This window comes from Anopheles merus, chromosome X, assembly GCF_017562075.2.
Source record: "Anopheles merus strain MAF chromosome X, AmerM5.1, whole genome shotgun sequence".
Classification (NCBI taxonomy): Eukaryota; Metazoa; Arthropoda; class Insecta; order Diptera; family Culicidae; genus Anopheles; species Anopheles merus.
Window position 1 is genome coordinate 14,676,220 of NC_054081.1, and position 72,089 is coordinate 14,748,308.

Below are 72,089 nucleotides of genomic sequence, written 5' to 3' on the forward strand. Positions count from 1 at the left end.
CTTCCAACCACCGTGTATGTGTATGTAAGTATGTGAGAAACACATGTGTGAATCCTCTTGTGGGAATTGCAAAAAGAAGAGAATAAAGAGTGTGAAGCAGCTAGACTGCCGCAACCAAATCAAGAGAGTGAATTCTCATTTCAATCCGAACTGGAAGAGAGTGATGACATGCGAGAGAGAATAAAACTAGAAACACGAGAGAGGGCCACACGAAGCACTTTCGGGTTTTTTCGCCTTCGCGCACATTTTGCTTTATGCGCGCGACTAAGTGAGCCTTGATGAGCGCGATGGCTCCGATACAAAGGCCTTCGGCTTTGCTAGCTGGGCTAGCCCTTTACCAACAACGGTTGTTGTGCCAATGAAGCAGAAGAAGCTTTTAGTATCGTTATGTGAAGTTGGCAAATGTCAATTTGCTTAGTTTGCTTAGGGCTTAATCCGCCCTTGCACCTTGGCCTTAGGTCTCACTACTATACTGAAACTATTAATTGCATCCACAATACCCTCTCTTCCCAATCACCTGGCGTCATTGTTACTGCTTCCCCACTACTACCCTAGAGACATCGGTTGGAAGGGATGTAGTGGGTTGGAAGTATTGAGAGAATATACCGTGTGGCAGAGAATGAGTACTACAGAGTGTTTGTGTGTGTGTGAGAGAGAGAAAGAGAGAGAGAGATAGAGAAAAAGAGAAAGAAAGAGGATGAGTGTATGTGTATGTGTGTGTGTGTTTGTTCGAGAGAGTGTATCGAGACGTACAAACTTCTGAGAAGATGCCGCTCCAGTGGACGAGTTGTAGTGGAGCAGAGACATCGTGTTTTTCGCCCCATGTTGACGACGTGTTAAACGTGAGCCGTACGCGTTGCTAGCTTATTCCTTAGTGTATGTGTGCGTGTGTGTTTGGAAGTATTACAGTACAAATTTTGGCGAAAATCGATCAGCACCGATACAGAACAACTGTGCAGACAAAATGGGCAATCCCAACGCTGGACCGTGCGGTATGCGCTTGGCCCTAGGCGAAGGTAAATATTTTTTATTAGCGATAGGAGAGCAGCTCACTCTTCTCTATTGTACGTTTTATTTTTGCTTTGGTTAATTTCTGCTTTCCTCTACAGCAGCCCTTCGCGGACAGCTAGGGCTGTGCATTTTCTGCCGTGACGTCGTTATCTTCGAGTGCATGATGTGCGTTCAATATAATGGACTTTTAAGGCGTATATGCCCGTACGACGTGTTGCATGACGGGGTAGGTAAAGAAGCGAGGGTGTCCATACCAGAGCGATAACCAACTATCACCACCATCACCATCATAACACAGCACAAATTATTTGGTTTTTTCTATTTTTACAAAAACAGCAGCGATTCCATATGCATTGTGCGCTGCGTGCGCGAGCTATATTTTTTTGAGACGACGGCAGCAGGATTTTTGGCAGCGGGATGGAAGTTCGGCAAAGTAAAAAACAACATACATATGAACTAACCAAAACCGAACCACAGCAGAGTGCGAGAAAGTACACCAAAAAGAGATACGCGCAAGAAGCACATCAATATCGTTCCGTTTGTGTGTTTAGTACGGATATTTCTAGCGTTCGACAGTAAGGAGTTCTTTCGACACTCAATAGTTCTACGCTGGCCGAACCTTCTATCCCATGCAAAGTGCTTGACACTGAATTTTATTGAAAAAAAAAAACAATTATTTACGAATAATTTGATACTACCCGAAATCAGCACTAGTGTTTTCTTCGATGCTTCAGTTTAATGAACCTGGTAGACGAACGATTTGGGAAACACCTCATGTGACGCTTTGTACTTGGATGCTCTTCTGTAAAGCTTTCGTAATAGCCTATTTATATTTAATATATTACTGATATATATTTTAATGATTTTCAGCATGAATGTCATGTTTTTACTGACTTTCAGCAAAATAATTTACTGAATTCATTTCAGTAATACGCATTTTACTGAAAATCAGTAAAAAAAGTGTCAAATAAGTCGTTTCACTGGATATCAGTAAAACAAATTACTGAAAATGCAGCAATTCATTCTGTCAAATCGACCTGTCAGTCAGAACATCAAAACAAAACAATGCGGTACCTACTTGCTCGTAACGTGCAAAAAGTTGATTTTGTAGGCGCTTACAGGCACCCTGGTGAAATTTCAGGTGATATTTTGGCTTACGGGATTAATTTAAAACAATTGGCAGCCGTGTTGGTGTGTAAAATGTTTGCTACAATCCACTGTGATTGCTGAAATTGGGTGGTGTCTGTGAGCGCTTACTGAACCATCTACACTTGCGTCGGCAAAATACAGTATAAAAACTGTATAAAACAACACAAACCATGTATGAATATGAACTGAGCTTTATTGATTATTCAGCTTTATTGATAGCGCGTCTGCAAACTTGTTCTTAATGGCAGTTCTTCAATTCTTCAGTTTAATGGTATTTCTCCCCCGGGGCATCCGGGGGATGGAAAAGCCCGCATTTACCCTTATTTGGGGAGCGTTCCGGTGCAGCCCACAAACGCAAAAAATATATCTCCAGACAGTGTCTCTGATATTAAGATTTATGGTACGTTGCGTCTGATGCTACGTTTTATTACCTTTACCTTGCTGTGCATCGTTTTCTGACGGTCTTTCTGCCTTGAGATGCAGTGGCTTTGAAAAATTGCGCTTGGTGTTGGTTCTCCAGCGCATCGTTGCGATAGTTGGCACCATTCTATGGTTCCTCCAGAGCGGGAGGCAGAGGTGCTTCATTCCGAAAAGCGATTATGACGGCTTCTTTTCCAGATCGGGCGGAAAGTTATGCTGCAAATGTGATCACTCAGGTCATCGCAGGTTTTTAGTGAAGTGATCCACCTTCATCACCTTACATTTGCATCATTCTCAGTACAACTACAACATTCAGCGTCTAGGTCACGCTCCGCAACCGGTATGGCGATTTTATTTATTTTTTGAACCTATCAATCAGCTAAGCCCACCAGTGGTACAGACAGGCCTTAACCAACAACGGTTGTTGTGCCAAGGAAGACGAAGAAGATGAAGAGTAAGAATAAAAATAAGAAGAATAGGAAGAAGAAGAAGAAGAAAAGAAGAAGAAGAAGAAGAAGAAGAAGAAACTTATCGATCTTTCTCCGTAAAGCTTCCCATTTGTGCTGTGATTTCAATTACATATTTTCTATTGTTTCTGCAATTTATTTTTATTCGTTTCTTATGTTGCGTGTATGTTTACTACGATACAATCTTTGATACGAACGATATAATTAAGCTGTTACTTTTGATATAGTTTTAAAGCTAAAGCTAAAACATTTTAAGCTATTTGAGTTAACAAAATCTGATCCTGTTTGTCTTGTCGATCGCCGTCGATCGTTGCTGAGAACTATCTCTCGCCTTTTTTGTAAGCAATGGCTTAAATTCGATAGCAGCTTCCACCATTCACGGTACTACTTTGGGCTGTTTTGCGGCAGAAGATGAGTCAGTTGAAGTATTAGCAGGCCGTTTATTATTTGAATTGAGGTATTCATTGTTGGTTTTTGGTCGTAGTTCCTGATCTTCAAAGAAGGAAAATTGTAGCTCCCCGGGTTTCGAGCACTTCCAGGGCGGAAGAGCCTCGTTGCTTAACTGGCCTTTGCTAAAAGCTGATTAGAATAATGCAAATATTAGGTGTGCTCAGAAATACGTAAAATACTTTACACTTACAGTCCATGGTCGGATATTTGTGCAGCACGTTATCGCAGTTATCGTAGGAGCTTTGTCCGTCCTTTCGACACAGTGGATAGAGAGCAAATGAGCTCGCTGAAGCATCACACGGGTTTCGACCTTCAAAAACAATTCTGTTGTCATTGGGTTTTGACGTTCAGCCAAGAAAGCCCTCTGCGAAAGAGTAAATGGGGAATTGCAGACAAGGCGAAATTGGAATTCGAATTTCCGTACCGTACCTCCACTGGAAACGATTCCGGTTTGAACTGAACTGGACAGAACTCTTCTGCGATAAGGATAGTATACTGCTTAGTGATATTAGTTGGAGTGACACAAAACAAAACAGAGTTGCTTGAGTTCTCATCGAAACAAGAAACTTCTTATCAATCTGATTTATCACGAGGAGACAGACTCTCCCCTCATATTTCTAAATACTAACATGGTATAGACAAAGAACAACTCGCTAAAAACTCACCCTCATATTTTTTCAACGATCATATGATACGAAGGTCAGGTGAGATAACATAAAGTCGACCATCTGTGTGTAAATGTGTGAAACAAACACAGCTTTGAAAAATGTAGTTTAAATTTAATTCAAATTAATTAATTGAGCTACTGCTATTGAGCTGTACTTACAGTGTCTTTACAGTACAGTGACCAAAGTGTGAAGCTTCCCACATTGTTTTATCAGATTTGGCGAAAACATTATTTCTTAAACCTGTTGTTGTCGTCCCCAATTGGCAGAGATAGTTTAAATACATAACCAGTTCTATTTAAATTCTTGAGTTCTATTTAAAACTGAGAGTGTTCTATATCCGTGATCGTACCGGTACAAATAATGTTTTATTGTGGTGTCTGTTTTAGAATTACAGGTGTTTAGTCTCTGATGGTGCGTCCGAGCCGTTGTCGTTTAAAAAGACGCGACTGCAGCAATGTCACAGGGATACACGTAAGAGTTACAGTAAGAGCTAGGGACATTAAAGCGACGAATGTGATTCTCATGCTTTGCTGATCCTGTTGTATGAGACGCGTTGAACCATCAACGACAATTCCATGGCTGCAAATATTCACAGACACTCACTGTTATGCTGTAAACACACATTCATTTTATTGACCAGTTGTCAAGATGTGCCGATAAATGTGACTTGAAAGATGCAACGAACAAACATAAAACGATGAGTACTGGATGACAAGACTGGATCAATATTGTACAAACATGCATATTCGCACGGAAGAAACACTTGTGCTTACCTGTTGCTGTTAGAGACTGTACTGCAAACAGTCACCAACATGCGATTTGATGGCGAATTGCTAAAGAAGAGAAGCCCGAACTGCAGCTAGTGAAATCCGCTTCATCCGCGTCAATCACTGACCTTCTAGGTTAGTATATGCCAGAAGACTGCTGGCATACTCCGACAGAGCATTATTTCATAGTACATTTTTTTTATTCAGAAAGAACGGCTTCGGGCGTATTGCTTGACAAAAATACATTAACACAAAAGAAATAGATTTACAGTGAATTAAAGAGGTGTTTTCAAGGTAAACGTACTCTCAATTTATTGTTTTTTACCGATCGGTTGGCAAGTTACTATTGCAGAACGAAGGTGAAAGATGAAGGCACGACGTATCAACATTCAAAAAATCATAATTTGGGAAAAATAAGATTTGTTGATGTAAATATTTTGTTTACTTTATTCTCCTCATTATCTCACATAATCTCACACGTAAGGGTTGCAGAGCCCTGGAATTGTCAACGTAAACATGCAGTGGTTTGCTGTGCGCTTGTTCAGCAGTGCAATCGTTCTTTATACTCGGGGCGGTCGCTTTCTGCTGTTTCGCTTCCAAAACGTTAATTCTATATTCTTGCAGAGTGGAATAGTGTTTTTACGCGGCTGGGGCTTCTATCATCTAACGTCGTTTTGAGCGCTCACGCCCTTCAAATACTGAATATGGAGCTGAAGCCGAGTCAAGGTACAGAGGTGTTGTAATTACCCGGCTGAAAGGTTTGTTTAAATTCATTATAAACCGTTCTTGCAGCGCTCGTGCCCGGTAGAGCGGCCGATGAGTCGGAAGAGTTGCAGTTTCTGTTTTTCGAGGACCAAGAACTGAAACTAGACGAACAGGGGGACAAGGAGGAAAACAAGCAGCTACAGCAGAATGTGAAATTGTGCTATGAACCTGGTAGTCAGTACTGTACCTTTTGCATGACCACGTTTATGCGTGAGGGTCACGTGCCGGGGGAGTCGTGCAACTTCCGGTTTTGCGGCAAATACGACAGGCAGATCTGTGAGCCAATCATCAAAGCAAAATCAGAGGAATATGAAAATAAGGAGCCAGAAAAGGATAAAGCAAAATGAGGGAAAGAGACGCGACGCAGCACACGCATACGTACCATGTAGTCGAACGATGTGCAATGGTCAACATACACCCACGGATTGTCGAGCGTTCGATATAATTGTACGTATCCCAAGAAAACCACAAGAAAACTAGTGTTTTCGATTGGTTTGCCAGCAACGGAAAGGCTAGGACAAGGGTAGCCTAGGTTGTTTTTTTTTTTGTATGGCCGTTGCTATGTAGGTGATTCGTTTATCTCTTCGACTTGAAGAAGTTTTTTTCGCAGGTTCGCAGGGACCTTTTGCGCAGGTGCGATAGGGCGTAGTGCTATCATTTGTATTTAATGTTTTCCTCAATCGACCAACCGTAAGTGTGATGATTGCAGGGGTAGAACCCTCCTTTTATGAGAAAGGTCTCTTTGTCTGGTGTGGCTCCGCCCGACGTTGTCTGCAACTCCTTGTTGGGCTAAAACATAATAAAGAAGCATCACTAGAAAGATTTTAGTTAGGGGAGGATACATTCTTCTGTCATTCACTCTGGAGGTTACAATGGCCTTATGAGGAGAATACTTACTTACTTACTTATCCGGCGCTATAACCGTTTTGCGACCTTGGCCTGCCTCACGAGTGTCCGAAACCGCTAAACCATTGGTCTATTTTGGGCCAAAAAGGTAAAACAGATGACATGACCAACCGTGAAAAACTGTTTGTTGCGCTGGAGAAAGCCTGGATAAATTTAAACCCTCCACACATTCAAACCTTGTTGAAAGTATGTCACCTCCATGCCAAACTGGTATTGAAGCATGGGATGGTCATAAAAACTATTGGTTACAGTAATACTAATTTAGAGCTATCGATTCTCGAAGTGCGCACTTTTCTTTGTCGATCTGAAAAATGACTTACGCTGCTATTAGTTCAAACTTCCAGAAATATATGTAACATCACCAAGTAATGATAAGGTATTCATTTTGAACTTATAAAAACTTATGAAAGAAAATAATTTACCAAAAGAAAGCTTACTTAAATATCCAATGCAAGAATAGTTAAAGCGATGTTTATACATGAATAACAAGTGCGTATTTATTTTTGTCTAGTACTGGTACTATTCATTAACTATATTTTGGCTGAACGTGATATCTGAAATACGCCACAATGTCTATGGAACGCATTATTCGCGTAATACAGGAAATCTGTTTTGTTGTTAGAACATCGTTTGAATGAATGATGCTTGCTTTAATGTCTATCGTTTTTTGAAAACAACTGAACACTTCAGAAGCTAGATTTAGCATCAGGTATGTATCTCCATGCATCTACATGTGTTTCGAGTACGGGCACGAGTACGCCCAGGGCTGCAGTTACACAATGTGCACATGAAGGCGGTGAAAGCGTGCTCTTACGGTTCCGATGTATCAAACCCAAACCGTAGGCAGTAAAGTGGCAGCACAAGTGAAGGCAAGTACATCAAAATAGAACATGTGAAATAACATTACGAGAAGTGCAACGCGTTTTGAAATACACAGCGTGGGCGTCAAAACACGGCACACACGGCTGGTTGGCTCGCTAGATAGTGATATTTGTAATGCGTTTTTATTGCGCTAGAAACTAAAACCTACTAGCCTACTGCTGTTTTTTGGCATTCATAATATAGGCGTTTTGCCGCTAAATTTAGCCTCCAGACTAGCAATGCACTATTACACGTAACTTTTTACGTAAGCGGCAGTACAGTAAGTGTAACTTTTTGTCTAATAGAAGCATGAGTTATTTAACGTAGGGTAACATTATTTGTCACTAGCAGCCATAAAGCGTTAGAGCTCTTATACACCACACGAATGTGACAATACGCGCGTTCGACAAATTTGGCTCATTTCCCAATTTCTGAATGAAAATTCAGGCAGTTCGTGGTGCTGTTGCACGCTGCAGGTGTGAACGTAATACTAGCCTTGTTGGTAACACGTTCAAACCACAAATCAAAAACATTGTAATAATAGGTGTTTTTAAATTATTTGGGTTAGTGTTAATGTTTGCTACGCTACCAAGCAATTATATTTAACGTATATTAACATTTTTGGTTAAGTCACAAATCTTTCGAACTGTCTAGTTCGCGTGTGCGTCGAAAGTGTGTGTTTATTTCGGTATATTGAGCTACAGCCGGACTGAGCTACGGTCGTCAAACGCGCGAATTGTAACATTCGTCCGGTATGAAAGAGCTCTTATGCAAACATCATCCATGGGGTGCTGTGCAATAATTCCGTAAAATTGAAATATTCTAACTGGAGTATGCTATCTCCCTTCTCCCCAACTTGTCACGATCAACCAGGCTAATGCTCTCTTCGTTCCCTCTTTCTTTCTCTCTCTCTCTCCCTCCCTCTTTATCTCTCTCTCTTTCTCCTTCTTTCTGTGCCTCTCTATTACTGTCTCTTTCCCTCTGTACTACCATCTCGCCTCGATCTGTTTCTCCATCAGACTAAAAAACATTTTCACACACACACACACACCACACACACACACACACACACACACACACACACACACACACACACACACACACACACACACACACACACACACACGACAACTCGTCTGGGTACCGCCGGTGGCTGGACGGTCCTTGAACGGATTCTTTGTGTCTCTCGCGCTTTCTTTAATTGTTTATTAGCAGTACTGTACCCCGCGTTCTTCTGAGCAGCACCAGCGAAAAAGAAACAGAAACAGATCAACGCGCACTGTACAACAAACACACTATCGCGCTTTGTCCTAGTCCAGAAAAAATCCATTTTAACGCAATAGGTAACTTCAATAGCGCCCATACGTCTTCATTGTGGGGAATTAGATAGCCGCAGCGGATGTTTTTTTGACAATTTTTTTTTCTGCACGCTTGATTACCACTACCTTAGCGATCTTATGCACACGCACACACACAAACACACACACACATTTGTGGCAAACGCACGCAATGTATCGCACAGCTAGATCGGAAGTTATCACTAACTGAAATTCCAAGAAGCTCTCTTAAGGATGCTGCGAAACCAATTGCCTCTCGCTCGCACACACGCTCGCTCGTTCGCTCGCTCTCTCGCTTTCTCGCACGGTGGAGAGGCTCTTTCGCAGTGTGGCCCTCAAACGCGCGTGGAGTCGGCGGCTCGTGTGCGGTTGCTCCAGTATTAGTGCGTAACCTCAAACTGGAACGCTCAATCGCACCATCGAAGTGAAAACTGAAGGAAGCGCACACCCGTCATAAATGCGCAAGAGCTTGAAGCGGCAGGTGTTTGTATAGAAGTGCAGTTAAAAGTTCCCCAGCGGTGCAGTTCCAGTGCTTTGTGGTTAGAAAATAGTATTGTGTGGTGAAGGGATTCAAAATACAACGTAACACAACGGGAGGGTTTTGGAGGGTTTTTTTTTGCATCACGATCATGGACAACCATCATCATTTATTCCCTCTCTTTTCCTGGTCATTGTCACGAACGCGGAAGGCCTGGCACGTCTGTCTGCGATTATGAAAATGTTCTGATCGCGTGTTCTGTGCTTTTGTGTGTGTGTGTGTGTGTGTGTGTGTGTGTGTGTGTGTGTGTGTGTGTGCGTGTTTTACAAAGAGGAGGAATCTTCTTAAACTCCCATTGTCACACGGGCCATCCCGTTAGCATGCGATTGCTACACAGTGAAGTCCCCTCTTTGGCCATACACCCCATTTATGCACATCGTCACAACTTCAAATATTAGTGCGGGCATTCATATTTTTTTTACATCAGTGATTTCGATCTGCTAAAGCCACTCTGTTGCGTCGGTTCTCCTTACGCGTCAAAATACGCGCCAAAATTGCAAAATTGTTGCACAGGCGAGCAATAACCGCGCCAATTAGGATACGTTTGGAATTATACTAATCGTAATTTAATATTGTTTGCAGTCGAGTGAGTCGTCGTTGATGATGCCGAGACATTTCAACTGAATTTCAGAGATTTGATGTTTGCCATACCCATTCGTATGTTCCCTGCTTGTTCTGCGTAGTGGCTGTTTCAATTTGTTTTGTATGTGTGTGCTCACGTAGATTTTTTTTTTTTCGTGACTGAATTCGTTGCTGTCGTTGTGTTCTTATTTTTCCATCCATATTCTTGCCTGCTACATTGGGCTGAACAATATATGGATTGAATCCATTCAGTGTTTTGTCCGAGCCTTACTGCGGGCAAAACAAAGCGCTGTGGTTTTGTGGTTTGTCCAAGTGAGACAAGGGGAAGTTGTTTTGTTCTCCATTTTGATTTCTTCTTCGTCGCGTGTCGCTGTTATACAGGGTTTTAGCGATTGTTTTTCACATTGAGGAAATATATCTATACCTGGCATTATTTGCGACACATGTTAAATTTTTGGTAGAAAATAACAGAAATTAACCCATTTGGTCCTGTGTGCTGATTGCTAATAATGCTTTAAAATCTGTCATAAAAGTTTGTGATTTTTTTTATCAGAAAATCGAAGAACCTTAAAATCCATATCCATGTGTTCCGGGATCGGTTTTGGTATTTATTCCGATTTATTTTAGTTGCTTCTCATTTTTTAATAGTTTCAACGATTGATTGGGTTAACCCAGAAATGTTAGACTAATAGTATTGCATTGCGATGTGAAGATTCCTATAATCAGTGGGAACGATCCAAACATATGTACAAAGCGGTAACAATCTTCTTACAATCCCAAAAAATATGGGAATCAATAAATAAATTACGGGGAATCATGTATATCATAAGGTCCTAGGATGGAGTTATAAGTTGTTCAACACTATCATTGTTTTGTTTGTTTTATTTATCTTTTTATGTGGTGTGTTTGCTCGTGCAATCCTGCGATACCCTCCAGAAAATGATGAGCCAAGCAGCTGAAGAGAGTGATACCGGTAACGGTGTACCATCGTCACCGATAGCCAGAAGAGTGCCCGAGTCCAGCGCAACCCCTTGGCGTCCGATGACGTTCCCGGACTTGTGTGGGTTTCCCGCCGCACAGCAGCTGTACGGTTTGCCGGTTCCGATCGATTTGAGCTTCCTACGCTCACCTGTCAGCGGTGATGAGGAGGCATCGGGACAGCCGCAGCAGCAGCAGCAAGCCGACTTACCGTCCCAGGTACTTTTAACCACTTTCCATGTTTTTATTTTCGATAGAATTGCACGCTTCCGAAAACATCAACCGTATAACGATTCTCAAACGTTGCAGGTAATTACACCACGGGCAGACGAGCTGGCGGAAGCCGATGCCAGTGGTGCTCCAGTGGCTCCAATCAGAAAGAAATCGGCTGTGCTGGTCCCGAGAGCTAGTGGGCCCGTAGCGGTAGTGGAACCGTATAAACAAGAGACCTGGTCTGATGATGAAGCGAATGAACAAGACTCGTCGGAATCGGACGACTGTATGATTCCCGCAAGTCCAACTGCTGATAGCGCACCGATATTTTTGCAACAGGAAAATGAGGAAGCGAATATGACAGCATTCAATTGTGCTGCATCGATTGCTAATCCGTGCTGGCCGCCGCTGCACGAGCATACGGACCAGCCCGACCAGCAACCATCCGTTGATGCTGCAATGACAGTTAAACCAATCGGTAGAGCGGGCTCGTACGGTTCACTGTACGCGGTTTGGTACGATCAGCTGGGAAGCCACGATATCATGGAGCGTATCCCTGATTGTGTCTTATTTGACCCAGAGCTGCCACCGGATCACCAGGAACCTCCACCGATACTTACATCGCTTTTGCTGCATCACAGATTGTCGACTGGCGAGCTGGTGACGGTTCCGTATGGCCCGAGGCAGATGCCTGATCATTCGAATGAATAGGATGTACCCACGGAAACGGTGCAGCTATTGGTAAACCAAACCTACCCTTGTTTGTACCCGTATTGGAAAAAGTGGACCGAATTTGAGAATTAATTTCAATTTAAAACAATGTATTTTGATAAAAAAATACATTTCAACGTTAAATTCTTTGTATAAGTATGTACTGGTATTTGAAGTAAATAAAGAAAACCATATTTTTTGAAGAGCGCATACCGCATAAAAAAGACAAGAGATATGCTTCCTTTATTCCTTCGGCATACTCTCCATAAATGGCTGACTGTTTGCATCACACCTCGTGTCGTCTTCAGTATTATACAGTAGTATTATACAAGCTTTTGTTCATTGAACATTGGATTCATTCCTGCATGTTAATTTGTAATGGGTTCGAATAGTATTTCTTTGCTTATTGTCTGGATAAACTAATTTTTACTTCGTGAACCTTTGGCTTCCATTTACTGTAGATACTATGTTGTCATAGTTTATTGTTTAATGGTTTGTCTGTTTGGTTGTTTTAAATTGTGTAAAATATGTTTTCATAGCGAAATCATCAGCGAAAGTGTATTGTTCGCATGACTGGTATGTCTGAGATGAAATTGTGGAAAAGGAGCGATGATAATTTGCTACTGATGTGAATGGTTTTAACTTACTTCTGTCTTTAGAAATGTAATAACATAGAAATGCAATAGCTTATCATGAACCTTTTATCATTATCCAACGTTTTTTCACGATCGAGTAGTGTTAGGTCCGTTGATTTCCTTATTGGACGGGTTTTGAGTAAATCTTGCTTCATTCTATGAATTTGATGTGTAGTTGACTTAGAATTGGTAATTAGGTATGATGTTGCGTTCATTGGTAATTGAAGGAAGTCGATATTATACTTACTTACTTACTTGCGTTGCGCTACAACCAATTTGCGTTCTTGGCCTGCCTCAGGAGTGTTCGAAACTGCTCACCGTTACCTTTGAATCTTTGTCGTGTTAAGGTATTGGTATAATCTTGGATTTTTCCATACTTTCGAAAAAATCCAAGCCTGCTCCAAGCCAAATCCAAAAAGCTGTTCAAAGCAAAAAGTTAAATGAACAATGCATTTGTTCGGTAAGTACTAGTGATGGGAATAGTTCCGAAAATTGAGGAACGGAACGAACCTGCCAATCTGGAGAAAAAGAACGGAACGCGGAACGCAGGTTCAAGATGACCTGGCATGGTTACGCTTTTTTTAGTTGCTCATTTTATAAGTTGGATAACTTGAAAGTATTCATCCAATATTGTTTAATATCTGGAGTAATCACACAGTTTCAATTAAAACAAAGATAAATAATAGTTTATTGAATGTGTAAAAATATTCTTCTACTAAAAGAAATACGCTTAACTTAAGTAACCCGCTATACAGTTCCTTTTTGACTAAAAGGTTAAGGCATTTTGTTGTTTTTGTTTCTACTAAAATTGATAATTTTTCCCTTTTTATACAATACTTCTACATAAAGAAGTAAATCAGAAATTTGTTGCAACGCATATGAAATTTTGATGCAAAATCAAAAGGCTTAAAAATCGGCTTTTTAAATTTCGTATGGATTAAATTACACTACACTGATTGAATTAATATTTCTTTATAAAAGCAAATAGCATCGAATAACATCGCTTTATATAAAATACATAGACTGTTAAGTTGTTTCCGTAGGGTTGACATTATACTGTACGGTGGACTACCGGTATGAAAGTGTCCGGTAGTGTACTTTAATGGTCTTAAGAATAGTGCCGTTTCACGGGGTGATAAACGACGTTAAAAAAATTATTGCGGAAGACTAAACGTATCGTGCACCCTAAATATTTAGTTGCACAAAGGTGATCTCAGGTAAAAATTCAAACGAGTTCATTGGAGATGCATGCGCAACGAAGCAGCATCACTCACATAGACAGAATGTGTGTGTGTGTCCATACTAGAAAGAAGCAAAAAAAAGAGAACGCCATTCTTTACTGGAACGAAAAGAACGCAGAGAGAAACAGGTTCAGATTTCACTTGCTTCCTTTGTTCGTACCAAATCGGCCCATCGTATCAAAGAGAGCAGATCATCGAGAGTTCCAGACCGGATCGAAAAGAACGCTGAGAGAAATTTAAATTGAACCTGGATGATTTGTCCGGCTCATCTGACAAACCGGCTCATCACATTTTTAGTATGCGCTTTATTTCAATGTGTTTTACCTGGGATCTCCAAAATATAGCCTTATAATATATATAAATATATTTATATTTATATGTTTGTTACATTCATTTGGTATTATCTCTTTAGCTTGCTAGCAGTTAGAGGACAGTTACACGATTTGTGCTTAACGGCACATTTATTACATTTCACGTCGTGTTTACAGTGTTCACGTCGCTACGGTTGAATTGTGTTTTGCTACCATTGGATTGTCACTACACGGAAGATTCGTAAACTACATGACCAAACATTTCAATCAGACAGTAATGGCTTGATTTATTTTTCTTCTTTCATCCAAATTCAAACATCCATTACTAATTTACACAATGCTCGCATTTGTATGATCTCCTATTCGAAATGATAAGTAACATTTGTGGTAAAATTGTCGTTAAATGTAATTGATCTGCTTCGCTCTAACCGTCAGCCACATTGGGCTAGGCTCATGATTCATTCCGAGGGCACGACCGTTGAAGAACAAGCACACTTGTGTTTTCGTTTACCTATGCACAATCGCGTTCAGCGATTTGCATTCAGTTTGCTGTGAAGCGTCCAACAGCGTAGATCGATACTCGGACACGTAACACTAGACGGTGATAAGTCGACTTTTTGTTTTGAAATTGAGCGAATTGAATAAATGTGAGTGTTTCATCAGTTTACAATGTGTGGTATTTGTTTTATTCTTCACGGAATATAATGAACAACATTTCTGTTTTCTTGTTTCTCGCCTACTAGGTTTAACCGTAGTTGCTTTAGACCCACTAAGCCTTTTTTGAATTAGAACAACTAATTTGTGCTCTATTACATTATTTTCTTACAAAGTAGCATAACAGTTTTTTGCCTAGTTTTTCTAGTAGTGCCTAGTAGTTTGCCTAACTTATTCTTCTTCTTTTGGCACAACAACCGTTGTCGGTCAATGCTTGGCTTTCAGTGACTTATTGGTTACCAATAACAGAATAGTCAGTCCTACGTATGAGGGCGCGGTCCATTTTGTCCTAGTTTAACTACTGTGTAACTAAGTGTAGATCAGGTTCCATATATATATATATACATATGACATGCTTGCTAAGATTTTGCTGAAGCTCATTTGAAGATCTGGTTTTCTGGTAGAGTTTCGAAAGGTGGTACTTAAATTTCAAGCTCTTTAGATATTTCAAAAACTAAGAAACTAATGGGGTTGGAATTCGGTGATTTTTTGATTACCCATAGCAGACAGTCCGTTAGTCAGTCTTACGTAAGAAGTCTAGATTTTAACCTTGCAGCCAGACACTGAAATTAAAAAAAATGAATATGATTACTGTATGGACTTCATACCATGTAAATGTAAACATAATTTTATTTTGTCCCATTATCTGAAATGGTAATGTACCTCTACAAAGTAAAAAATTGAGAACTGTGGAATGTATTTAGGACATATTTTATGTAATTTATTAAAGGATTTTAAATTTCAAGCGATCAATTTTGAGTGTTGGGTTTACGTTCGGGTGTACGAAGTCTCAGCAGCTGTATCTCAGAACAAAATGCAATGCAACATGGAAAGTAAGGGTAAAGCACGTAATGCAGAATCAAATGCAAATGCTTCAGATGTTCTGAAGAGCGTGCCAACGTAAGCCAACGTAACTCGCGCTCCGCTCTCTCAACTTGCAGTTTGTACTCCACAAAAGCCAACTCAGAACATCAGCGCTCATTGTGTAAATTTGCTCGGTCAGCACCGCAGTGGCGTCATCTACAATAGTTTGCAGTTTGCGGAAGACTATAAAAAATATGTTTTTGTTCTATATGCCCACTTCTGTTTTTTTATATATGCCCACTTCACGGTTACGAGCTGTCAAATGGCGGTGCTAGCATTCCCCAAATGGCATAATATGTGTGACAATGACCGTTCATATTTCACGCGCGCACTCCTACGAAGTACTGGGCGTCCCCATATAAGGGAAAGGGAATAATAATCGTGAGGTTTTCTAATCCGTCCAAATCGTTTAGCTATTGGTAAGCTAAATACGTTTTGTAGCAAAATAATACTGTTATTTATAAGAAGTAAACTTACTTTTATTAATAAACTACTTTATAGGAAGTTATATTTATTAAAATAAGAATAAAAGTATTATTAAAAAAAACTAATAATAATAATAATGATGATAACAATCATAACAACACCAATACAGGGGTTTCCAATTCGTTTGAATGTAAACATTATTATTCTGCACGTGCCATATGTAAATCCACATCAATCTGATGTTTCATTTCCATCATAATGTTTTTTAATTTCTTCAGCATGATTTTCAACATGTCTCAAACTGGATTGAGTTTGACAGTTCTTTGTCATGTGTTGAAACTGAAGTTTTATTTTGAACAAATACGCCATTTGACAGCTGTTGAAAAACTTCTTGTATGCGGTGAATGATTTTTTGGATATTCGAAATGAAGTTGGAAAACCCTGTCATAGAAAATAGTTAAAGTATGCCAATAAAATCGTCATAATCATAATTCAGTCATAATCATCATGAATTTATTCATTTATTTATTTATTTATTTATTTATTTATTTATTCAATAATTTATTAATCCATCTATTTATTTCTTTATTTTTTATTTAGTTTTTATTTATTCGCAAATTAATTAATTAATTTATTCATCCTTTTTTATAAATCATTAATTAATTAATTAATTAATGAAATATATATATATATATATATATATATATATATATATATATATATATATATATATATATATATATATATATATATATATATATATATATATATATATATATATATATATATATATATATATATATATATATATATATATATATTTATATTTATTTATTAATTGATTGATTTATTTATTTATTTATATTGAGTTATTTATTTATTTATATATGAATCATTAATTTTTTTATTTTTTATTTTTTTATTTGCTTATTTTTTTATTTTTTTTATTTTATTGAGAATAAAGCAAAATCATCATATATTACACCAGTATAAACCGCCATGTAGATATATGGACTACATATGTGGATAACCTTTTAACCTTTCATGCATCTAATCATGTTGTATATAGCCAACTTATCTAAAACTCATAAAACGTGTTTAAATGCAGAAAATATCCGGAGCAACGGAATATAGGCCACGTTATGGATCAGGAATGGAATGATACGCAAACGGCATTCCGTTACGCTGTGCTCGCAGAACACTCGTACAGCAAACGTTCGGAACAACAGCCCGAGGACAACACCACGAATCAAACATGGAATGATATGCAACCATCATCGAGTGACGCTACCTTCACAGAACACTCGTACAGCAAACGTTTGGAACAACGAAACACCGACAACAGTATGAATCAACCATGGAATGGTATGCAGTCGTCATCATATTTCGATGTCCTATACCAGAACGAGTCTTACGGAGAAGCTGATATAAACACCGCTGAATCGAATGACATCCTGGTTACGTTGTTGCAAGCTATTGACGATTGGGCTCATTCCATGCACGCAAGTCAAGATGAAATGGATTACATAGTTGATGTCAGTTCGGAAACTTTGCTGGAAACGTTTGACCTACTGCCTCAGGATCTATTCAATAAAGTACCTGCTTGCGTCCCTGATGCAACTATCGCGTGAATGCTTTCGAAGGATCATAAGATGTTATATGAGCCTCTTCTGCATGCATGAGTTTATTTCGGATTTAAACTGAGGGCATACCAAAAAATCAGTAACACGCTTCCCCCGAGGCCAAAAAATCGTGAAATAGTATGAAATGAACGCCTACTTCCGAACATTGCTATATCTTGCTGAAAGAGTATATTATATGACTCAACAAAACTACTACTCGCTGAACATGTCAATGCAATCCCTGTAATACATAAGATAAATATGCAATGGACAAAGCGTATAAAAAAGAATTCAATGGACAATAATAATATATTACAAAACACAATAAAAAGAGTAAGAGAATATCTTTCATCATTTAGGAATCACTTCACGTTTGCTAAAATATCTTAAACATTTAAATGAAGCAATCATACAACGATAAGCCATTGAAAAAAGCACACATTTTTGAAATAAATAAAGCAAGAAAAAAAAACAGTTAAAATCTGCTGTGCAGATGTTGGAGACGTATCCAACGATTTCAATTCGCAAAGCAGGATTGTTTCATTTATTTAAATAAAAAAAATAATTGACATACTGCAGCCAGTTATCACGAGTTGTTATGTGTTTTGTTTTATGGTATGTTTTGTTTGAACCTTCCAATATAACTGAACCAGTTTTGTTTCTCTCTTAGAACAGCTGAAAATCGAGATAAGAATTTTATCGTTCCTGCTCGCAGCTCAGGTAAGGTAATATTTCGGTTTATGTTTCCTGTGCCGCAGCGTTCAATTTTTCATCCTTAATTATCCTAAAAGTAGCAAGTAACCATTCTCTAAGATTTTTTACATATGTATATACATAGCTGAACATTTCAACGCCTACTTCCGAACAATTCTATAGCTCGCTGAAAGATCCTCGAAAACCATGTAATTCATCAGGGGATCTTTTTACCCCAGTGGTTGTTAAATACGCGAATATACAATATACCCAATATACCCAACCCTATAGACCCATTTTGACTCCATCGCATCCACCGGATGCTTTCAGCTATGAGATATATCCAAAGCATGCAAAATATCCATGCATGCTGCTCTTTGGAAAAAATACCACTCCAGTTAATCTGAGCACTTGATTGTCGAGCAGGAACACGCATCTTACGGGTATCTTTGCGAATGACTGGGCAACGGATGTAAGCGAAACGTAATACTGAGAAATATATCTCGCCGTTTTCAAACAAAAAAAAACTTCAAAACGTACCTGTTCACCTTGACAAAAAAATACTTGCTGACATTTAACCTTTCTTTCAAATATATTTCAAACTCATTCATTCATTCATTCATTCATTCATTCATTCAGAATTGGCACGATCTGCCGGACTTTTCATCACTCATAGTCAAATATGTTCTAATAACATGAATATTCGTTAAGCCAGCATAAAGTTCAACAGGGTGTCGCCGAACATTTCCTGTCATTTAAAACATCCGAAAAACACGGTGTGGATATGTTGTTTATTCGCAATTCCTTACATTTCTTTTTCCAATGTTCCGCCATCTAGGGAATTCAGCTGTATTTAAAATGTATTTATACCCACACTTTGCGCGGTATTGTTAAGTACCGTGCAAGTGTGTACATTAGGGAAATCATGCAATTATCATTTCCAAGGGTGCTATTCGATATTGTTTAGAAAATCAAAAAGAAACAGCCGTGTTGAAATTGTGAATTAAAGTTATACATTGGGTACACCTTTACGTAGAATTATCCATCTCGGGGTTACCCCCCTTGCATGGCTAAATGGCAAAAAATACTTAAAATTGAGAAAGTAGAGCCCAAACCCCGTCAATTTTAGCACATCCGTTACAAATCTTTTAATTACAATTTGTTACAAATAAATAAAAACGCTATAGCTTGGTATTCATGGTTTCATTGATAGTTAATACATGATACTCCATGTATTTCCATCATAAAGCCCTTTCCTTTTTAAGTTCGTAGACTGAAATTTCAGCCTGTCAGCTGTTTGCATTGTATAGCAGTTTTCGACAAGATATCTAAGTCGGTACAAAATACAGGTGGGCTTATACCAAGGTGTATGAATTTTGAATGCTGATTTGTATCGCTTCTGCTTCTGAATGAAGATTTTCAGAGTGTGTTGTGTATTCGTCAAGCCTCCGGAAAACTTGTTTGTATTCATCCGGTCAAAAAGTGATATTTAAATTTGGTTATAAAAAACATGCTATGAGACTACCTGGACTACATACACTTTGATTCTGGGTTCCATCACCAGATCTTTGTAATGTACCTTGGGATAAATGTAAACACCACATTGTTTTGACATTGTTCGAGCAGATACTCGAATCTAGCTTTGAGGATAGAATAATTAAGACTAAAAATTGCAGGTTAATTTAATGTGTGGTTTTGTATGGAGTGTTTACATGACTTCAACCTCTAACTGTCAAACTCCATACAAAAAACTGACTAGAATCGTGAAGGGCCTCATTATTGGTACACTTACCCGGCGCTCTAGCACCAATCGAACACGACATCGAACATGAAAAATGTATGGGATTTGACATGTTTGTCTTGTTTGTTTGTTTGTGTCTGACAGTGCACCTCCATATGATTATATGGGTTTGTTCGAGTCGGATGTCGTGTTCGATTGGTGCCAGAGCGCAGCCTTACTCTCCAGATGAAAAGCATCTGGGCTCACGGCTTATTATATAGAATACGATCGCCATGTAACGGGTTCGGAAGAAGGTGCTGGTCGCCATGTAATGTGATGATCGTACAACTGTACATCGAGTACCGTTGCGGTAGGTCAGTGTTTCGCTGACATATATGGAGGTGGAATAACACTTTGTTCGAAGCGGGCTTTTCGACACTAGATCGTCCAGGCGATCAAGGCACCATGTTAGCGAAATCATATACATAGTGGATTTGTATGAACTGGTACATATTATTTCTATAATTTACTATTCATTCCTGTCTCTTTGTTTTGATTAATTTTGAAAGTGTTTATCATATTTTATACAGACTGTTGGTAATGGAATCAGAACATTCATTCATCCATTTCAGGGCCCTAAGATCGAAAAAGGGTTAGGCCTAGGAAAAAGGCCCTAGTTTCCTTAAAAGTCCCAAAAATGTATCAATATCAATAAACATAACACTGTTCATATTTGTTATGAACATATATTTACGAATACTAAATACATAATTGTTAGGGAATAATTTTCATCTGTGCTTTTATATGGCAGTTATTATAACATTTTAATAGGATTTAAAATATTTGTGTACTCAGGCTCTCATATTAATATTGGCTGCGATAGCTTGTCGTAATATTTGGAGTCACAGTACTTTTTGATGACATATGCTTTTCTTCCATTGAGTCGTCTGTATTACCTGTAGTGCATTTATCTGTCTCTTTCTTTTGTTCAAATTTGAAGTTGTTGATCAACAAATCTATTAGACTATTTGTTGTTGTTTCAATACATCTGTTCGGTTTAGATCATATTGAATTTGTTGATCGGGGAACGGTGAACGTTAGCGGTAAACCGTTAGCGTTAGAACCGGTTTGTTCATACCGGTTCTATAGTTATTAGAATAACTACACAACGTTGAAGAACTTCAAGAAGAGAACATCGGAAATAAAATCGAGCAGAATTAACTACCGCGATTAACACTCACACTATAGAGACGATCCGAACAACATCAATTCTTAAAAATGAGAAAAAAAAACAATCGATTGAATCAAAAGGGTTGTAAAACTAATTGACATTAAATTACTTGCAATATTTTCCTAATGTTCACAAATAATCTAAGTAAATATAATAAAGTGGAATGCGTCTTAAATTTGAAAGGGCTACGATAGCATGTCATAATACTTGCAACAGCTTCCTTTTTAATGTAAACTTGCAATTCTTTACTTCCCTTGCGTTGTCTGTGTTACTTGATGCACATTTAGATGTTGCTCTCGTGGTTGAAATTTTAATCAATCAGTTTATAAAATTGATTAAGCTAACTACGCAAACGGGGATATGATTATAATAGTTGAGGAAACGACATCGACAACCAACGGCATCCTTGATGCTTTCCTCATGATGTCTCGACTGTTTTAAAATCCGCTGCTTCGAAATAGTTCAGAGTCAACTGCTAAACAGCCCAGAGGAGTGATCTCAACAACAATTAAATGCGATCAACAAGGCCAAGAGATTTTGAAACTAAAATAAATTAATCTGTGGGTTTGAAACAAGGGATTAATTAAATCGTTTACATTAGTGATGTCAAACTCAATTTGGTTCGCGGGCCTCATTGAGTGCAAATTAGGCTTGGGCAATTCGGTTCATTTCCATGAACGTGAACGTACTAGTTCTTTCATTCAGATGAACTGAACGTTCCTGTTGTAGTATTCAATAACGGTTCCAATTGTAGAAATTATTCCATAATCTCCAACGATGCGTTTACTCCCCTGATAAAGATAGCAGATTGGGCAATGTCACTAATGTCTGTGCTTTCATCGATGGCAATTGAAACAGCAACACATTTTTCTACGTTATCTTTTAACTGGCAGTTTAGATCAGTTGCAAGCTCCATATTTCTTTCGGCAACTGTGTTTCGGGAGAGCTGCACTGCAGCTTCACTTATTTGTTACGGTTTCACAAAACACGATTGCTGTTTTTTCAACTGCAACTGTAGTTTTTTCACTTCGTCATGACGTGCTTGTCCTTAGAAATTTTGTAATTTGTAAATTATTGTAATCGGATAACGGGTAAAAAGGGAGGACAAAACATTATGTAGAATCATCATCGTGTCAGGGGATAAGAAGACAGCTATTGATCGCAAGCCAACGATCAAAAAGAGGTTTTCTTTACTCTCGTTAAAACTGTTGTGTTTTCCTATTGTTCACTGCTTTGCTTTTGGTTCTGCCTGCAAACAACTGCTTTGCTTTTGGTTCTGCCTTTGCTTCTTGTGTCGGCCAGCCGTTGCACATCGCGGGCCGCATTGCAGGACCTTGCATGTCGCATGCGGCCCGCTGGCCTTATGCTTGACATGCCTGGTTTGCATCAAAATCGTTTCGAAATCGATAGCAGAGTCAAATACAAATTTACTGCATCAATAGATTGTTTTGTTTGACGATGGTATAATTGTTCATCGTTTGGTAGTTAACTCGGGTAATTCTTTAGCCCAAGGATAATTTTTGATTCTATGTTCATCAACTATTCACATGTGAACTATTCAAGTACTCGTTACAGTTTATGCTCTTTGCTTTTTCCTTACACGTCGTCTAGTTAAGTAATTGTTATGACATGTTTGTTCGTAGCATTCTTGAGTGATATGTTCACACAATATTGCAATCAGCTAAGAAAGATAATAACGTCTAATTTGGTATGTGCTGCCCTTTATTTTGACTGATGTTTATGACATATCGCCAAGAATACTGATAACACAATGATAATAAAAACATTACATCTATAAGAAATAAATCAGTAAATGAAGTAAAACAGCAAATATGAGGCAAATTGACTGCAATGTTATTTAATCAGTATTCAACGGCTGTACTGCGAAAGATGCTAATGTTAATGATTGGTACAGTTCCCATCTACCTTTACCAATTCGAAAAACCAGTGCGGATTCTGAATATTTTATTTGCAGCGCTTTTCAGAATGATGAACCTCTGCTTCAACTGCCTACTGCCATCTATCGCAACGATGCGCTGGAGAACAGACATAAAGCGTAACATTTCAAACACACTGCAACTCAAGACAGACAGAACGATAGAAAGCGATGCACAGCACGTCAAAGGTAGCATCAGACAGCCGGTACCATACATCTGTAGATCAGAGACTCTTGGAGTATGGAATGCTTCTTTGCTGCAGCTACGAAATTCTCTCCGATCAAGGCTGAAGCAAGCTTGACCATACCTTAGATGCCCCGGGGGAGCGACGACTTAAACCCTACTGAACAGATCAGTTTAAAAACGCGTAAGCAATAAAGTAATAAAAGCGATATCACCTCGAGTGGAGCTGCAACGGTCGAGACAAGCTTTGAGTTTGAGTTGATTGTTTTGCTTTTGCGAGCCCTTTGGTGCATTCCTCATAAAGCCACTACCTCCTTCCTCCTCCTTCTTTCCAGAAATTTTTCAAATATTGTTGTACACATTTTGCCTACAAAAATGTAGGACACAAATACACATAACATACATAATACGCATAATAAAAAAAACTATGCTTGCTATCATCATAATTTGTTAACTTATAGTTTCTACGAATGCAGCTTCCAGCACATCCACAAAGCCAAGCACTGCTGGTAAGGTATTGAAATAAGGTCAGCGCAGAGTGTGAAAAAATGCACTGCAGGTTGTAAAACGCATAAAAACGCAACGTTATTAGTGTTTCGGGACGAGGCCGAGCAACCGTAAAATCTGCAATGATCTCTTTGTCTCTCTCTCTCTCTCTCTCTCTCTCTCTCTCTCTCTCTCTCTCTCTTATTCAACTCCTTTTTATTGTTTCTTGAACCGTACACCCCAAGAAAGTGCCCCAAACATTTTTTAATGGCGCCAGTCAAGAGAAGTGCAATGGCCTATGTTGGAGCGCGAGATTTAAAACTCGTTTTGGGTCAAAGACCGATTTACATATTCTTCTTTTTGGCATAACAACCGCTGTCGGTCAAGGCTTGCCTGTACCTAAAGTGGATTTGGCTTTTAGTGACTTATTGGTATTAGTCAGTGTTAAAAGCCATTATACTCAAAATTTAATAAATCAACAAATAATATTACAGTTTTGATGTACAGATAGTTTTTGTTTTTTAATATTTCACAGTAAGCCTAGACTTCAAAGTTTCCAGTTGGAAAGCAGCGATTGATTTAAGGGCCATGTGTCTTAAACCATCTGAGCGAAGGATGTAGACGCTCTAGCGTGTTTGAGTTACGCATCCTTCAGATCATATTTGGTAGTATGTTTGAGCATGGAAAGAGAAGAAGAAGGACGACCAACGTGCTTGCTGAGCTGTTCGGTGAACCAGACATCTTGACTGTGACGAAGACCGGCAAGATACGATTGCTGGGGCATACTATGATGTCAAACTCATGCTCTTTTAAGAAGGTATTCGACAGCGACCAAACGCTCATAAGCATACTATGTTCGTAGACTGTTGAATGATGTATAATAAAACTGTTTTTCATAAATAGACAAAAATGAAGAAATTATAAGAACTTAATAAAGAAAAGCAAACAATCAACTCATCACAATCAAGCCAACAAGCGTAACGACTGAATGATCAACTACAACGGTTATACTTCGTCTTTTTTTGGCTCAACTACCGTTGTCGGTCAAGGCGTGTCTGTACCACTTGTGGGGTTGGCTTTCAATGACTTTTTGGATTATCCCCTATAGCAGGATAGCCAGTTCAACACGTATGGCAGCACGGTCTATTTGGGGCTTGAACCCATGATGTGCATGTTGTCAAGTCGTACAAGTACTATGAGACCGGCTTTATGCATACATTCAAAAAAAAAGGTTGAGAGACAACGGTTATACACACATTCTTAAAAACGTACTTCTCAATCCAAATAATGATGCCAACATTTCAAGACTAAGGGAAGAATACTTAGGAAAGTTGAATGCTTAAACACTTCAAATGACACTAAGAAACAATTTCAAACAATCACATGCAAATTTAAAATATACAAACAAAATAATGAAAAATCAATCAACTGTAACCACATGATCATGTAGTGCTCGTGAGCGAACAAAATTTGTGAAGAAGGTAATGAAGTTAATACAATATTATGCTCTGTTTTTGTTTAGTAATTATTTTTTAAGTAAATTGAAATGAGTCTGAAATTGTGACTAAATTAACTTTACTACGTGCTATCCACTTAAATTTTATTTGAATAAAAATACTACTGATGCCATATTGTCGCTAACTTAAAATAAAAAAAATACACACCTAAGACTATGCAGCTACGATATTTTTAAACAGTGGCGAAGATAGTACATAGCACAACTACACAATTACTGTTAGATTGGTTTCAATTGTAGTAAGAAGAAATCGAATGCATTAACTGCACTTTAAAGCTTTACCTAATATCTTTGCAAATATCGTTATTCATTTGAAGAACAGAATTTAAAGTGTTGGCTTTTTTCACTACAACCATGAGATACAAAATTGTTAAAAGCAATGTAACGTGTCTGATACATGTACTGGACTTCATTATATGAAGTATTTATATCAATGAATAATATATTCTAATAAGAGAAATTAATTATTACAGGTTCTTAATAGGCAACAAACCTGGTTAGGGATATCTGAAAGTCAAAATGATTACATAAGGAATGAGGACAGTGCACGTAAATAATAACAGCTACGATAACATACAGACTGGTGGTTAGGGGAAAGATAATAATAAGGAAACACTGATACGGGTGGGCATATCAATAGGAATAGAATCGAGTATCGTAAGAGCATCATTGATATCATACACAAGTGGGTTGACAAATAAGGATTGGGCGTGTGTGCAGTGGATTTCGAAGGAGCTGTGACTTAGTAATCAACACATGGACACATACAATCCTTTTTCTAGCATTGTAGATCATTCATATCAAACGATTAGATCCGCCACGCTTCTATAAAACTCTAGCTAGCGTTTACTGGGCCGGTAAGCCTAGTTATACCATAATTTGTAGTTATTTTAGACATTAGTGATTTGGGTTCACATGGTACGGTTACAGTCCTAAATTTTGTATAATTTTTATTTAATATTTGTCATTGCATTTGTCATGTGGAATATAAGCTGCTGCATTCTTAGTTCGATACGTATATTCAAGATCTAGTTCAACTACGTATAGTAAATGTAAATCTTTTATTGACTCTTTTTCCTATTCTTGATCCCTGATTCCTGATGATTTTTCACTGTATCGCTGGTATGTTTCACTATGGCCACTGGTATTTTTGACAGAGTTAAATAGGTTGTTGAATAAGAGTTTTCTTAAAAATTAAAAATATTTATCAGCTTTCCAATACGTTTCGTTTTGGTTATACGTGTTGTAAATATAATTTGTAACTTGCTGAGTGTGCAGCCTGTCAGGAAGTGCACTTATATGTACACGATTCCCTACGTTTTCTTTGAAAGATAATCAAATTAAGCTGTTGTTAATGTAATAGAATTGTTGTCTTTCACATATTTTTATATTTTGGAATATATATTTTATTATATTCTGCAATAGCGAGTTGATAATTGTTTAACTGAAACTTTTCCAAGAGTTTTGTAAACTTTATGTAGTCCGTTCTAATGGACGGGTCAAATGCGGCCAGCGAACTGAGTTCATCTGGCTTTCAATTAATCATTTCAATTCTTCTACTTGCATGGATCCACAACACGACGTGAACGGGCATTAATAGCAAATAAATTTGGGAACGATCGCTACGATTGTCAAAATGACATAAAATTGAAGTTTCTTTGGGTATTTTCAGAATATTTTGCCGTATTGGACGTCTACACAGCAGGACTCATGAGATAAATTGAAACAATCATTGGATCCAGGCAACTGCATCTACTTTTTATATTTGATCGAGTTTAGGAGAGCAACAAAATTACAAAATAATTTTTGATAATTCTGCAAAGGTTTTTTTTTGTAAATGAAACAATATAACTTAAAGTTTTCAAGTCTATATCCATGTGTTATTTTTCATTCAGAACTAGACGAACATAATTAATAGTTTTTAAGTTTGTGTGAAATTATTTAGTTATGGTCGCAGCATATCTTTATATTTTGTAAATATTAATTGGGCATCCCTTTGAATTTCGTGTAATATTTTGTACATATTAATAATAGTTGTATAAATAGTTCTTCTTGTTCTATTTGGCGTAACGTCCTACGCGGACATGCCGGCCTAAACAGGCTTTTGAGACTTAATTCATTACCACGTAGCCGGATAGTCAATCCTTGCTACGGGGGGACGATCCATTCTGGGCTTGAACCAATGACGTGCCTGTTATTGAATCGTTCGAGTTGACGACTGTACTACGGGACCGCTCCAATCCGCTGTATAAATAGTTAATAGTTCTAATTAACGATTGTTGAGCCATAAGAAGAAGAAGGAGTATCAATTTTAATGCAATATACTAATTTATACAGTAACGCAAAGTTGAAGAACAGAAAAAAAACACTCAAAGTTTTTAATGGGTACCATTACGTATAAAATTATAGCTTCAAACTCCAGACGTTAATCATGTTTCTATATCTTCATATGCAATCCCTAGCTATGTTACTTTTTAATTATACATAGTAGCCATAATGTACTAGTGTCAATTAAAATGTGTTGGAGTTTTAGTAGGCGCTGATGTCACAATAAGCCGGTCTCGTGGTACAGTCAACTCGTACGACTTGACAACATGCCCGTCATGGGTTCACGCTGCAAATGGACCCTCCCGCCATGCGTAGGACTGTGACTATCCTGCTATGGGGGGATCAATAAGTCACTGAAAGCCAAGCCCACAAGTGGTACAAGCAGGCCTTGACCGACAACAGTTACCAAAAGAAGAAGAAGAAGAAGAAGAAGAAGAAGAAGAAGAAGAAGAAGAAGAAGAAGAAGATGTCACAATAAATTAATAAATATTTTCTGGTCATCGGTTCATCACTGGATCCATTTAAGGCAATTTTGCTTCAAACCTACTTTATAGGAATTGATAAAGTTAATCTGATCTAAATGCATTCAAATACATCGGAATCCATGGTAAATGTAAGTATCTAGGGCATAAAAACAACAATTAGGTTTCGTATTATACTTTGACTGTCACAAAAACAGTAAAATATCGTCCAGGATGCAAATGAAGATTTTTTATCTAATTTTAAATTGCGGACAGCCGAGGTAAGCTGAGGTTTGAGACCGTCTGAAATTTGAATCAAAACGTCCGTATTATGAAACAAGCAAAACGCGATGATTTTGCTTTTTTATCTGTTTATCTCAATGTAAAACTATGCTAGAAACACATTAGCATTATTTCATAGTCTGATCGGATTAGTAAATTTCAGTTTTATAGAGTGTTTGCTCATGTGTCCCATTTTCCTACAAAAAAATATTTAAAATACAAACGGATTAGATTTACAGTAATGTATATAAAATGCATTACTTACCTTCGTCAAAGCGGTGTTTTAATCATAGTTTTCTGTTTCTCTTAGTGGTTTGTAAAACTGATGCATCCAAACAACTTCTGACTACCAAATGCGATGGGACATCGGTAACAATCGAAAGGAAGAATTCGAACCGAAAAGAAGTCTGATATCGTTCTTACCGAATCAGGCCCCACTGAGCTGTACTATTCATGTTGTCAGTTAAGTATATACTTGTGTACACTCAGTTCTTTCATATTTTTGTAGTTCTTTTTATAGCCAGTGCTTGTCGAGTCACGTTTTGGTGTTCCTGTTTGACAAAGCAAGGGAAACATGATTATAACACCACATCATTATTGCAAGGTCTGTTAAACATACTGCAATTGCAATCCTTACCATCACCGCATAGAGTAGAAAGTAGTCTTTGAGGTGTTGCCATTCCCTTGCTATTCCCGAACTTCAAAACAAGGCGGTAGCTTAGATACATGATTGTTTTGATTCTGGTTGAGGGAACGATGATGAAAACGGTTTCAGCGTGTTTCATTTCCTTGAATTATTTAGAGCTTTTGATTAAATTGCACTAAAAAATGTTAAGGTAATGCATTGGTTATAACGTTCAGCTTGAGCTAGATTTCGATCCATCCTGATAAATAGCTGTTCTGCAGGATTTTTAATAAAATTTATGAGTAATTTTTTATTGCATCAAATTTGACTTAAAAATTGAATGTATTTACTGTACTGAGTTAATTGTATGGTAAGTTTAAAATAATCAGAGCTTCGAAAATACGTTTGGATGGCTTTCATTTACTTAATGGCAGCTAGTAAGACTTCGTTGTCTATCCTCAGCTGTTGAAATATATGTTACGTGTGGTGTCTACGCTTGTGGTGGATTGCTTATTTTTATTTTTTATTTTTATTTTATTTCATACACAACCGACGGACCATCGGGTCTAATCGGCAACCTTATAATTAAATTAATAAAGTCGATAGCATCCGATGGAGTATTGCGAGTGGCCTCAGCTAGTGTGTTAGGATTGTGAACAGGAAGGGTGAATGCATCGGCGAAACGATTGGCGAAAGTGTTGCAAATATCGGATGTATCGATACTAGTTTGGCCATTGTAGCTCATTGACGGAGGTATACTTCTTATATTGCGCCGTTTGTTCCAGAAGCTCCAGAACCGTGTCGGCTTAGAAAACAGCTGCCTTTCAGTACGGCGAATGAAGGAGCGGTAGAGCACACGATTTTGTCGACGATAATTGTTCAGTGCATCGAAAAAAATTATCCTATGCAGCGATGATCTCGTTCTATTGTAATCCGCGTAGGCTTTTGATTTTATTTTTTTCAACCGTCTTAAAGATGCATTAGACCAATCGGGGCCAGACTTTCGTTGAGCAACAGGAACGCAGGAATTAATCGCTGAGCGCATAAAAACGCCAAAGAAATCGGTGGCTTCGTCGATAGTGGCAAAGTTGGAGCAGTCAAATTTGCGGTCAAACGACACAATAAGAGCATTCATACGTTCCACATTCGTTTTGAAGAAATTTCTATTGACTGTTCTGCGAGTGTGACTGTTGGTGGTGCGGGATAGTTAAACGGGATAATAAATCATCATATCCAATGAAGGATGATGAAAGTCCTCACTGAGAAGTGGAATACTACAGTGTGTTACGTATGGGAACCGGTCTCGTAGTACAGTCGTCAACTCGAACGACTTAACAACATGCCCGTCATGGGTTCAAGCCCCAAATAGACCATGCCGCCATACGTAGGACTGTGACTATCCTGCTATAGGGGGATCAATAAGTCACTGAAAGCCAAACCCACAAGTAGTGTGGTACAGGGAGGCAGGCCTTGACCGGCAACGGTTGTTGAGCCAAAAGAAGAAGAAGTGACAGTGATAACAACGAGTTTTAATCGAGAAGCCATGGATGGTAGCAAGTAACTGCGTTTTGGTATGCTTCATCATTATACTGCTTCCATTCGATTTATCGACCTCTTCCATACTTATTTTTCAATATTTGGATCTTAAGACAACACGACGTGCGGTATATAGCCATCTCAGATCACCATTCTTTCGAAGATTCATTCACTTTCATAGACTATCCTTTGAGATTGAGTTTGAATCGCAGCTAGTCAAGAATAGCATTCCTAACGAAATAAAACCTCGTAAAATTATTCGATACTATCTACAAAGAGGTATTTCGTAGGCAACGCAATTCTCAGTTTCGTTGACGATGGGTGATTGATTTTGTAGGAGCAGAAAGTAGATGTACAACAGCATTTAATATGTGTCCTATTCCGTGATAACGAACACACAATTAAGTACGGATTTAACTATGGGCTTACAACACTGGGGTCATTGGCTTTGGTGGGAGATTTGGTGTAAATAATCATTGAGCTGTTTGTTTGTTTAAATGTGTTAGTTAGGTTCTTTTAATTCTTTTGCACAATAAACGTTGTTGGTCAAGGCCTGCCCACTAGTGAAGTGGGCTTAGCTTTCAGTGACTCTTTGTTACCATAGTAGGATAGTCTGTCCTACGTATGGGGGCACGGATCTCGGGCTTGAACTCATGACGGGCATGTTATTAAGTCGTTCGAGTTGACGACTGTACCACCAGACCGGACCCTTAGTTAGTTAGTTAGTAAGGTTAGCGTGTTAAATAATGTCATTTCTTTGATCTTTAAAGAACCAAATTCATTTTCTATTTTATATTTTGATATATTTGATTTAGATATATTTTTTTTGATAAATTTTATATTTTAGACTATCATTTTTGTCCATACACAAGTATAGTGCTTAAGTAATGATTTTTGAAAATATATGTACTTTTCATAATTTTTTGCCGTTGAGCTGCCAAGTTAATATCTCAGAAGGAAAGTTAAAGAGGCACAACATATTAACATTCAAAACATCATAATTTGGATACAATTGAGGGTTGTGGATGTAAATTCACGACTGATACCGAAGTCGTATTGAGTAACACGTAACATATGATATAACACAAGTGGGTATTTAATATGAGTAGAAACAATGTGCTACTGTTGTTGTCCACTCATGCTGTATAATAAAAAAACAATAAAACATGAACGAGGGACATAACAACAAACAAAAGATTCGAAAAAAATGTATCCGGATCGAACCACCTCAGGTTGCAGGGAAGTGACGCATATGATCAAAATATCTACAACAAAAGCCTATGAAAATTCAATAATTGAATAGTAATTATCTTCAGTTTAAAGTGTGTTACATAAAAGGCATGTACTTTATTTTTGGAAAAACTGATTTTTTGATGATTGATAATTGTTGACTGTAGTAGTTTGAGCTTTCAAAATTGGTTGTTTAAAATTGATTTCCAAATGAATTTCAAGATTGCGGCACATTTTCATTTTGTAAAAATGCATTCTCTAATGCCGTGGTCATTGGATAATCTCAAACTTCACTTCATCAAACTGATTGCGTTTTGTACTATCTCACATGATTGATTTAGTCCTACATTTATAGACTTAGTTTTTGTTCCTATGCAGGGAGACTTCTTATCTTGCATAGTCACTTGTAGATAACTTTAACTGGGTCTTACATACCCCATACCCTCCAGCCTTGGGCTGGTTGATGATCCTCAGTACCTTCTATTTCCATGTGTATCTACAATTTCAAATACACTGACTCACTAACGCCACTATCAACACACATTTCGTATCGACTGAATTTATTATTACAACTAGCTCCAGAAACATGATCTACCAACCGTCCAACTTGCAAATACACTGACTGGGATCTCCCCACCTGAACCACATTTTTGTTTGGAACAAGAATAAACCTATCCCTTTGACACTTATCGTTTCCATATTTGGGTGTGCGCGTTTCCCTTTCGTATGTCTGTTCTATGCGCCAATTTGAACTGTCGAAGCCAACACATGTGAGCTGGGGCGATTTTATGTGAGGTGCAGAAAATAGCTCCATTACAGTGGACAGTTGTTTATGGGATTGGTAAACCCTGTATCATACACCTTTGCATCGAGCGCGATCTCTTGCGTGATGGTACATCCGGGATGCGCGTAAACAGCATCAGCTCACGAATCATCTGTAACATTCAGGTGTTGACATGTTTTACGATTGCCAATTACCTATTCCAGTTTATGAGCAACAGCGCATCATCAGCATTGAATACTTTCATGCCTAACCGGAACGACACTAGTGCCGCGGACGATCACTGTTCCGCCCGCCATCGTACTTATTTTAGGATGAGTCAGGTTTTATTATCTCGTTCTTTTTGCAGTGCAATATGAAACACGTGAACACAATTGCACGCGTCGAGGTGCTATATTGCGTCACTTGACTGACGTCAGTGGTGTGCTAATTAAACTATCCGGGCCTCCAACAAATGTCCATCGGAAGTGTATCCCAACCGAACTGCAAACGAGATCTTGTCTCACAATAATATTTCTTATAAGTAGAAATAATGTTTCACATCGACTGTTGTGAGTTCGTTATTTCCACCTAAGCTGCATAATGAAGAGCAAAAAAAACATAAAAGGATCGAGGGAAATAAAATCAAACAAAAGATTCATACTAAATGAATGCGGAACAAGCTTCCTGAAGGTTGTATGGAAGAGAAACATATCACAACACTATAAACCCAGTGAACATTCAATAACTGAATACTAATCTGCTATTCGAATCTGAAGCCGAAAGGGAAATTTCATGATATTAATATAGTTGTTGATGATGATTGTGCTGTTGATAATGATGATGCTGATGACTACCACCGCTTTTCAAGACAATAGATGAAGCGAAACAGGCACTGCTAGACTATGATGTCATGTGTTTTCTCAAAGACCTTGACTGACATCGGTGTTATGCCAAAGAAGAACAAGATAGCAAGTACATGGAAATGTATCACATGCCAATATGTCACAGCTATTGCACACTCTCGCGTCGAAACTCAAACAGGAGAAGATGGATAAAAAACACCACGCAAAAGGAAAATGGAAATTATGTGAATGAATATGTTTTAACGGAACGAAGATCAAGTTCAAGGTTCAAGAGCTGTTTGTTTGTTTTGTTTTTACGACCTGAGATCTGAGACACACAAATGAGACGAATGCGTGGAAGAAATAAAGGGGGAAAAGGAGCGAAAACGCACCCATAAGGCAACGCTATATGCATTGCTCTACTCTTATGCTCGACGATATCAAAAGTGTAGAAAATATTACAGGGTATGGAATCATATGATGGACTAGTTCACTCGGTTAGGGGAATATTTCAACTGGACGTATTAGTGGAATAGTGCAAGCATACTGTAGCGGTTGACACTCATATAATGGAATGTATCAATCGCTCATGGGAATATTAGTTTTGTGAACTGTTATATCATACAATATAGATAATTTAGGCTGCCAAAATGCGGATTCAGCTTAGAGAATATTCGCCTAATGGATATACTCATCACGAATGAACCCATGACGGCTTGAAAATGAACCCATGACATGTTGTTAAGTCGTACGAGTTGACGACTTTACCCCCATACCGGCAAAATTATCAATCTATTCCTTATAATGAAAAATATCAGCGACTACAGTAAAGCAAATAGCTTAAAGAGAACGAAGAGTAAGAAATGCAATTAACTTGAGAAAAAGTATTGCAGTGAAACAGATGCAATTTAAAGTCTAGGAAATTTAAACCAGTAAGTATTTTTATGAAGAAACAACTAGTGTGCCGTGGAAGTGAAGTGTGTAAGCAAAGTAGCCATATCTAAAATAGTAAAAATTATGTTCTTGTTTTGACTTCCTTACGTATGTATAGATCTTTTCCGTGATTTATTCCCCAGTTGTTTTAAGTTTATCATAAGTATGTCAGCATGACGTGCATTGCAATCACAAAAGACTCAAGTTGGGCGGAACCAACGACGACAACCATTCAATCGATTAACTATTTTAACTTACAGTGCACTTACAAAAAATATTTCACTTTCAAAAACCATTCGAAATTTGTATCTCAAACTATTACCAGATATCCATGTTAATGAAACATTTTGACTTATTATGCCAGACGGTTACAGTTGTTCAGACGGTTCAATATGTAACATATGTAAAGAACACATGAATGTAAGTATTGCATTTAGAAGTGTAACATATTCCATATTCCAAATGGCAAAAACAATGATCAGTACACTAAAACAATATTACATAAAATTTGGGACTGTAACAGTACCATGTGAAACCAAATCATTAATGTCTAACACAACTATAAGTTATGTTAGAACTAGGCTTACCGGCCCAGCAAACGCTAGCTAGAGTTTTATAGAAGCGTGGCGGTTCTGATCGTTTGATATGAATGTTCTGTATGCTACAATGCGACAAAAAAGGATTGTACTACGTTTTGTTTAGAACTGGGGAAAATGAGCAAAGAAATGTTTCTATCCTTTATCCTCTAGGTATTTCTAACATGCTGAATGCTAAGTAAAAATTGATTAAATAAATAAGACAATGCTTTTACAGCTTCATGAATTTGAAAAAAATGGATGTCCCTGTTGCCATTTAGTTTCAATGTTTTTCAAAGCATGTACAATAACATGCATGTTTTCCGATTCATAGGAGAAGAGTTTCAAACTGTCCAGCTAGATAACAACTAGTAGTTCTTAGCAAACGAATGATACGTTTGAGATTGTGTTGCCAAGATGTGCCACCATTGCTACAGAGAAATAAAGTAAAGTTCTAACGAAATAACGGACGGACACTGAAGAAAATGAGAACAAACTGAAAAAAAAACAGTACAGAAAATAAGAACAAACGCAAAAGGTCCAATAGCAGTCGGAAGTTATGCGAGTCTTATCTTATCTGATTGGAAGGCAAGCATGTATGTACATATATACATATACGCGTGTGACTGGGTGTGCTTCGTAGCGAAGCCTTGCCTTTGCGTGTGAATTTGCTACGCTGTCACAATTGGATGGATTATGCGTCCTCCATCAGTGGAACGTTTCATACGATGATAAGATCGTCCAATCAGCTTAACACATTCATCACCCAATGACGACCGCTAGTGATACGCTAGTAAACGCGCACCCTTTGTACCTACGACGGTATGCAGAACACCGATGGCGGTAGACATTGTACGGAAAAGGGTAAAATGACATCATATCGATTCAAATTTTAGATAATAGAGTTTCTGCCTTCTTGGCTTAAAACGAAACACGGAAAATTTACCAGAAGTAAATTGAAAGTAGACAAATAGGTAGGTTTTGGATCCATTTTTTGTCAAAATCTTTACAAGTATGACAAACTGTATCTAGCGTACAACGACAATATGAATACAAGGGTTATCAACGCAATATTTGAATACTGATTATATTTGAAACGTGGTTTAACGATATACTTCGTTATTTTACAAGCCCTTAATCATTTTACTTTGATGTCTGAATTGGAGAATGATTCTTCTTCTTCTTTGGCTCAACAACCGTTGCCGGTCAAGGCCTGCCTATACCACACTACTTGTGGGTTTGCTTTCAGTGACTTATTGATCCCCCCATAGCAGGATAGTCAGTCCTACGTATGGCGGCGCGGTCAATTTGGGGCTTCAACCCATGACGGGCATGTTGTTAAGTCGTACGAGTTGACGACTGCACTACGAGACCGGCTATGGAGAATGATTATATTCCTAAAATTAATTAAAATATTGACTAAAACAGTTGCAAAATATTGGCCGGTCTCATGGTACACTTGTCAAATCGAACGACTTAACAACATGTGGGTCATGGGGTCCCAGTGTGGACCGTACCCCCATAAGAGGGATTGGTTATCCTATCCTGCTTATAACCATAGCAAGTTACTGGAAGCCAAGCCCATTATTGGTACAGACAGGCCTTGATCGACAATGGTTGTTTTGCCAAAGAAGTTGAGAGTGAAATAAATCATTGGGTTTCGTTACTCTTGCTTAGCTAATTCGATTTATTTTCAGTTAGGAAAGGGATAATTTTACAATGTGTATCTTTAGCGATGTAGTAGTAGTAGTGGAATTTATTGTGGATACAATATATTGTTGTAAACAAGATTAAGATTGCTTCTTGATATTGGGTTCGCTATAGTGCTTTCCTCAATAATGTAAAATATGTGAATAGCATAGCTTTGTTAGAATGTTTCCTTACTTAATTATAACTTTATGTGAATCGGAAAAAAGTGAAAAAAACATGTAAGTTTAACTTTTATGTACAAAGATACTACCATAATGCCTAACCTACTTTATGAAACTTAGATCTTAACTAGATAGAAGAGAGATGAGCTATATAGTGAGAATATAGAACTACAGTAGGTGACTGCTAACTGGATGTGTTTTACTGGAGTTTTTTAAGGGAAGTTCGTTAACTGGAATGATTGTCAGTTAAAAAACACATAAAGGTCAAAATATGAAACATCCGGAATTTTACGAAGTGAAAATCGAGTTGCCTCACAAATTTAAACTCTCAGTTAGCGGTCACCTACTGTAGTGACTTGTGCTATCTTGTAGGGTGTTCCCTAGTAGATTAATTGTGTTGTCGGAGCTCTGGTTTCATTTGTTGATATAATTTTCATTTAGATGTCTTACGAATTCTTCGATTATTACTAGATCAAATATGTCGTGAGATTCATTTGTGTTGTGCCAAGGAGTTAAGTTCATAATTATCATTAAAATTTTGTTCTGTTTAATTTGCTTCTGCTTTTGTTTCGATTTTCGGTTTAGAAACGGATATAATATTCTTAGCAATTTGTCTACTCTTTTTCATATTTTATTTACGCGAGTCTTGAATGTCATATGCTTTTCTAAGTGGACTCCTAGGATGTTAACCTCATGTTATGTTTTCTTGCATAAAGCTAACTTCATTTCTATGGTAATTTGCGTAAACTCATCATCATCATGATCATTATCATCATGATCATTATCATCATGATCATCATCTTTATCATCTTTTCAACGGAAAATATTATTAATAGAGCGAGATGAAAAATAGTAAAGTCATGCACGATCCGATCCGATTTAATGTAAAAATGTCCTGACGAGGGCGAAGGGAAAAATATTCCATTTAGATTCAAACACGATCCTTTACATTTGTGTACCGCATGCCTGCCGCATGCACTAGTACGCTTAGATACTAAGCGATTAAAGTCGTACAGGATGCTTTACTCTTTTTCGCGCTAACATTCACCAATCTACTTATCTGTTGTCACCTATCATTTGAGCTACCACCACCATCACACACACAACGTGATCGCTCGCTTTTCGCCTGAAAAGCATGAGCGACAGTAATTTCAAAAATAAATGAAGTCTGTAAAAACCATCCAAATCGTCTAGACTTGATGACTTGTATAAGGAGCGTTCAATTGGTTTTGACAATTTCGTGTCTCCTACCTGTATTGAGAAAAAAATTACACTTTAATTTCTGTACTTCATATCAATAACGATATTTTAGATGATTCTAGTTATGGCTTTATAGTTCTAGAAAAATAATATATGTTTTTTTGTTTTATTCTTCTTAATAAACTGAAGCTAAGACTAAAAGTAATTGTATAACAATACGGATAAATGGAAAACCGGAGGAAAGCTATCCGGATAAATGGCGTCCCTCTGTTATTGGTTTATAATACCAAGCAATATGATTGGCGATATTTTCATTTGTCTGTAATTATATAATCCATGCTAGGTTCAAAATTGGTAATAGAACGTATGACAAGTTTCTGTAAAGATTAATTAAGGATCGAAGACAGAGTGCACGAAATTGTGATCAGTCAAAACAACAAATAAAAAGCACCGGGGAACACTTATTGACGAACCCCTCCTCCCATACCGCAAAAATTCTTACAGATATTCTACGAACTGTATAAAAGCCTTAACGACTGAAAAATAATCGAAAGAAACGTATATTAAGTAGTTATTAACATGCTATTTGAACAAATAATACCATGCCAAACAAATTGATAACTGATTCCTTATGGAAAAGAACTGTGACCGTCTTATTACATGTAAAAAGCTATTTTTAGCAGGGTTTTAAATATACTATTCGTGTCTGTTTTCAAATGCTCATCTCATTGTCATGTAGAAGCAATATAAGAGTTACAGACGGGAAATTAACCTCAAGTTTGACCATATTGATTAGTTCGTCAACCCATGTTTCGATAATCAAAGTTTGAAGAGGTGAATGGTATCAAATCTTTCTTTTACTAAAAGATGTACAGTAATCTGTTTACGAATAGGTTCTTCCCATCTTTCAAAATCTTGAATGTTTTCGCGGGCCGGAATGAATGTTGCGACAGGCCGGACTTTGCCGACTGCTGCGCTAGAGTCTTTGCATCCTCCTCTCGGAGGGTCTTATGCACATCCACTTAAATAATGCACTGCTTTGAAACTGGGGGCTTGAAAGACTAGGCTTACTGTGAAACAATAAAAAATTCAAACGAAATATTAATTGGTTCGAAATCACAATATTAACAGCATTATTTATCTTACAAAATAGCATTAATGTTTTTTTTTTGTTAAATCAGCATTTCTGTGATAACGACCCTTCGACATCCGTGCTTCCTCGTTTGCTCGAAAAAATTTCGTTCTTTCTTTTGTTTGAAAAAAATTAAATAACAAATCAGTACCCGTCCAACGGAAACTCAACTGCGGCACGCGGGATTATTTCTGACTGTAAACCGGTCTTTGACCCAAAATGAGCTTGAAGTCTGGTCCGTAAGCTTGAACACTGGAACCATTTCACAGCTCTTGACAGACACCATTTAAAAAAATGATGCTCGTCGTGCTATGGGGCCCTTTCTTTGGGTATACGGTTCAGGAAACAATAAAAAGGAGTTGAATGAGAGAGAGAGAGAGAGAGAGAGAGAGAAAGAGAGAGAGAGAGAAAGAGAGAGAAAGCAGATTTTACGGTTGCTCGGCCTCGTCCCGAAACACTAATAACGTTGCGTTGTTATGCATTTTACGACCTGCAGCGCATTTTTTCACACTCTTCGCTGACCTTATTTCAATACCTTGCCAGCTTTGCTTGGCTTTGTGGATGTGCTGGAAGCTGCATTCGTAGAAACTATAAGTTAACAATTTATCTGTTAGCTATAGAGATTAAATTCATATGTTTGACTCATGTTGGTAGCTTTTCAGGCTTTTCTTAATAATTTAGACTGCCTCAAATGAAATAAATAAAAAATAGCAAAAGGCTTAGAACTCGAGATCTACGACGTTAGAATGATCTGTTGTGTATTTGTGTTCTACATTAGTGTATGCAAACTGTGTAGAACAATATTTGCAAAAGGTCTGGGAGGAAGTAGGAGAGCAGGGTGGGTGGGGGTGGGGAGGGCGAATGGTTTGTAGCTTTATGAGGAATACACCAAAGGACTCGCAAAAGCAAAACAATCAACTCAAACTCAAAGCATGTCTCGTCCGTTGCAGCTTCACACGAGGTGAGATTATTTTTATTGCTTAATTGCTTGCGCATGTTAAAACTGATCTGATCAGTGAGGTTTAAGGCATCTCTCAACACGGCATCATGGGAATGGACAAGCTCGCATCAGCCTTGGTCGGGGAACATTTCGTGACGGCGATAAGCAAGCATTTGTTCCCCATACTCCAAATACCCCTGATCTTAACATTTATGGTACCTACTGTCTGATGCTGCATTAAGCTTGGTTCGTTCGTTCTCCAGCGCATCGTTGCGGTAGTCGGCACCATTCTATGGCCCCTCCTGAGTGGGAAGCAGAGATGAATCATTCCGGAAAGGGATTATGTCGGCTTCTTTTCTAGAACACCCAAAAAGCTATGATGCAAATAAGATCATTCAGATCAGCACAAGTTTTTCGAATTAGTGGAAGTAGATAGGAACTGTACCAATCATTACATTAGCATCCTTCACAGTAAAACTGCTGAATGCTGATTCAATAACATTGCAGCCAATTTTCCTGTTTTACTTATATTACTGGTTTATTTCTTATTGATGTTATGTATTTATTATCATTGTATACACCTACAGGATACTGATAAATATTGTTGGTGATATGTCACAAACATCAGTCAAAATAAAAGGCAGCACATACCAAATTAAGCGTTATTGTCTTTCTTAGCTGATCACAATATTTTGTGAACACATCACTTAAGAAAGCTATGGACAAACATTTTATAACAATTACTTAACTAGACGACGTGTGAAGAAAAAGCAAATATCATAAACTATAACAAGTACTTGAATAGTTGGTATATGATTAGTTGATGTACATAGAATAAAAAATAATCCTTGAGTGAAAGAGTTGGCAAACAATATGTTCGATGTTGCAACTTTTATTAAGTTTTTGTTTGCTACCTAGCAATGAACAATTATTCCGTCATCAATTAATACAATATATAAATGCAGTGGGCCGGTCTGGTGGTACAGTCGTCAACTTGTACGACTTAACAACATGCCCGTCATGCGTTCAAGTCTCGAATAGACCGGGCCCCCATACGTAGGACTGACTATCCTGCTATGGTAACAATAAGTCACTGAAAGCCAAGCTCACTTCACTAGTGGGTACAGGCAGGCCTTGACCGACAGCGGTTGTTGTGCCAAAGAAGAAGAAGATAAATGCAGTAAATCTGTATTTGACTCTGCTTTGGCGTATTTGATCGATTTTGAAATGATTGTTGATGAAAACGAAATGACATCCCTTGCTTCAAAACCAGAGATTAACGTATTTGAGTTTTCAAGCTCAGAGTCATTGATCTTGTCGATCTATTTTTATTGTTGTTGAGATCACTCCACTTTACTGGTAAGCTAAGATACAATTATACTGTTCTATAGTAGCTTTCAGCTTTCATTATGTTCCTCTTGGCGGTTTTGCAGCAGACTCTGAGCTTTTTTGAAGCAGCGGATGAAACAGTCGAGCTGTCAGAAGGCCGTTTATTACTCAAGTTGGTAGATCTGTTGGTTATCGGTTGTAGTTCTGAGAGGAAAGCATCTCGGATGCCGTTGGTTTTAAGCTTTCACCTTAGAACCAGGGGAAACAGTCAGAATTGCTAATTACAAAAAATGTGACTGAACTGTATGTATGTAATTGATTTCCATTCATCAAGAAAATTAGCCCGGATGATTGTGTCGAGTGACACTTTTTTGACAGAAAGATATGCCGTTTAATATATGTTTGTTTAAAACACTGACAGAACCACATGACGATAATTTAAAATAGATTAGAGATTTACAAAACCAAACGATGTTAATGTTAAGCTAATCATTAAAATCTGATCAATAAATTGTATTAAATTTAAAGTCTGAAGGGATGGCTTGATCGGCTAGATTGCTAGGATTCGTTTCAAAATAACATTCTTAATTAATGTCAATGGTTCATGTTGCATCAATCATAAGCTCTAAGCTAACAAAAAGGTTCTTATTAATTAACTAAGATTTATGAACAAAAAACTTAAAAATGCTTACAAGAACTATTATCTGTTAAGCACGAAAGCAACATTTAAATGTGCATCAGGTAACACAGACGATGCAATCGAAATGATGCATAATTCATTAAAAGGGACAATATTGCATGTATTATGAAACGCTATCGTGGTCCATTTCAATGAAAGACACATTCCACCCAAACACTTTGTAAACGAACGTTGCGAATATATTTGTAGGGACTCAGCATTAGTAGCGTATGCAAAATATTGTATACACTGAAAGCTTAAAACTAATAGTACCAAGTCAGAAACAATCTTTTTCACAAGGAATACGTGTATGAGAAGACTTCCCCAAAGAGATCTAGTGATTAGGCAAGAAAACATACCATGAAAAAGGAGTATTAAATAAATTGGTATGCACTTTGAACACCGTGTTACATTCAAAACACACGCTGAGACAACATGGTTAAAACTATATATCCATTCTTAAATCGAAATCGATTTTTTTAATTTATTTATAAGGCATTTTTTGAACCAGTAATCCAGTAACATATGCTGCATCAGCCTGGAAAGAAATCGCTCTGTCTCAGCATAAAAATTAACAAATTAAGCAAAACAAAATCCTTAAAATGATAAATAATGCCCATCCATTTTTTAATACAAGAGAGCTTCATAGGATTACAAATATGGCTACAATTTAAGAATTCATTGAAAGAATCTATAGAAAATATCACGATTGTTGTAAATCGAGTGGACTTCCCCTATTAAACCAATTAGTAGCTAAGCATATAATTTAGCATAATTTTAGGCTTAGTAATAGGTTATGGTCTTGTTTTAAATATTTAATGTAAAGTTAGTTAGTTTATTTTGCATAGCTAGGTTAGTTGGTTTACTTAGCATAGTTATGTAAGCTAGATTCTAAAACAAAATTTTGTGGGTTTTTTTGTGAATTTTTCCCGCACTACTACTCAACATAATATTAAAATCGAAACATCCAACAATTGCTACACCGAAAACTTTAATTACGAATTCGAACCCATTATCACAAGGAAAAATTGTAAAAACCATAATAACATTTACTGCTATGAATGCAAATAAACTACTACTACTACTACTACTACTACTACTGTATTTACTCAGATAAGCTATATATTTCACTGAATCGATTAAACGAAGCATATATTCAAAAATTGATGCACTTGAACTATAACTAACGGTCTTTCGAAATTATTATCAACACTTTCAAAAGTAAAAAAATCACAACTGGTAACACAGACGACGCAGTGGAAGTTAAGCTTTTTTCATTGAAAAGGGCTACTTTGGCAAATTTTACGACATGCTTCAGTAACCTCTTTCAATGAAAACCGCATTCCATTCAGGCATATTTAATTAGACTATTGGTGAACACTAGACGAATATTGCGATTATATTTACTGTCACTCAGTTTAGCCACAGATTTCATTGAATATATTGATTGAAGGTTAAATCGCAAATTAATGCATTGTAAGAAATATAAAAGTCTGTACAATTTATTACCAATATTTAAACAAAACACCAAAAAATACGACGTCTAAAAGCGCTACAGGTTACACAGGCGACGCAATGGAAGTGACGCATATTTCATTGAAAAGAGTCACTATTGCAATTATTATGACATGCTATGGCAGCCAAAGAAAGACACATTTCACTCAAACACATTAACTTTAAATATACGTGAACACTAGGTGCATGTTGCGAATATATTAAATTATCACTCAGATTAGCTACAATTTTGATTGAATTGATTGATTGCAGCTGATATTGAAGAAATGATGAACTGAAACGATCAGATAAGTCGGTATAAATTATTTTCAATACTTAAACATAAAACCAAAAGAAAGCGACGTCTATAAGCACAACAGGTAACACAGGCGATGCAATGGAAGTGACGTACATCATTAGAAATGGCGATGATTGCCAATAAAACGACACGCTATCACAGCCGATTTCAATGACAGGTGCCACCCACTAAAACATAGTATTGCCCTGTTGCGCTCGAATGCACATGCAGCATGATGAGCACAACGATGAACATATCGAATCAGTACTCAATAATAATGATGAATATACCTGATATCCATCGTAAATCGTCGATTGCACAACAGCCACGTCATCGCCAAACTAGTGTTCTGTAGCGACAATCAGCCTTTCATTATGAACGTTTGTGTATCGTGTGTGATCGTTATTTTGCACTTAGAAACCACCAATGTGTGATGAAGTATCAATATAGGCTTAAGTATAGATGAAATCTATTACTTCTTCTATTTGACGCAACATCCTACGCGGACATGCCGGCCTATTCAGGCTTTCGAGACTTAATTCATTACCACGCAGCCGGATAGTCAATCCTTGCTACGGAGGGACGGTCCATTCTAGGCCAGAACCCATGACGGTCATGTTATTGAGTCGTTCGAGTTGACGACTGTAACACGGGACCGCCCCAAAATCAATTACAATGATATCGAATTTTGCAGAAAATAATACCCATTGAACTAAGTCAAAATGGTCGTGCTTCTTACCATCCATTTGTAAACACTTTACTTTTCGCCGTCTAGTTTTTTTTTTAAATTTCAATTATCCAGTGGAAATCACATGCACACATATCATATCTTAGGTTTGAAAACTATGATGGTAAAATAAACGATTTCACACAATGTGTCCGACTAGCTCTGCACACGAAGAATTCACACAGTTGCGCCCTCGGATACACGATAGAGACTGACGAGCGGTACTCTTGAGTTGTTAAATAAATCCATCAACTACCATCACACAATTGATAAACGAGTATGTGTGCGATGCTATGCTCAAATTTCTTCTCGTTGAGCTGCTGGGAGAGATAGTTAGTCACTCTCAGTCCAGTGGTATGCTCAGTCAGACTAATGCAGAGATGTCAAACTGGCGGCCCGCGAGGTCTTTCGGTGAGACCTACGACCGCTTTAGTCATGATTTATTTTACATTTCGGCCTCTACAGTTCTGTAGTTTTTTGAAAACGGGCCTTTCATTGCGAAAATTGTGTAAACGTTTAGAAAAGCGACTACAAAATTTTTTAAATTATATTGAACTCAATATAAACTCTTTTCTAAATTGGTAGGGAAAAATGTTTATTAAACTTTTTAATGAAACAACCGATGTGTTTGCTTCAAACTCATCATCAAAAGTTACATTACTATTTATTATTTATTTTTGAAATATGTAAGCAATCAATCAGAAAAATCGGTAGCCAAAAGAGCAAATTCTAAGAGAACAGATTTAGAAACACTAACAAAATCGTTCTACCAGCTGAAATCCAAAACGCAAGCTCCTATATATATTGGCATATTGTTTTGGGAAAGTAACAAATCGGACTCAGCATCAACATGATTAGATAGACTACAGGTAGGCTTATGGCTCTGATTTTGATAGCCATAAGGAATGTGAATTTCTATACAGAACGGCAGGAAGGGAGTAAAGCTTTTTAAGGACAGGAAATTTTGAAATGCGTTTTAAAATTCCAAAAAATCAGAGGTCTCTGGACGATTAAAAATATTCTAGTACAAATATCCTGTACAAATACGTTTCATAAATTAAAAATATTTGCATGAAAACGAGTTTGACATCGCTCGACTAATGATGTCCACATACGGCTCTCTTTGCCTCCCGTTCAACAGCCACCAGCTAGACAAGTATCATTAACTGAAACCTCATAAATATGGTGAGCGAACATGAACTAAGAGAACGTTTTGGATGAGCTCCACTCCCAATCGGATGATTTTTCGAGAAGAATTCAGAAGATAATGAAGATATTTGCTGAAACTAAAGGTTTTGAGCACATTTTTAGCTAGGGAGATAGGGACGAGTTCCAAGCGCAAAGATCACGTTTACGACATTCAAACACAAAGCAAAAAGGTAACTCAATGCCCTGGATGATGTCATGGAGAGGGAGTTTAAGCCTTTCGTAACCTGAAACATATTTTGTATTAACATTATAGCATATCAGTATATTTTATAAGTATTTATATTTTTATTGATATATTTACGAGTAGATAGTATAGTATATACTATAGTATACTTATAGTATAGTATAGTAGAAATATATACTAGGTATGTTAACGAGTTTGCAACACTAATTCGTGTCGAGAATTTATTAATTCGTGTTTTAATATTTTATCTGGCAAATATTTTTGCGGGCTAGATTGAATGTTGCGGCAAGCCGCATTTACTCTGCAGGCCGATTGCTGGTCTTAAAAGTTGGTATAGAAATCATTTTTGTTGTTTTGTTTGATTCAACAATACAAATGAATGCGCTTGTGCAATGCGAAGGATAGTGATTTTGGAAATTGCACCAACCTTACCCTGTCTGTTTGGGTGCATGCGCAGAAAACGTCGTTCAAAGGCGGACTTTAATTTAGCGTACAATGGAATTTTGCATGTGCAACATCACAACACAAATCTACCATAAACTCAAACAACCATGTTCTATCTACATTGCTGAGTTAGAAAAAGCATAGTCTTATCTTATCTGCAAACAGCATCAGTCACGAAGATTCAGGAAGGAAGGTGGGGCATCAATTAAATTTCTGGCTTTAAGTTAATTAAAATTTGTTAGATGAATAAGTTGTTTCATCTGGAATGAGAAGTTGCTTTTCTTTCACCTATCTTTTGAACGGTGAATTAGGGTTTTGAACGTAAAGGGTTGCTTTCGTTTACTATACGTATAGGGTTTATTTAAGATTATATGGAATATTATGTATTTACCAACAATAGAACTAGTTACTAAGATTTGAGATGAAGATTTTATTTAATTAAGAGATTAAGAGATGAAGATTTTATTTATTCGAAACAAATATTCTTAATTAGCAAATATACTGAATTTGATGGGGGTTTAAGCGCTATAATTTACAACTGAATAAAAAATTAGTTTAGTTTTTAATCCAACAAAAACAAATTACGTGTTTAAAAAATATATTTGAAGTGCTAAGTTCAATTTTTAATATTGCATTTCATATTATACTGACATGGATCCCGCCACACGTTGAGATCACTTACAATGAAAAGACAAATAAGCTAGCAAACAAAGGCGCTTCGGTGGGGGCCTTATTCACGAGTTCGTCAGGCTTCCTCAATAATTTCGCTTAGCTCGTCAGAGCTTGTGGGATTCAGACGAACTTGGGAGGCACTTTTATTTGATATCTGTACAAGTATCTTTAAGACTCTAGTTTGCTGTGCTAATACTGGAGCGGGGCATCATTAAAATTATATTAAGACTCATGGCTAATCATTACGCTTTGAACGCACACCTACTTTTTGTGGTCGTGTGAACAGTTCAATGATTCAACAGCATCACATTTATCAGTGATAGGAGTTCTTATAAGAGGCATTATAGCAGTTAAAGATATATGTAGATATATAGATATAGATATATATAGATACTGTCTGATAATCATACACTTTTTGGCCAGATTTTGACCAGAGACTAATGATTTAAATATTTGAATATTGCAGTAGTATCAACGTCTTGATGTTCTTTTGTGCACGTATAGTAACTGTGGTTCCAAGGGCATGTTTCATGTAGCATGGGGTCAACAACGGAATATTGAAGCAAATCAGCAAAAAGACCTTTGCTATAGATGACTCTTTTTTCTGATAGAGGAAATATAAGAAATTATCCAGGATAGAGCATCGACGAGCTCGAATAAAATACCCTAATGAGGAAAGAAACTAAGATTACTTGAAGGCACTGGAATAACACTACCCAACAAGAAGCCAGGACAAGATGCAAATGGATCCCCGTAGAGGATAATAAGGAATAACACCAGCCAACAAAAAAAGTAATTTAGTCCGATCATATTGGATTGAATCTCACAAAACCGAGTATTTCCGCAATAAGGAAAGGGAGGAAATATAATTTGTTTGAACAAATTGTACACTCGTTGGAAAAAAACCCCGACAATACGACAGAATAATAAACTAAACATAAAACCCTTCTTTTTCGTCATTTTACACTTATATAAAAGTGACAACATTTTGTCGGTAAAATTGTTGTCATATGAGCATGTCGGAAATTATGGAATGTTTGAACAATTGTGGGAATTATGAAAATAATAGTAATATTTACAAGAATCGCTAGCGCTATTTGCAATGACTATTAGCAATGCAGGTTTTTTTTACCACCGAGGTTGACAATTGTACGTAAATCGTTTCGCATCGTCTGCGCGAAATGTATAATTTGACTCACAATTCCAACGCGATCGTAAATTTTCTATTTTATAATTTAACACAGTCCAATATCGGTACCAGTCGATGATTTCCGTAATGTGTACATGAGCACGGTACTTGATATTACCGGGCAGTGTGTGGGTATAAATAAATTTGAATTGCAGCTGGTATTCCCTAGCTAGCGGAAGATTGGAATTAAAAAGATGGAAATGTGAATAAACAACACACACATGCCATGTTTTAGAGATCGAAAATGACAGAAAATGGTTGACGATACTCCGTCGAACTTTATGCTGGTTTAGCGAATATTCATGTTAGTGGAACATATTTGACTACGCGCGATGAAGGTTACGGTTGATCATTCAAATTCTAGAATATGTTTGAAATATCTTTGAAAGAAAGGTTAAATGTCAGCAAGTGTTTTTGTCAAGGTGAACAAACACGTTTTGTATGTTTTTTTTTTTATTATTTGAGAACAGCCTACCAAATTGTAGCTTGTTTATCGACCTCCTGAACTATTTATTATTTTTGAAAAAAAAAAATAGTATTTTTGCTACAATTAATTTTATAAAATTCAAAAACATTTTTGCCAGTATTACCAGTTTGATTCGGATCAAATTTGTTTATCGTTTCACGTTTCTAGTACTTCTAGTGTTAATGGAGGGCCATCAGATTACCTTCGTATTATTTTGGTATTTGACATTTAATTATTAAATTCAATGGGCCTTTTCGAAGCGGGCTTCCGAGGTTAGTCTGTATCAAGATTAGTTTTTAGTTTTTCATGCTTAAGGCTTATGAATTTGTATCATCAATTTCAAGAAGCAATGAGATTAATAGTTTGCTCAGTTTCCATACTTCTTTCTTTTGATTCTACAATTCTTAGGCAACTCTTCTTGCTTTTTCGAGAATTATCTTTGCGAATACGAATACACTAGATTAACTTAGTTAATTATTAATTTATTTTATTATTATAATTGATTTGACCACCGCGAACAAGAGGCTTGGAGGTGGGAACGGAAGGAAGGAAGGCAAATAACATGTAAAATCGAAATGGTTGGTTTTTATTAGATTGTCTGAGGCAGTTAATTAAGGGATTATTATGAAAGTATAAGCTTAGTCGAGTGGGGATGGAAAATAGATGACAAGAATAAAGGGATCTGGAAGGAACATATACATGAATGGTAATGAGAAAGCCAGGAATATTGATAGTGCTTAGGATCACACCAGCTGTGAAGCAAGACTGAGCCGTCTCTCTCCTAAAGAAACAATTAGTGCCGCAAAATGTCATGAGAATCTCGTGATAATCACCATGTAGCTCTATCTTTCGCCTTAGCCCGAGACAAGTGACGGATTTTTTAGTGTCTCCTAATAAGGTGTCATAGACCACCTTGAAGTCGATGAACAGGTGGTGCGTAGGTAGCTGGCGCTCTCTGCACTTCTGGAGGATCTGCCGTAGAGTGAAAATTTGGTTTGTGGTGGATTTGCCTCCAACAAACCCAGCTTGGTTGATGCCGACACAATTTATAGCAAGGAGCGCAAGTTTGCGGAACAGGATCTGGGACAGGATCTTGTAGGCGGCATTGAGGACTGTGAAGGGTCGAAAGTTCGAGCATTTCAGCCATTCGCCCTTTTTGTAGCCTGTAAATAATTAAATAACATTCATGCTTTCCATATGCCTGGTCAGAATATTTGAATCGGTGAATCTTCTTCTATTTGGCGTAACGTCTTACGCGGACATGCCGGCATATACAGGCTTAATTCAATACAACACAGCCAAATAGCCAATACTTGCCACGGGAAGACGGTCCATTCTAAGTTTGAACCCATGACGGGCATGTTATTGAGTCGTTTGAGTTGACGACTGTACCACGGGACCGCCTTTCGGTCCCGGTATTTCGGAATCGGTGAATATATCTCTCTAAAATGGCACACAGTCCTCAACATTTCAATTTTTTTATTGTGGAAATTATATCCGAACTCTTTTAATTCTTCTTTCTTTTATTTATTATTGTAACTAGCACGTTTGGACTGTTGTTGTTTAATGTAAGTAAAGTGATTTCAACACATTGTATACATTATGCTCATTGAATATGTATCTTGTATGTTAAAGATCTTTTAAAATATAAAACAACCATTATATGACTTCAAATTACGGACAACTTCAAACTCCGGACACTTATCATTTATTTATTGAGTTACTTCATATCCAGTTCCTAGCTTTATCGATTTCTAAATTTACTGTAGGTCCTGATGCCACCCCCGGTAGGCCCTGATGCCACGGCTAATAAATATATTCGGTCGGTCAGTACACAGACGGCGGCATTCTTAGCAGTTTTGTTAAAAATCGAAGTCTAGTGTAACTTAGAAACTTTTATAATTCCTATAAATCTGGCTCCGATGCATTGAAGTACGTCGAAGTCCATTGAAGAGGTAGTTATCACTGTGATAACAACAATGTTTTAACATACTGCTCTAGGAATTCGTTAAAAACACATATTTAACGAAATATGGAATTCGAGGCAAAATTTTGTATCTGGTTTTTGGGGCAGCCAAAGTGCATTGCGATTAATTGCATAAACATATGTTTTAGACAGTAATAATAACAAGAACAAACATTCAGCGATAAAAATAAAACAACAATATTTGAACATATTTATTTATTTTATTTTTATTTTTTATTTCAATTTGAGATGGTTGGCTTCAGTATAGTGAGCTGAACAGAGATATGACCGAGGATTTTTGAATCAGTAAGAAAATATTACATGCCAATAATGGCTTAAGCGTCCGTAATTCAAAGCAAAACGAAACATCATTCTTACGATATTAAAGGTGTACATCGTATATTGAAGTTGTTAAATTGAAAGATGTTAGTTTCAAAATAAACTGATTCTAATTTTGACTTTGATGTTGTTTGTCAATTTTTGTTATGTCCTCATTTTAATCTCCAAACGAATAAACCAAAATTGGGAATCGAAGTAAACTCATTCTTTTTTATTCAATGAACTCTTCAGCACAGCAGTAGAAGCTTTTATATCATTCATGTTTCTTCACACGCATTCACGCGAGTAGTGTTTGATGGATCATGGGCCCAATGCAAGCACCTTGTTGAATAGATCCTGAAGCAGTAAGTCAATCTAGCAAAGTTTCCGGGCCTACTTGAATCATGTTATCGATTTCATCTTAGTTCGTATCAGTGGGATCAGCCCAATCGTTAATAGCTCGTAACAACGTCCCCAGGATGTCATTCGATGCAGCATTGTTTAATTCAGCTTCTCCGTAAAACTCGTTCTGATGCATGACACCGAAATATGATGACGACTGCACACCATTCCATGCTTGATCCATGTTGTTGTCGGTGTTTCGTTGTTCCGAATGTTTGCTATACGAGTGTTCTGTGAAGGCAGCGTCACACGTAAATGATTGTATATCATTCCATGCTTCCAAGGTGCTGTTATCGGGCTGTTGTTCCAGAAGTTTGCTGTACCAGTATTCTGTGAAGACAGTGTTGCCCGTTGATGGTTGCATAGAATTCCATGCTTGATTCCCGGAGTTGTCATCGGGCTGTTGTTCGGGATTTTTGGTGAAAGAGTATTCTGTGCAGACAGTGTTACTCGATGATGGTTGCATATAATTGCATGCTTGATTCCCGGAGTTATCATCAGGTTGTTGTGCGGGGTTTTTGCTGTACGAGTGTTCTGTGAAGACAGTGCTACCTGATGATGGTTGTACACCATTCCATGCTTGATTCCTGGTGTTGTCATGGGGCTGTTGTTCCGGACGTTTGCTGTACGAGTGTTCTGTGAAGATAGTGGTGCCCGATGATGGTTGTACACCATTCCATGCTTGATTCCCGGAGTTGTCATCGGGCTGTTTTTCGGGATTTTTGATGAAAGAGTATTCTGTGCAGACAGAGTTACTCGATGATGGTTGCATATAATTGCATGCTTGATTCCCGGAGTTATCATCAGGCTGTTGTGCGGGATTTTTGCTGTACGAGTGTTTTGTGAAGACAGTGTTTCCTGATGATGGTTGTATACCATTCCATGCTTGATTCCTGGTTTTGTCTTCGGGCTGTTGTTCCGGACGTTTGCTGTACGAGTGTTCTGTGAAGACAGTGCTACCTGATGATGGTTGTATACCATTCCATGCTTGATTCCTGGTGTTGTCATGGGGCTGTTGTTCCGGACGTTTGCTGTACGAGTGTTCTGTGAAGATAGTGGTGCCCGATGATGGTTGTACACCATTCCATGCTTGATTCCCGGAGTTGTCATCGGGCTGTTTTTCGGGATTTTTGATGAAAGAGTATTCTGTGCAGACAGAGTTACTCGATGATGGTTGCATATAATTGCATGCTTGATTCCCGCAGTTATCATCAGGCTGTTGTGCGGGATTTTTGCTGTACGAGTGTTTTGTGAAGACAGTGTTACCTGATGATGGTTGTATACCATTCCATGCTTGATTCCTGGTGTTGTCATCGGGCTGTTGTTCCGGACGTTTGCTGTACGAGTGTTCTGTGAAGATAGTGTTACTCGATGATGGTTGCATATCATTCCATGCCTGATCCATGACGTGCCCAAGGTTCCGTTGTTCTGGATATTTTCTGTGTTTGAATACGTTTAATGAGTTTTAGGTAAGTTGTCTATAAACATCAGAATCAGATTCATGAAAGGCTAAAACTGTCCACAAATGTAGTTCGTAAATGAATACGATGGTTGATACTTGTATACTTTATGATAATTATGATTGTCATGAATATTTCAATTTTAATTACCATCGTCATGATTTTTATTGTCATAATTTTTTTTTCAGGTAATGACCTGTTGTTGCATCTATGTAAATATTCGTTTTATTCATATCCTAACAAATATAACTTTGAATAAAATAAGTTATTAATGAAAGTGAGTTTACTTATTATACATAAAAGTTTTAGTTTGTTCCATAACATCCAAACGGATTGGACGGATTAGAAAACCTCACGATTGTTATTCCCTATCCATCACATGGGGACGCTCAATACTTCGTAAGAGTGCGTGCGTGTAATATAAACGATCATTATCGCACGTATTGTGCCATTTGGGGAATGCTAGCACCGCCATTTGACAGCACGTTTCCGTGAAGTAGGCATATAGAAAAGAAAAACAGATATTGTTTATAGCCTTTCACGCAGACTGCAAATTATAGTAGATGTCGCCACAGCTGTGCTGACTGAGCGAATTTACACAATGAGCGCTGGTGTTCTGAGTTGGCTTTTGCGGAGTGCATAAAGGCAAGGCTTCATCCATTTTTTACGTATTTTTTTACGCAACACAGGGACGGATTAAGCACTGAGGGGCTCAACTCGATTAATCCGCCACTGATCCTACATAGGCTGTGCTAAATAAATGGTAAATTACATAATATACATCCTTTCCCGCATTGTTTACTTATTTGCAAGAGATTAGAATTTCAATAACTACCCGACCCTTTCAGGTTTTGCTATATAGTAAAATTTATATTATAAATTAAGCTATATTAGTGAAAAACATGTGACAAAATAAAATAAAAAAAAATTACATTGCAGAAAGTTGTACCAACCAGTAACCTACATAAATTGAGCGCATTCAATCACAGACTACAGAATCGCTCGTTCTTTATAGTCGTAGTCACTCGCCGGTCGACGAGGAAAAAATACACCCGGCACAGTGTAAAGCAGCGTTGGGCGCTGCGACGGAACGACACTTCCGCTTCATAAGTACAGTAGCTTCATAAGTGTTATCTGCATTAGTGTTAAAAAAATGTAAACACATAGTAGTTAAAATATATTCATTTTTCATTGAAGTATTATATTTCATGTATCAAACGTTAAGCTATTCTACTCTTTCCCGGAATTTCCTAAATTTCCCAAGCACAAATTAAATTTGTGCCAATTGTGATAGAAATCACAGAGCTAGTTTTAACGGCTGTTCCAAACGACCTGTACCAAGAGAAAAACTAAAATCATTCGAAATTATTCCTGGTTTTCCACAATTCAATAACATAGTTGGTATCAAGACCGCACCAAACCGTCACACTCAATAGCTTAATGTATACAATAAAAACATATCAAACAGTAATGACCTGTTCGCACCGAACGAAATAGCTCCAATTGTAGGAGATGTGATCAATCGCTTACAAAAATTCAAATCAAAGCAAGACTTTATTGCAGCGATATTTGAAGTAGTCAGCAAATTTTGTGATTTTGATGACTGATTTAAATGAGGAGAATATAATTGTTATCTGGAATGCAAAAATCATTCGTGATAAAAAATCAGAGCATGTCAATTTTTTTCAGTTTATTCACATTGAAATTATGGCTGTTACGGACACATTCCTAAACTCAGATATTAATTTCAGTATCCAAAATAACACTAAATATATAGCAGATAGAAATACCTGCGCAGAGGAAGAAGTTGCAATTTCATTAAGAAAATATATCTCTCATCATAGAGTAAACACTCCAGTTCTTAGCACAACTGAAGCAGTGCAAATCACAGTCAAAACTAAGGATGATAATGACACTGGACTAATGGATGATATGACGATTCAAACAAAAAATACAAAGACCTCAGCAATGACATTGCCATTTCGGTATCGAACCAATTTTAGATGCATAAGGAGATTTTAATGCCCATCATATATTTTGGAATTGCAACAAAACGAACTCCTCAGTAAACATCCTTTTTGATCTCATACACAAATGTATTATTTCCGTGCATTACCTTGATTCACCGATGTTCTATCCCTCCGAATCGAGACGACTGTCTTCTACTTTAGATATCTTGATCTCGAATAATCTCCATGACAAGTCGACTCCTAACACCTTTACTGATTTAACCTTTGTTCACCTAAAAAAATGGCAAAGTGAAAATAATGCGCCATTTCTCAAGCCAACTTATATCAATTATAATTCCATCGCTAATCGAACGCAACTAGACAACATGACTAATAATACAAACGAATGATAAACTACTGCACACGATTTGGTTATTCGTACTATTATTCCGGGCCAATACAACTTGATTATTCCTGAAGACATCCTAAAATTCATAACACATCGTATCAATTATCGTCGTATATGGCACATTTAGATGAATAAGGAAAAACAGCGTATAGTTAATTAAAATTAATGAATGCTCGCCCTGATATTTGATGTTGCGGCGTGGAAACGATGTGCATCCATAGGGTGTATGGGGACTTAACTGTGTAAGAATCGCATGTTAACGGAATGGCACGTGTGACAGTGGAAGAAGATTCCTCCTCTTTGCACAACGTAAAAACACACGCACACACCCACACAAAAACACAGTACACACGATTCATTTTCACAACCGGATGCAGACGGGCCATGCCTTCCACGAACGTGACAATGTCCAGGAAAAAAGAGGGAATAAATGATGATGGTTTTCCATGATCTTGATGCAAAAAAAAAACCTTCAAAACCCTCCCGTTGTGTTACGTTGCTTTTTGAAACCCTCCACCACACAAAGCTATTTTCTAACCACAAAGCACTGGAGCTGGACCGCTGAGGAACTTTAAACTGCACTCCTATACAATCACCTATCGGTCTAAGCTCTTGCGCATTTATGACGGGTGTGCGCTTTCTTGCGTTTTCGCTTCGGTCGTGCAATTGAGCGTTCTAGTTATGAGCGTAGCCTTACGCACTTATACTGGAGCAACCACACAGTCACAGGGAATGTGTGCGTGAGAGAGAGATGGAAAGAGAGCGAGAGAGAGAGAGAAAGATAGATAGATAGAGAGAGAGAGATAAAAAGAGACACACAGGTGGATATATACTAACAGCGAGATAAAAAGACAGGAATAGATAAATAGAGAGGGAGAAAGAGAGAGAGAGAGAAAAAGAGAGAGAGAGAGAGAGAGAAAGAAAGAATGAGAGAAGATGATCGTGACAGAAGGAGAGAGGAGAGAGAAGGGAGAAAAAATACTTCAGCATACTTTCGTTTGAACAATGAAATTTTAAGGAATTATTGCACAGCACTCCGTTGGTGATGCGGTTCTAATATCTTTTTATACAATGTTCCAATTAAAGTTGATGGCTTAGTATTATACTTTATGACTAGTATTATGCTGTTTCTCCAAAATATGCTTTGCTAAATTGCAACCTACCAGCAAATGCTCGTGCTAGGTAATTGGAAGTTTAATCCATACAGTCTCATGTATATTTCGTAACTAAAGCATAATTCAATCTTGGAAAGTAAAATCATTTATTTATTTTAATGAGTTTGAATTTCTAAATAGAGGCTTTCTCTTCTGTATAGAACGTAAAAAGATTATCCGTCAACAGGATTATTTCTGACTCGCGATATTTATTGTAGCATACAACACTACATTCCCTGCCCATTCACATGCATCACACTATGTTTTATGTTTTGTGAAATACTGCTTTATTTTTTTCACCGCAGGTAATCGATGTCTGTCTCTGCTGCTGATTTTTTTGTTTGTTTTTACTTTCTTTTTGCAGCGTCCAAAAGGCCGAGCTCCGCCTACGAGACCGAATACAAGAGTAAGTACAAGAAAAAAACACTCACACGCATAAACAAAACGTACAGTAGTAATCGTTCAATTTTGTTACCAATTGACGCTAATTTGTAAGGCTCTAATTTTCGCTACAAATGCACATAGGTTTGTCTTGTGGTCCTATATACTTGTCTTTGGTGGTCTATTTAGTGCTTGATTCGGAGTGAATGTGAAGTTTTTAACTTGGCTGATATCTCACTAAGAAAAAATCATAAAATACTTAATTTTTTGCAAGGATTTTTGAGTATTTTAAGAGGATTGATAGAATTTTTTACATACTAATATAACACAAAATATGTCATAAATGTGCTCAAATTTTCAGCAGATTTAAAATATTTATATATTGTAGTGACAAACATTCTTAACCCTGCACACAAAATTATATGCATTAAACAAAAAGTTACGCTTACTGTTCAACATTGCTACCCTGAAAGCAACATTTAGCGGTAAAACGCTTATACTAAGAATGTTAGAAAAAAGTAGTAGGCTAGTAGGTTTCAATTTCTAGCATAATAAAAAAGCATTACAAATATAACTATCTAACCATCCAACTATCCGTGTGTGCCGTGTTTTGACGCCCACGCTGAGTATTTCAAAACGCATCGCTTCTAGTAATGTTATTTCACGTGTTCTATTTCGATGTACTCGCCTTCACTTGTGGTCTTTTTATTACCTTCAGTTTCCTCTTTATTACCTATGGTTGTCTTTTGATCAATCGGAACCGTAAGAGCACATTTTCACCGCCTTCATGTTCACATTGTGTACCTCTTGCACTGGGCGTACTCATGTCCGTACTAGAAACACATGTAAATGCATGCATACAATTCATCGGCGAGATAGTACATGATGTTAAAACTAACTGTAAAGTGTGCAGTTGTTTTTCAAATTAAACATCATTCACCGCGAATAATGCGTTCCGGAGACATTCGCGTTACTCAGACTTGTATAGTTGATAAATAGTTAGTGTTGGATAAATTTATTAATTTAATACATGTAATTTCGTGTAAAATACAGTTTGAGCCCAAAGTCTGGTTATCTCTGTCTTTGTACGTTTTTGTAACGTATGCATAGGGGATTTATCTTCATCATAGAAGCACAGGTACAACCAATCTAGACAGGTTAGTTTCGGTTAACAGGATCCCAGATAAATAATATTGATTCCAAGATTTTTACAGAACGACACAGTTTTTGTAAATTTTTGCTTGTTTGATGCAATGGGTTTCCATGATATGACTAGGATGGGACAGTATCCAAAAGAAATGTGAAGTGAAGATGATGCACGACGTAAAAGATCCCAGTAGAAGAAATCTTAAATGTAGAACATAGAAAACATCAGTGCTAAAACGTCTGACAAAAAGTAATTAACCTTTGCTGGGAATGCGTCAGTGGCGGATTTAACGGTACGCGGATTGACCGTAAGCGGACTAACTGTCCGCGGGGGCTCCGTCAATTTAGGGGCCCCGTGGATGGTAATTCCAGCATATACAACAATGTGTACAGTAGTCTCATCGAGAATTTCTGTGCCCAATAGGGGACAATGAACGAAGAGACTCATACATGGTGTTTAATACTTGGTGTCTAAAAATGATATCGAGCTAGCCCTTGGTTTTTTTAATTATATCGTTTCATAGACTTGAAAAAATGATCAAGTATAATTCGTAATTCGTTGTTAGGCAGTGTGTTAGATCGTCATCAAAAAGTTTGTGTTCTAGGCGTTACACTGGACTCTAGTTTAAATTTCCGTTTACACGTTGACAACACTATTAACAAGGCATACAAGATGCTAGGTTTTATCTTTCGACAATTCCAATAATGTCATCATGTCTTAAGTCTTATGTCGTTATTTTCTTATCTTGTGCGCTGGTGTGTGAAGTCTTTGGTTCCCGAATTGCACCATGATGATCAACACAATAGAGGTAATACAACGAAGGTTTACAAGACTTGCTTTAAAATGCGACCAATTTAGAGGACTCATAACCATGCGAAGTTTTCGCTCACGTTACCTTCTCTTTGGCCTACAGACGCTCGAGCATCGTTTTAAGGTAAACCAATGTTTATTTGTTGCTAAAACATAAAAAAAACTAATCAGACGTTGTCAATCAGAGAAGAGCAAAATCTACGTGCCTTCGAGACCTCTTCGCTCTCATAACTTGCTTGATGGTGAGAGCAGGCGTACTTTATATGGATACAATGAGCCATTACTAGCTATGACAAGGCAATTAAATACATGGTCTAATCATTTTGATTTTAATTTAACAACCAACGCATTTAAAGATAATAATTGATTAATTTCCACAGTTGACGACACCGGATGTTCGGCTATATTAGGCTCCCCTCCCGCTCGACACCAACAGGGGCTTCAACTTCTTTTGCCGCTTAGGGGCCCTGACACCCTAAATCCGCCACTGGATAGAGCCATCATATATTATAAAATCATATGCTATATATAGAATCAGTAAACCGTCGTTAATTATTCAATGACAATTCAGCAGTCGTTAATCCAAACAACGCGTTTTCTTTACTTTATTTTTATTTTTTAACATTCCTTAAACGTGTTTGACAAATTGAAACTTGTTGGTTCTGTTAAATAATTCCAAATATACTTGAAAGACAAAAAGGCCAATTTAATTTTTTTTAAGAACCATTGAGTTGTAGGTGGTAATCCATTTTTCAGTGCTTATAGATTTCCAACTCCAAAATTGATTCCAATTCAAAACTAAAATCTAGGGCCTAAATTGATCAAAAAAAGTGTAAAAAAGTGTAAAAGTGTAATGTTTTCTAAACCTTATTCACATTAAGGGCATTTAGGCTGTAAACTATACGATTTTAGTACAAAAAAGTATTTTCGTGTACTGTGTACTGTTGTTCGTGTATTCGCAGCCATTAGTATATGAGTTCCATTAACAGCTATAACAACTCCAGATACAACGTTGACTGAGCTATTGGCACTCATTCATTGCCATTACCCACTTCTTGTTGGTTTCTATGATTCAATTTATACATGTTCTGAAAGTTCTAGTAGATACCGATTTGCTGCACAATTATCAACGATAACTGTAAATAATTTCTACTTCATCTTCATCAGAAGTATATTCGCCGAAATGAACCACATTTGAATCCATTATCATGAAACAAACTGAAGAATTTTAATCACTAAAATACACAATTTACGTCTGGTAAACACACTTCCATTCACCAGACAAACAAACTGCGCTACGCCTACTACGATCGCTAATTTTATGACAATACACACGACAACACTAAAATCGAGCAGTAGTCGTCTGTTTTAACCATCTTTTATTCTGAAGACAAAATAATTAATTAATTAATAAATTTTGAGCAACCGTAACCCTTGCTTACAAAGTAGTTTTTTTTTTATAAATCTTTCAGCTCTATGTGTGCTCCACCATTAAGTTGTGCAATCATTAAAACTTGCTTAAATATCTTTCCACGCTTTTCAACTCATGTTTTTACGGTCGTGTCATGCATAAACTCGTTCGAGTTATTAATCAAATGCAATTTTAAAAGCGTTAAATCATACACTCGTTATCGGTTGTTATACCAGAGAAAATAGATTAAGCTCGAGACCAATTTTTACCCTAAACCCCACACTTCCCCAAACATATTGTGATATCCATCTAATTAGTCAATTCAAGATCAATTGATTCGATACGGTGCACATATCCCGGTCCCGTCATATTCCATAAATTTTGCGTCTCTTCGAGTTGAGTATTTCCATAAAACGAGTATTTTCTAAGCTGAATCGGCGATTTGGCAGCCTAAATTTTTTTAGTTGTATGGAATAACAGTTCACAAAAGCAAAATTCCTATGTTCGATTGATACATTCCATTATATGATTGTCAACCTCTACAGTTTACTTGCACTATTCCACTAACATCTCCAGTTGAAACATTCCCCATACCGAGTGAACTAGTCCATCATTTGATTTCATACTCTATAATATGTTAAAAAAAATTCTTCATCTTTCACATCGTCGAGCATAAAAGCAGAGCAATGCATATAGCGATGCCTTTTGGGTGCGTTTTCGCTCCTTTTCCCCCCTTATTTCTTACACGCATTCGTCTCATTTGTGTGTCTCAGATGGTCGTAAAAACAAAACAAACAAACAGCTCTTGAACCTTGAACTTGATCTTCGTTCCGTTAAAACATATTCATTCACATATTTCTCCATTCTCCTTTTGCGTGGTGTTTTTTATCCATCTTCTCCTGTTTGAGTATCGTCGGGAGAATGTGCAATAGCTGTGACATATTGGCATGACACATGTGCATGTACTTGCTATCTTGTTCTTCTTTGGGATAAAACCGATGTTAGTGAAGGTCTTCCTGTGTTTGGCTTTCAGTGACTTGTTGATTAACCATAGCAGGATAGTCAGTTCTACGTATGGGAGCACGGTACATTTGAACCCACGACGGGCATCTTGTTAAGTCGTGCTAGTTGACGACTGTACCATGAGACCAGCCTAAACCACGAGACTTGCTATCAACCGTGTGAGAAATGTAACAAAACTATTGATCATCAACTATATCTATCTTAAATGCATTATAGTTTTATTTTTACATTTAGATACAGGTATGTAAAATGTTGTCAAAATGGTATATTTATGAATTGAATTGTTTATTGATCGATTTATTCGTTCTTTTTTCATTCATTTATAAATTAATTTATTTACTTTTTCATTTATTAAGCTGTTATTTATTCATTATCAATGAAGGAACAGCGGCAGTACTGCTTTTTATTTACATTAAAATTCGCCCGGTCTAACCCTAGAGTTAAACGTTTTAATTTTGTAAAATGAATTTTAGTGCTTTTGATCGAATTATATCAAATTCGGACCTTAATTTTATTGATTGATTTTATTGATTTTATGGAAATTCGGACCCATCTATCGATGAAGCTATGAATCAACTTAACCATGTAATCAAGAGGAGGATTTAAGATGGGACTTCAAAAGGCGAAGGATGAAAAGATACATCCTTTGCTTTTTGAGGTCCCATCCTAAATCCTCCTCCTAAGCCTGAGTAGTCGAACAGATCCTTAAAAGCTTTACGAACGGATAAGAAGCGTAAACAGCGTGCCTATATGCATACTCGCTCTTAACATGCCCAACGGGTATACAAATATGCTTCCACAGCATACCGCATTTACAACAGAGCGTGCTATAAACTATACATCATGCGTCTCCGACTAAGATTTACTTCTAACCCATGATCCTTCTGGCGATTTGCTAATAATCATCGCAGCTCTAGCGGCATCTCTTCCATAATTTCCTTTTGCGATGTAGTAGCTGATACGCCCTCCAGCTGCAGCTAGTTATTTGCTTGACATTTTTCTAACGTATTTGTGAACCCAAGCTCCAGTCCAGTCTCCTTATCTGATGGCTTAGCATATGTATCAAGTGATGTAATTTCATGTAACACATAGGCTATCAATGATAAGGTAATTTACTCAGCATTGAAACAAATAAAAAAATCCTTTTCGCCGGGTCTAGATGGTATATTATCCTCCATACTGAAACAATTCAGCACTTTGCTAAAAAAATAATTGATGGCTTTGCTCTCATACTTAAACGACTGTATTTGAGATCCTTTCAAGAGGGAACTTTGCCAGGTGTTTGGAAAATTGGTTGGATATGTCCTATTTTTTAAAAAAGGTGACCGTTCAGTCGCTCCAAACTATCGTGGTGTGTCCATTATATGTGCTTTGGCTAAGGTCGCTCGTTCATACTGTCATTCTTCCATATGTAACTAACTATTTAACGCCACATCAACATGGCTCCTCCACGAACAATCGAATGTGCTTTGTGTCTTTATTAATGTCGAATATTGCATGTAATCAACAAGCGGATGCAATATATGCAGATTTTAAAGCAGTCTACCACATAACCTGCTAATAGCTAAGCAAAAGAAATTAGGAATCAATCCTATACTAGTCAGGTTAAGTTCATTTATTGCAAATCGTAGCTATACAGTCAAAATAAATAATTTACTCTCTTCCCCATTCATAGGCCTGTCGGGTGTTCAGCTGGGAAGTGCGTAAGATATATTATTGTGGAACCCTAAGTGGCTATAATATTAAAAAATAAATAAAAATAATAACATAATTATTAAATAATTATAAATCATTATAAAAATACCAAGAGTATAAGAGTGAGTGTTGGATAGTGGAGCTCACGCGCTGTGAGAAAACACTACATACTTTGTATGAAACCATACTCTAGCAGTGCCTGTTTCACTCCATCTATTGTCAAGAAGACCGGTGGTAGTCATCATCATCATCATTGTCAACAGCAAAATCATCATCAACAACAATATTAATATCATGAAATTTCCCTTTAGGCTTCAGATTCAAATAGCAGATTAGTATTCAGTTATTGAATGTTCACTGGGTTTATAGTGTTGTGATATGTTTCACTTCCATACAACCTTCAGGCGGCTTGTTCCGGATACATTTAGCATGAATCTTTTGTTTGATTTTATTTCCCTCGATCCTTTTATGTTTTTTTTTGCTCTTCATTATGCAGTATCGGTGGAAATAACGAACTCACAACAGTCGATGTGAAACATTATTTCTACTTATAAGAAATATTATTGTGAGACAAGATCTCGTTTGCAGTTTGTACACACTTCCGGGGATACACTTCCGATGGACATTTGTTGGAGGCCCGGATAGTTTAATTAACACACCACTGACGTCAGTCAAGTGACGCAATATAGCACCTCGACGCGTGCAATTGTGTTCACGTGTTTTATATTGCACTGCAAAAGAACGAGATAATAAAACCTGACTCATCCTAAAATAAGTACGATGGCGGGCGGAACAGTGATCGTCCGCGGCACTAGTGTCGTTCCGGTTAGGCATGAAAGTATTCAATGCTGATGATGCGCTGTTGCTCATAAACTGGAATAGGTAATTGGCAATCGTAAAACATGTCAACACCTGAATGTTACAGATGATTCGTGAGCTGATGCTGTTTACGCGCATCCCGGATGTACCATCACGCAAGAGATCGCGCTCGATGCAAAGGTGTATGATACAGGGTTTACCAATCCCATAAACAACTGTCCACTGTAATGGAGCTATTTTCTGAACCTCACATAAAATCGCCCCAGCTCACATGTGTTGGCTTCGACAGTTCAAATTGGCGCATAGAACAGACATACGAAAGGGAAACGCGCACACCCAAATATGGAAACGGTTCGTGGCAAAGGGATTGTACTTCAGGTTAGAACTATGCAAGATAATAAGTCTCACTGCATGAGAACAAAAACTGAGTCTATAAATGTAAGACTAAATCAATTATGTGAGATAGTACAAATCGCAAGATGCAATCGGTTTGATGAAGTGAAGTTTGCGAATATCCAGTGACAACAGCATTTGGAATTCATTTTCATCAAAAGAAAATGTGCCACAATTATGAAATTAATCTCAAAATAAATTTTAAACAACCAATTTAGCAAGTTCAAACTACCGCAGAACATTGAACAATTATCAACCATCGAAAAAAACAGTTTTTTCCAAAAATAAAGTACATGCCTTTTATCTAATACACTCTAAGCAGAAGCTTATTAGTATTCCGTTATTGAATTTTCACTGGTTTTTAATGTTTTGATATGTTTCACTTATCTGCAACCTTGAGGTGACTTGTTCTGGATTTATGTAGCTAAAAACCTTTGTTTGCTTTTATTTGCCTCGTTCATGTTGATATTATATTCTATATTATACATCAAGGGTGGAAATAACGACAACCACCACAGCGGAAGAGGCGCATTATTTCTACTGCGCAGGTGGTACAGTCGTCAACTCGTACGACGTAACAACATGCCCGTCATGGGTTCAAGTCCCGAATAGACCGTGCCCCCATACGTAGGATTGACTATCCTGCTATGGTAACAATAAGTCACTGAAAGCCAAGCTCACTTCACTAGTGGGTACTGGCAGGCCTTGACCGACAGCGGTTGTTGTGCCAAAGAAGAAGAAGAAACTACCAACATGTGTTATGTCATATGTTACGTGTTACTCATTACGATTTCGGTATCAGTCGAGAATTCCCGTTGCAAGCGTTGAGGTTGATGGTCTCCTAAAACGTTCTTCGTTTTCGACACATTCACGGCCAGCTTTAAAGTCACAACAGGTTCAATTTGTGAACTCACATGAAGGTTTTAAAATTCAAATGTTGAACTCACATGAAGCTTTGACAAATATTAGAAGTAATGCTTCAAAAATATCGTTGCCTATATCTAATTAATAAATAGTAATTCCTAGCAAACATTGCACTATTTAGAAAGTGGTTAAAGTAGGAGAAGAGGGAGCTTAGAGGCGGGAACAGAAGGAAGGCAAAGAACTCATAAAGACGAAATGCTCCGAATCAGTATTAAATTGTCTGAGGCGGTTTGGTAAGGGATCATTATGACAGTACAAACTTCGACGAGAAATGAAATATAAAGAGTAGGCCAGGAACATCGATAGTGCTAAGAATCAAACCAACAGTGAAGTAAGACTGAGCAATATGCCTTCTCTTTTCTAAACAATCTACCAAAAGTTGACAACGGACTGCATATGTGGGGCAAAGGGGAAGGACATTATGCGCCGATTAACGTCCCTATTGAAGAGTTTCTGCACTTTTTCAAGCCGAGTAATGCCTCCGATACTTATTGTTCTCCATATTGTGCTGGCATATTCTAAGTCTAACAAGAGCAACATATAGAGTTTGGCCTGCCCATGATAGAGCACGTCGATGTGTAATGGCCCGGTCAACAAAAGCTGCATAGCTAGGGATTGCATATGAAGTTATAGGATCATGATGAACGTCTGGAGTTTGAAACTATAATTTTATACTAAATGGTACCCATTAAAAAATTTAGTGTTTTTTCTGTTCTTCAACTTTGCGTAACTGTATAAATTACTATATTGCATTAAAATTGATACTCCTTCTTCTTCTTATGGCTCAACAATCGTTAATTAGAACTATTAAAATTAATATTATATATAAAATACTTCACGAATTTCAAATAAATTCTCAATTGATTTTTACACAATATGAAAATATACTGCGACCGGAACTTAATTTTTTCACACGAAGTTAAAAACTATTAATTATGTTCGTCTAGATTTGAATGAATGAATACAATGATTGTTTCAATTTATCTCATGAGTGTCCTGCTCTGTAGACGTCCAATACGTAAAATATACTAAAAATATATAATAATATAATTTTATGTCATATTGACAATCGCTGCGATCGTTCCCGAATTTGTTTGCTATTAATGCCCGTTCACGTCGTTGTGTGAAGCCATGCAAGTAGAAGAATTGAATTGTTTTATGGAAAGCCAGATGAACTCAGTTCGCGGGCCGCATTTGACCGGTTCACTAGAACGGACTACATAAAGTTTACAAAACTCTTCGAAAAGTCTCAGTTATTTAATTATCAACTCACTATTACAGAAGCATTCTGAAATATAAAAATATGTATTACATATTACATTGACCACAGCTTAATTTGATTATCTTTCAAAGAAAACGTAGGAAACCGGGTATATATAAGTGCACTTCCTGACAGGCTGCACACTGTTACAAATTATATTTGCAACACTCATAACAAAAACGAAACTTATTGGAAAGCTGGTAAATATTTTTAATTTTTAAGAAAACTCTTATTCAAGAACCTATTTTCCTATTTGATATGAATGATCTACAATGCTACGAAAATGAAAAATGTTCTATTTTTGTCAGACATATGGAAAATTAGCGAAGACAGGTTTTTAACCAGCCTCTTTTATGTATTTCTAACATGCCGAATGCTAAGTAAAAATTGATTGAAGAAATATGACCATACTTTTACAGCTTCATGAACTTGAAAAAAATTGGTGTTATTTTACCTGTTACCTGTTACTTGTTACCTTTTAGTTACTTGTTACCTGTTACTTGTTACCTTGTAGTTTCTACGTTTTTAAATAAAAAGAAAACAAACATGTACAATATAATGCATGTTTGCCGATTCATAGGAGAACAGTTTCAAACAGTTCAGCTAAAGAACAGCTAGTTTTACTTAGCAAACGAATAATACGTGTGATATTGTGTTGGCATGATGTGCCACCATTGCTACGAAAAAATAAGGTAAATTTCTAACGAAATAATGGACGAAAAGTGAAGAAATTGAGTAGAAACTGAAAAAAAAAACAGTACAATAAATCAGAACAAACGCAAAAGGTCCAATAGCAGTCGGAAGCTATGCGAGTCTTATCTTATCTGATTGGAAGGCAAGACTGTATGTACATATATACATATACGCGTGTGACTGGGTGTGCTTCGTAGCGAACAGTGCCTTTGCGTAGGAATTTGCTTCGCTGTCACAATTGGATGGATTATGTGTCCTCTATCAGTGTAGCGTTTCATATGATGATAAGATCGTCCAGTCAGCTTAACACATTCATCACCCAATGATGACCGCTAGTGATACGCTAGTAGACGCGCACCCATTGTACCCACGACGGTATCCAGAACACCGATGGCGGTAGACATTGTACGGAAAAGGGTAAAATGACATCATATCGAATTCAATTTTAAATAATAGGATTTCTGCCTTCCCGGCTTGAAACGAAACACGGAAAATGGATCAGAAGTAAACTGAAAATAAACGTATCATATTTCCCCTTTGTGTGTTATTTGTTTGTAATCAAGCTAAACTCTAACCCTTAATTTCTTCCTTGTGTGTTTTTATTCCATTCTATGTCAATATTTCTAAAGTTATGTAAACTGTATCCAGGGGATAACGACAACATGAATACAAAGATACAAAGATAAGATTACGTAATCTTCGCATAACAGCTAATCTTTGGGTTACTCTTAGCGATGTGGGCTGTGACATTATTATTATAACTGAAATGTGGATTGAGAATCTGCTTAGTTTGTTTACAAACGATCATTATTATTGCCATTATTATTGTCTCATTATTGTCCTTATTATTGTTTCATTATTGTCGTTAAAAATGTAAAAATAAAACTAGAAATAAGAATCAAATTGACAAAATAATAACATCTTTATTTCATATGTAACAAATTCATTGAGGATCTCATTATAGGCTCTCAAAGACCGTAGTTTAGAGATTCTCATTATAAATTAATTAACTGATAGCGAGATATTCGTCATCGTCTCCTTCTGAACCTTGCAATATCGCTCTGAAAGTGAAAGTGAAATTATATGCTCGAACAAAACAATAACTCATTGAACATGTGAACATAATCCTCAAAAGCCCTGTAATGACGAGAGCTCCTCTCTGCCTGATTCTCTCCCAATTGCCCTTCACTACTTCTCCTGTAGGTGTATTACTATTTCTTTATCTCTGAATAGATAAATGCAATATAATTTCCTACACTACTTCTGGTTGCCTTGTATATTGTTACGTTCTAGATCGGGTCCAGGTAAATTTCTTCTGGAGTATATAGTTCTTAGGTGTGTTGCTTGACAGTAGCCTTATGATCATTATGATTGCATTGTTAGCAGAATCTGGAAAAAGCTGAAAATGATTAAGCACCGCTGTTCCGAATTTATCGATCTACACTGTCTTTAGGCATTGTCCAGTTATTTGGAACGATTTTTGCTGAAGATATTTGGGCTCCGGAACGCGTTGTTCACATTGACTTCATCAAGCGAGCGTAGAATGCATTCACTAGATTTTCTGTTTGCAGAATCTTAGTAAATATCTTTGTGTGCTCCCCTGACTATGAGCCCATATGTTGATTACTACGTCACAGCTCTTTCGAAATCCGCTGCACACACGCCCAATCCTTATTTGTCGCCTCGCCTGTGTATGCTATAAATGATGCTCTCACGATACTCGACTATATTCTTATTTATGTGCCCAACTGTATCAGCGTTTCCTTATTATTTTCCTTTGCCTAAACACAAGTCTGTATGTTATCGTAGCTTTTATTCTTTACGTGCTCTATCCTCATTCCTTGTATAACCATTTTGACTTTCAGATATCCCTAACCAGTTTTACTGCCGATTTAAATCGTCTCTGAATTCATTTCACTTATTTAGATCATATTGTTAAATGATCTATGAATTTAAAATTGCAGTTATTAAAAATATATTTTTTAAATTTTGTTTTCTTCTTACTACAATTGCAATCAAAACAAATAGAAATTGTGTTATGTACCATCTTCGCCACCGTTTCAAATATCGTAGCTATCTTAGGTGTGTATTTTTTTTTAATTTCAAATTAGCGACAATACGACCTCGGCAATATTTTTATTCAAAAATAAATTTGATTGGATATCACGTGATTAAAGTAATTCAGTCACAATTTCAGACTCATTTCAATTTACTTAAAAAATAAAAAACTAAACAATAACAGAGTACAAGATTGTGTTATCATCATTGTCATTTCCACAAATTTTGTTGGCTGACGAGCGCTATATTAGCGCTAGATTATATGGGTACAGGTTATTGATTTTTCATTATTTCGTTTGTATATTTTAAATGTACTTTTGATTGTTTGAAATTGTTTCTTAATGTCATTTAAAGTGTTTCCATTTAGAGCATTAAACTTTTCCTAAGAACTCTTCCATTAGTCTTGAAATGTTGGAATCGTTATTTGAATTGAGATGTAGGTTTTTTTAGCATGTGTGTATAACCATTGGAGACGTTAAGCTTGCTTACTTGTATGTAATGAGTTGATTGTTTGCTTTTCTTTATTATGTTTCTAAAATTTCTACATTTGCTTCTGTTTATGAAAAACAGTTTTATCATTTAACATTCCATAGTCAACGAATGTAGTTTGCCTATGTGCGCTTGTTCACTGTCAAATACATTCTTAAAAAAGCATGAGTTTGACATCATAGTATGCCCCAGCCATCGTATCCTGCCAGTCTTCGTCACAATCAAGTTGTCTGGTTCACCGAACAGCTCAGCAAGCTCGTTGCTCGTCCTTCTTCTTCTCACATGGTTAAAGACACATGGCCCTTAAATCAATCGCTGCCTTCCAACTGGAAACTTTGAAGTCTAGGCATACTGTGAAAAATTAAAAACAAAAACAATATAGTGGAACTCCTCATAACGAGTTTAATCGGTTACTATGACTCACTCGCTATGTGAAAAACTCGTTATGCGGAAGGCTCTTTTTCATACAAATTGGTTAAATTATTAGTAAATAATTGGTTCTTCTGCTTCTTCTTTTGGCACATCAACCGCTACCGGTCAAGGCCTGCCTGTACCCACTAGTGAAGTGGGCTTGGCTTTCAGTGACTTATTGTTACCATAGCAGAATAGTCAGCAATAACAATTTATACAATAGCAATTTAACAAAAGCATATTTAACAAAAGAATACGACGTCTTAAAGCGCAACACATAGCAAAGACGACGCAACAGAAGTGACGCATATGTCATTAACTATGAACAATATAGCAAATATTATGACACGCTATCATTGTCCATTTTAATGAGATACGCATTACACTCAAACACATATACTTTAAATAAACGTGAACACTAGATGAATGTTGCGAATATATTGATTGTCACACACTTTACCTTCACATTTCATTCAAACGATAACCAACGGTCTGTGTAATTTTTGATCAACACTTTTACTATCAAACCTAAGCAAGTGAAAGCTAACAACACGCGCTAAGCTCAACACGTAGCAAAGACGACGTAATGGAAGTTATGCACATTTCATGAAAGCTGCCACCCACTAAAACATAGTATTGCCCTGTTGCGCTCGAATGCACATGCAGCATGATGAGCACAACGATGAACATATCGAATCAGTACTCGATAATAATGATGACAACACCTGATGTCCATCGTAAATCGTCGATTGAACAACAGCCACATCATCATCAAACTAGTGTGCTGTAGTGACAATCAGCCTTTCATAATTAATTTTTTTGTACATCGTTGTTTTACACTTAGAAAACCACCAATGTCGTATGATGAAATCATCACTGGGGATGCTTTCACTTGAATGTGCAATACAGATGTATCCTCCAAAACATTTGAAATAACATTTGTCCTGAATAGTGAATGATAAACTCCACAATAATAATCCACAATGTTGATGATTGATTTTCGCTATCGTGGAGCTGTGAAACGCATTCCTTACAAAACAAGACTATGATTTTGTCTAACCCAAAAATCAATAGTACCTCAGTTTTGCAACCAACGCATCAAACATGTGTGGTGAAGTATCAATATGTGATTCAGTATAGATGAAATCAAGAGCTACTACCGAATTTTTAAGAAAATCAAACTCATAAAACTAAGACAAAATTGTCATACTTTTCTTACCTTGAATGAAGTCATGCAGGTAATAAACTTTATCAAAAACTGTGATTGTGTTTGTTATTTCTATGCTTTTTGAATTTGCTTGTTTTAGCTCGCGAATCAATGAATGACATCGATCACAACAACTGGATATCACATATAAATTTGGTTAAAAAAAACATTATCTTTAAAAAGACATCAATGCATTTCGGTTGATAACTCCAAGAAAGATCGAAGTCGAGCTCACACACTTATAAGTTTCAGTTGATGTGATAGATGTTCTAGTATAAATAATATAACCCTTCGATCAGGTATAAATAACACTCACAACATTATACACACAAAGGACACAAATGTGTTCAATTTATTTTCTCTCTCAGATAATCCTACTTCAATTTTCTTCGTAGCATCCAATTGTAAATACTGCATTTTTACGGCTAGTTTTTCGATTTCAAATATCGAGTGGGAATCACATGTACACATATTTTATATTAAGATAGAAAATTGACTGACGGGCGATATTGTAGGGGCTGTTCAATTAATCCTCCAGCAATTGGCATACGGTTTGTAAGCTTGTATGTGTACAATGTTGTTCTCAAGTTTCTCCACCATGAGCTGTTGAGAGAGATAGTTAGTCACTCTCAATCTGGTGCTCACTTTAATACTTTTCATATAAAGCAAGTATCATTGACTAAAGCCTCATAAATATGGTGAGTGAACATGAACTCAGAGAGCGCTTTGGATGAGCTCCACTAGCAATCGGATGATTGTTCGAGAAGAATTCAGATGATGGCGCAGATATTAGCTGACACTAAAGGTTTCAGCAAAAGGCACCCGTTTGCTAGGGAGGCAGGGAAGAGTTTCAAGCACAAAGATCACGTTTACGGCATTCGAACACAAAGCAAAAAGC

The 72,089-nt window shown here is 37.1% G+C and overlaps 3 protein-coding genes and 1 long non-coding RNA gene across 17 annotated transcripts in view; 2 read left to right on the top strand and 2 right to left on the bottom strand.

The window, feature by feature from the left end:
- The window catches only part of LOC121595556, a 39,839-nt gene extending 27,798 nt beyond the window's left edge, over nt 1-12,041 (top strand). The window contains exons 1-4 of one of the 7 annotated variants that reach the window (XM_041919606.1): nt 791-1,016; nt 1,110-1,237; nt 10,858-11,118; nt 11,209-12,041. In XM_041919606.1, the coding sequence (XP_041775540.1) occupies nt 965-1,016; nt 1,110-1,237; nt 10,858-11,118; nt 11,209-11,823 (1,056 nt within the window). In that variant the 5' untranslated portion in view covers nt 791-964 and the 3' untranslated portion in view covers nt 11,824-12,041. Of the gene's footprint in view, nt 1-790; nt 1,017-1,109; nt 1,238-9,145; nt 9,341-9,844; nt 9,997-10,214; nt 10,234-10,663; nt 10,678-10,857; nt 11,119-11,208 lie in introns of those variants that run through there. The other 6 variants (XM_041919616.1, XM_041919633.1, XM_041919650.1 and 3 more) reach the window with 6 other exon arrangements.
- Nucleotides 3,697-6,818, top strand: LOC121595598. The gene is made up of 2 exons (XM_041919684.1): nt 3,697-5,658; nt 5,725-6,818. Exons 1-2 carry the CDS (start codon nt 5,637-5,639, stop codon nt 6,042-6,044), a joined length of 342 nt encoding a protein of 113 aa, XP_041775618.1. The 5' UTR covers nt 3,697-5,636; the 3' UTR covers nt 6,045-6,818.
- A 2,609-nt stretch (nt 12,042-14,650) lies between the features above and the next one.
- Nucleotides 14,651-44,838, bottom strand: LOC121598667. Of its 4 annotated transcripts, none has more exons than XR_006005604.1 (4): nt 44,660-44,838; nt 29,111-29,261; nt 28,739-29,024; nt 14,651-15,287 (listed from the first exon to the last, which is right to left on the bottom strand). It is a non-coding gene; the product is annotated as an uncharacterized LOC121598667 (long non-coding RNA). The 4 variants fall into 4 exon arrangements; XR_006005605.1 differs by lacking the exon at nt 44,660-44,838 and adding an exon at nt 40,344-40,444; XR_006005602.1 differs by lacking the exon at nt 44,660-44,838 and having other exon boundaries at nt 29,111-29,285.
- Nucleotides 44,839-50,531: 5,693 nt separating this feature from the next.
- On the bottom strand, nt 50,532-55,940 carry LOC121598648. 5 transcript variants are annotated; one of them, XM_041925792.1, is made up of 3 exons: nt 55,555-55,931; nt 53,911-54,091; nt 50,532-52,936 (listed from the first exon to the last, which is right to left on the bottom strand). In XM_041925792.1, the coding sequence occupies exon 3, from the start codon at nt 52,900-52,902 to the stop codon at nt 51,517-51,519; it is 1,386 nt and encodes a 461-aa protein (XP_041781726.1). In that variant the 5' UTR covers nt 52,903-52,936; nt 53,911-54,091; nt 55,555-55,931; the 3' UTR covers nt 50,532-51,516. The 5 variants fall into 5 exon arrangements, with proteins under 5 accessions (XP_041781726.1, XP_041781756.1, XP_041781737.1 ...); XM_041925822.1 differs by lacking the exon at nt 53,911-54,091 and having other exon boundaries at nt 55,555-55,703; nt 55,854-55,922; XM_041925803.1 differs by lacking the exon at nt 53,911-54,091 and adding an exon at nt 55,074-55,199 and having other exon boundaries at nt 55,854-55,908.
- Between the last annotated feature and the right edge of the window lie 16,149 nt (nt 55,941-72,089).

Coding starts and splice junctions, on each gene's coding strand:
- LOC121595598 (XM_041919684.1), top strand. CDS start 5,637: ATGGAGCTGAAGCCGAGTCAAG. Junction 5,659..5,724: donor GGAGCTGAAGCCGAGTCAAG/GTACAGAGGTGT, acceptor CCGTTCTTGCAG/CGCTCGTGCCCGGTAGAGCG.
- LOC121598648 (XM_041925784.1), bottom strand. CDS start 52,902: ATGGATCAGGCATGGAATGATATGCAACCATCATCGAGTAACACTATC.